This window comes from Ranitomeya variabilis, chromosome 1 (assembly GCF_051348905.1).
Source record: "Ranitomeya variabilis isolate aRanVar5 chromosome 1, aRanVar5.hap1, whole genome shotgun sequence".
NCBI lineage: Eukaryota > Metazoa > Chordata > Amphibia > Anura > Dendrobatidae > Ranitomeya > Ranitomeya variabilis.
The window spans coordinates 1051829170-1051901258 of record NC_135232.1 but is presented as its reverse complement, the minus strand read 5'-3'; the positions used below and the strand labels follow the sequence as shown (position 1 = coordinate 1051901258).

The window sequence follows — 72089 nt, the reverse complement described above, 5'->3', positions numbered from 1 at the left end:
GCCCACAGGCCCTGGTCCTGAATAACAGCATTTACCAATTCCTGGCCTTTGAAACGCTGCCATTCCAGCTGATGGAGAAAAAACATTTTTTTAAAAATGGCTGTTGCGAAGTACGTGGTTCCCATCCACCACTAATGTTTCAAGTTGGCCATCCCTGCCCAGCACACACATGTTGCAACCAAAATCAGGTGTGCAGTGTGCAACGCCATCAGTGGCAAGGTCCAGATAACTACCGATACGTAGACCAGTAAGCATGGGCAGGGACGTTACAACTCCCTATCTGCACACTGGGTAAATGTGGCAGCTGGGACAGAGGAGGAAGGCGTTGTAGCACATTATTATTATTCAAACTGATGAGATGTGCGGACGGCACCAAGCTGTGCTAACACAAAATCTTCTTTTGCCACCAAAGTTCATTTGTCACATGTGCATAAAAAAATGCAGGCATCAGCGGGGGTGCTCAACATGGAAACCAAAAACAATGTCCATAATGAATGAGAAAGAAATGTGGCACTCACCCGACAGGCACTGCTGTATTAGAAACCTTTATTCATCTTAAAAATGAACGAACATCATGTGGAGAGGCGGCTGGGAGTGGGAGAAGGTGTGCGGAGGAAAGAGAAGGGACGACGGCCGTTTCACGCCGATGCGCTTCTACGGGTCCACAGGTGCACATTAAGAACGTCATATCCTTTATAGGGATTTCACATGACGCGAAACAAACAGGTGTAGGATAAAAACAATGAGTAAAAGTTATGTGCAAACAACAGTAGTAATAAGCATATTCCTCCGCACACCTTCTCCCACTCCCAGCCGCCTCTCCACATGATGTTCGTTCATTTTTAAGATGAATAAAGGTTTCTAATACAGCAGTGCCTGTCGGGTGAGTGCCACATTTCTTTCTCATTCATTATGGACATTGTTTTTGGTTTCCATGTTGAGCACCCCCGCTGATGCCTGCATTTTTTTATGCACATGTGACAAATGAACTTTGGTGGCAAAAGAAGATTTTGTGTTAGCACAGCTTGGTGCCGTCCGCACATCTCATCAGTTTGACTCTACACAACTATCATTCTTTGGGACAGAGCACGAGCTGCAACAATTAGCACTTAGATTTGTGCTTTATATGCCACAATGGATATTATCCAAGAAAGTTCTATGGATTCACAAGCAAGTACGTCAATGGAGTGTGGTTTACTGGCTGGGAGGGAGGATGCGGATGATTTCTTTATGAACTGCAACCATAAAGAAGATTTAGTACTAATAAGCACAAAAACATTAGAAAGTAAAATATATTTTTTGGCAGAACGAGAAATAAGGCTGTACTGGACAATTAAGTCACTAAAATCATACGTGGAATGTGGAAGAGTTCCACGTGGTCTTCGTGTGTTTAAAGAAATTTCCCAGTTTGCGGATGATCCCACCTTTCAACAAGCGTGGGATGAAATACACCTACAATGTTCTAGGAACTTATTGGCATTGGTGGTATCACAAAATGAGAAGGAATATATAACTCTTTGCGAACAACTGGAGAAAGCCAAACAAGAATTAAAATCTCGGATTACAGAGGCTCAGAACAATATATTTATAAAAAAACTAGAGAAAAAATTGGTTCTGATTCAAATCGAAACAAAACAACAAAAGAAAGATAAATTCCTTAGAGATAAGAACGATTTTGCGATGGGGCAAATTTTTACCTGGAACAAAAATAAGAACAATATGAGACGAAATTTTCAAAGATATCATCCCTCAAAGAAATTTAATCGGCGCAAACCGCAAAAAGACGGATGGATAACCGACTCTGACTCCAGTGGTGTTGAGGATCCAGGGAATGAGATTGCTGCCCCTGTGTCAATACCTGAAGTAAATGTCCCTTTAGGAAGAAAGTCAGGAGAGGGGGCCGTAAAAAGCCCGCAAAGAAAACGCAAGCAGGTCTCCTGGAGGAAGTGAAGAGCAATGAACTCCGCATTATAAATCTATCGAATAAAGTTTTGTCCCCAGAACAGAAAAAGGTTCTTTCTCTAGGGTTAAATTTCTGTATTCCTGAAGACTTTAATTTTACAAACTTTAAAATTGAGCTCTTCAGAGCCACCAGAAAATTACACCTGCATAAACATTTTTCCAGTAATAAAAATCAGTGCAGCATGCCAAATCTGCGCACTTCTGATGTTCCTGCGTCTATTGGTCCTCTGGGCTTCATAGCTCTCCTTCCATCAAATCCCCAAGATTTGGAAGATGCACGGTTACTTGCCAATCTAGATACATCAATGGAAGCAATTGCTTCTCCAGCTGTTAACGTCATCAATAATAGGGAAACTGAGCCCTTCAAAGGGGGTTTAAGTTCTTCCTACATGCCCCCTATATCTCCGGGCAATTTGATAGATTTGTTCCATGATCTCGTCATAAAAGATGTTGAAGCCCTTTTGTACCATAAACCGAGAAAGAATTTATCCAAGGAGGAGGAACGGGCACTAAAGGAAATGCAGCAGTGGAATGATGTAATCATCAGGAAAGCAGACAAAGGGGGAAATTTAGTTTTACTTAATAAAGATTACTACGTCAATGAAGCCATGTCTCAATTAAATGATAAAAATACCTATACTTTGTTAGATCATAACCCAATGGCGAAATACAAAGAAAAGTTACGGTGCTTATTAAATAAATATGTTTCAAACGGCACTTTGTCAAAAAGTCGGGCAGAAAAGTTATTTCCTCCTCATCCATCTATACCTTATTGGTATAGTTTGCCAAAAATTCATAAAAATGCCTCAGCACCTCCGGGCCGCCCGATCATCTCAGGCATTGGCTCTTTGACAGAACCCCTGTCACATTTCCTTGATTGGTTGCTAAAACCACTGCTGCTACAGATTCCTTCATTTGTTAAGGACTCAGGTGCCTTTCTCTCAGTGCTTCAATCAATGGACTGGCAACCTACTTTTTCATTAACTTCTATCGACGTTGTCAGCCTTTATACACGAATCCCTCAAGATAAAGGCATTGAAGCTGTGAGAACCATCCTCTCTAACACCGATAAAGACAACAATTTTATTTCTTTCATTGTGGAGAGTCTGCACTTTGTTTTGTCCCATAACGCATTTAAATTTGGTGAAAAATGGTTCCTACAACATACTGGAACTGCGATGGGTACGCCCGTCGCATGCGTTTTTGCAAATTTATTTTTAGCCGTTTTTGAGGAAAAATATATCACAAGTGCCACAAACCCTTTTTTGAAACACATTCGTCTCTTTTTGAGATTTGCAGACGACATTTTTATGGTCTGGGATGGCACCCAGAATGAGTTCAACTCATTTGTGACGTATCTCAATAGAGTAAACAGTGAAAATATGCAATTTACGGCGTGCTATGGAGGTAATTCTCTTGAATTTCTGGATGTAAAATTAGATATATCTGATGGGACATTGTGTACAAAAGTGTACAAAAAATCCAGTGCAACTAATAGTTTGCTTCATTTTTCGAGCGCGCACCCTAAACATACTAAAAACGGTCTGCCCTACAGCCAGATGGTACGCTACAGGAAAATTAATAATAATGATGAAATTTTGCATCAGCAAATTACTGATTTAAAATCTGATTTTCTGGATAGGAAATACCCAGCTGATATTTTGGATCAGGCTGAAAATCGTGTGAAGCAACTCACGCAGGATGAGCTATTAAAAACACGGAGACACAATTATCGTTCCTCTCATCAAAATAAAAGTAAAGAAAATGGCCAGAAAAGATTTACTTTCACTTTTGCACATAGTCCTATGGACAAAGCGGTGTATGCAGCTATAAATAAGAACTGGCACGTACTTCAAAATGATAGGGAATTGCAGCCCTTAGTTATAAATAGACCACGTTTCGGCTATAAACGCACGAGAAATTTAGGCGACCTAATAGTTAAAAATAGACTCCCTCCGTCGGAAGACAATTGGCTCTTACGAGCGCAACCAACAGGGAATTTTAAATGTGGGAATTGTAAATTTTGCAATTTAAGATACGTGCATAATCCCATACAGATAGGTCCAATATGCCATAATGTCCGACATCTAATCACGTGTAAAACTCAATATGTTGTTTATGTTATCTTCTGCCCATGTCGGTTCTACTATATCGGTAAAACGATACGTCCGATGGTCACTAGATTTAAGGAACACTACATGTCCATCACCTCTGAAAAAGGTTGCCCACGTTTTATTAAACACGTACGTGATTATCATAACGCCAACCCTAATGTACTACGTTTTGCGGGCTTAGAAATGGTTAAAACCCCTGCACAGGGAGGCGATCGCAATAAAATCCTTCTGCAACATGAAGCAAAATGGATACTAGACACCAATGCGCAGGGACCTTTAGGGTTAAACGACAAGCTAGACATGTCAGTCTTCTTATAAATGACAATATATAGTCGTGAACGGTTGTATCAGTTGGCTTCTCCTGCCCTATATTGTTAAATGTTACATTTTATGTATGCTTATTACTACTGTTGTTTGCACATAACTTTTACTCATTGTTTTTATCCTACACCTGTTTGTTTCGCGTCATGTGAAATCCCTATAAAGGATATGACGTTCTTAATGTGCACCTGTGGACCCGTAGAAGCGCATCGGCGTGAAACGGCCGTCGTCCCTTCTCTTTCCTCCGCACACCTTCTCCCACTCCCAGCCGCCTCTCCACATGATGTTCGTTCATTTTTAAGATGAATAAAGGTTTCTAATACAGCAGTGCCTGTCGGGTGAGTGCCACATTTCTTTCTCATTCATTATGGACATTATTATTATTATTATTATTCATTTTTATAGCGCCATTTATTCCATGGCGCTTTACATGTGAAATACGGGGCAAATATAGACAAATACATTAGACATGAGCAAAAAAAAAACAAGGCACACGGGTACATAAGGAGGGAGGATCCTGCCCGCGAGGGCTCACAATCTGCAGGGGATGGGTGATGATACACTAGGAGAGGGCAGAGCTGGTTGTGCGGCGGTTCAGTAGGTTCAGGATCACTGCAGGCTGTAGGCTTGTCGGAAGAGGTGAGTCTTCAGGTTCTTTTTGAAAGTTTCTATGGTAGGCGAGAGTCTGATGTGCTGGGGTAGAGAGTTCCAGAGTATGGGGGAAGCACGGGAGAAGTCTTGGATGCGGTTGTGGGAAGAAGAGATGAGAGGGGAGTAGAGAAGGAGGTCTTGAGAGGATCGGAGGTTGCGTGTTGGTAGGTACCGGGAGATCATGTCACAGATGTATGGAGGAGATAGGTTGTGGATGGCTTTGTAGGTCATTGTGAGGGTTTTGAACTGGAGTCTCTGGGCAATAGGAAGCCAGTGAAGGGCTTGGCATAGGGGAGAGGCTGGGGAATAGCGGGGAGACAGGTAGATTAGTCGAGCAGCAGAGTGTAGGATGGATTGGAGTGGTGCCAGAGTGCTAGAGGGGAGTCCAGAGAGTAGGAGGTTACATGTCCTACATCTATTGTTGGACATTGCTCTGCCCATGTGGCCTCCTACTCAGCTTACTCCATCACCTAGCAGTAAGACTTGCACCAGCAACTTCAACACAGCCAGGGGGAAAAGACAGTAGGCTGTTCTCAAACGCATCATTTTGGGGGACAAGTTCCATACTGCGCAAGAGCTGTGGACAGGGATTAAACAAGAGACTGATGAGTGGTTGGTGCCGCTCAACCTAAATCCAGGCCTGGTGGTGTGCGATAACGGGCAAAATCTAGTAGCAGCTCTAGGCCTAGCTGGTTTAACCACATCCCTTGCCTGGCACATGTGTTAAGTTTAGTGGTGCAAATCTTTCTTAAAAATTACCCATATGTGAGAGGTCGTCTGTGCACGATTATGGCGTTCACACCCTGCAGCTGCTCGACGGTCTGCGCTACAGCGTCACTTCTGTCTTGTCGCTCAGCGCCTCATATGTGACATATAAACAAGGTGGAACTCAAAAGCTGAATACGCTGTAGAGGCTGTGCGAGCAGAAGCAATACTGGAGTTTCAGCTGCAGCACGCACGGGCGAGTCGCTCTGTGGAACAACACTTCACCATGTTGTGAACACAACAGGGTGGTACTCAAAGTAGCGCACGGGCATCACCGGAGCATGGCAGGGAGGACATAGACCATACACCTCCCACAGAGGACAGTTTGTCTTTGCCTCTGGGCAGCCTGGCATGAATTATTATTATTTATATAGCATGATTAATTCCATGGTGCTGTACATGAGAAAGGGGTTACATACCGGGTTATAGATATCATTTACAGTGAACAAATTTACAATGACAGACCGGTACAGAGGGGAGAGTACCCTGTCCTTGCTGATTTACATTCTATGGGATAATGGGGAAGAGACAGAAGGTCAGGGGTGCAGCAGCTCTGGTGGTGGTGAGGCGGCAGCTCGGGTAGTTGGTGAGGCGGCAGAATGATTATTGCAGGCTGTAGGCTTTCCTGAAAAGATGGGTTTTCAGGTTCCGTCTGAAGGATCCGAGGGTGGTGGATAATCGGACGTGTTGAGGCGTGGAATTCCAGAGGATGGGGGATATTGTGGAGAAATCTTGGAGACGGTTGTGTGAGGAATGAATAAATGCGGAGGAGAGTAGGAGGTCTTGGGAGGATTGAAGATTACTTGAGGGAAGATATTGGGAGATTAGTTCAGAGATATAAGGAGGGGACATGTTGTGGATGGCTTTGTAGATCAGTGTTAGTAGTTTGAACTGGATTCGTTGGGGAACTGGGAGCCAGTGGAAGGATTTGCAGAGGGGAGGAGAGAGGTGGATTAGCCGGGCAGCACAGTTGAGGACAGACTGGAGTGGTGCAAGAGAGTTAGCGGGGAGGCCACAGAGGAGGATGTTGCAGTAGTCGAGGCGAGAGATGATGAGGGCATGCACAAGCGTTTTAGTAGATTGAGGGCAGAGGAAGGGACGGATTTTGGCAATATGTTTGAGTTGGAGGTGGCAAGAGTTTGGATGTGCGGTTTGATGGACAGGGCAGAGTCGAGAGTTACCGTGAGGCAGCGGATTTCAGGTGTGGGAGAGAGCGTGATGCCGCGTACCATAATAGATAGATCAGGTAGGGGGGATACGCGAGATGGAGGAAAGATGATGAGTTCGGTATTGTCTACATTGAGTTTTAGGAAGTGAGAGGTGAAGAAGGAGGATATGTCTGATAGACACTTCAGGATTCTGGACAGCAGAGAGGTGACATCTGGGAGAGAGAGGTAGATCTGAGTGTCATCAGCATACAGGTGATACTAGAAGCCATGGGACTTTGAGTTGTCCTAGGCCAAGGGTATAGATGGAAAAAAGTAGGGGCCCCAGGACAGAGCCTTGAGGGACTCCAACAAAGAGAGGGCGGGATGAGCCAATGAGCCTTTACAGTCTGCTGTGCCTGCGCAACGACTGCAGAGTTGCCCAGATCATACTCCTACTGATTACTGGGTGGCCACCCTGCTGGATCCCTGCTGCGAAGACAAAGTACCATTATTACTTCCGTCACTGGAGTGGGATGGCTAATTGTGTGAATACAAGCACATGCTGGTAGGGGCACTACTGACGGCATTTCCACCTGACAGAAGAAACACAAGGCAGAGGAGGAGGAAGTCGCCAATGCAGCTGGGCCACCACCTCGGAAGGGAGGGTTAGCATGGCTAAAATGTGAAAAAAAATTCATCAGCATGCCACAGCATCCTGCACCACCATCTGATACGGTCTATACAAACAGGTGCCAGTGTTATAACAACATGGTGGAAGAGTACATGTCTATGTCCACACGTCTGCATGTACTAAGTGATGGGTCAGCCCATGTAACTTCTTGGCTTCCAAACTGGACACATGGCCTAGGCTTGTACTTTTTGACTTGGAAGTGCTGGCATGCCCCGTGGCAAGTGTAATGTTGGAACATGTGTTTATCACAGCAGGGGATATAATCACACATAGGCGCATCCACTTGTCCAAAGCCAAAGTGGGCACTCTCGCATTCATTAAAAGAAACCAGGAGTGGAGTCCACAGGAGTTGTCTGTACCTTTGGCTGACCAGACAGATGTACCATCTGCACCCAGACACTGTTATATTTTATTTGCCATTTGTTTTATTTTGGGGCCTTAGCAAAAAGGAAGAGAAATAAAATCCACAAAAATAATGTTGGATACCATCTGGCCTGCCTCTTCCACCCACACTGCAATGTCCACCAACTGCTAGTCCACCTACACCACCTCCTCCTCCACTAGGACATCCGACTACTGTATCTACATTGTTCTTTTTTATTTTATTTTATACTATGTTCTTTTAAGTGCTGTCCCTAAAAAAAAAAATTAATAAGAAACCCCCCCAAAAAACTGTTGGATACCTCATCCCCTGCCTCTTCCACCTTCATCGCCACATTCGCCTCAAGCTCATCCACCTACTACACCTCCTACATTTGGACCTATGCCTCTTTTTTCAAGATTATTATTATTACTTTTTATTCTCTGTTATTTTAAGTGATCTTACGATCCACATTTGTTTTCAGGGCTATTGTCCTGCTGACCCCCTTTTTGTTCTATTTTTCATCTTTACCGCTTACTCCCCCATTTTACCGCGTGAAAGTTCGAGCCCACATTGGCTGCGAGCTGGTCTCATTATGCTGGGAAGGGCCCAATAAACATTTACCTTTTCAGCTTATTAATCAGTGAACAGCTGTCTGCTTTTTCTTTGCTGGTTATTAAAAAATGGTTGGACTCACCCAAAAAATTAATTGGGGCCCACTCCATTTTTAATAACCAGCTAAGGAAAAACAGACAGCTAAGGGCTGATATTAAAAAGCTGTGAAGGTCCATGGATATTGGCCCCTACCAACACTAATAAGACTAGTCCTCAGCCGCATGAGAAATGGAGCATCTATTAGAAGCGCTAATTCTTGAGCATCGACTCAGCTCTTCCTGATTGCATGTGTGCAGTGGCAATTGGGGTAATATATACAGCTCTGGCCAAAATTAAGAAACCACCACATCAAAACCCTGCCATGGGCAGCCCATTCTCCAGACCTGAACCCCATTGGAAACCTGTGGAATGTAATCAAGAGGATGATGGATAGTCACAAGCCATAAAACAAAGAACTGCTTACATTTTTTCGCCAGAAGCAGTGTCAAACACTGCTGGACAGCATGCCAAGATGCATGAAAGCTGTGATTAAAAATTATGGTTATTACACAAAATATTAATTTCTGAATAGTGATGGGCGAGCACTAAAATGCTCGGGTGCCCGTTCCTCGGGTCTAGCAAATTGGAATACTGGGGTACTCGGCCAGAACAGCGAACCCAATATAAGGCTACTTTCACACACAGCATATTTGCTGCGTATTTTTACGCGCGCGTATTTTGCTGCTGCTTTACCTGCGTTTTTTTACGCAGGCAAAAAACGCAGCTGCTTTCACACACTGCGTTTTTTGCTGCGTTTTTTGCTGCGTTTTTTGCAGCTGCGTTTTTTTCAGCATTGTGTACTGAAATTAAAGTTTGTTTGAAAAAAAAAAAAAGGTAAAAAAAAAAGAGTCATTGAGGTCATTTCCTGTCTTTATGACTCAGAATACAATACACACTGGAGTTAACACTGGAGTTTTCCGGTACTCCACATTGTTTGCTGTACGTTATTCCTGACACTCCTGTGAGTTCTTCTACCATAGATATAGAGTGCCTTCTATTCAGCAGTTCCCCTCGTAGTATATCTGATTTCTAGGGGGTGTCCTCTATTCATGGCAAGTGGGTGTTATGTAATGTGTATTTTTGGCCATGGTCGACAAATCAAAGAAGCAGACTACATCATAGTTAAAAGTTCAAATATTTATTTGTAGTAACTGTCAAAATTGAAAAACTTTTCTAATAAAATTGAGAATAGAATGATTTGTTGTTTTTTTTTTGTTATTAACAAAATTCCACACGTAAACACTGTAAACATCCCCAAAATGGGATTATAAACCTGTGGATGTCCAAGTCCACTCATTAATTGCCGCCAGGAGGGCATGCTTCCAGCTTTCATTAGTATTGCGCAAGGCCCTTTCCCCGTCACCACTGACGGTGAGTCATTCGGCACTTGCGCAACACTAATCAGAGCTGGAAACATGCCCTCTTGGCGGAAACTGAGGAGTGGACTTGGACATCATGGCGTTTTAAACATGAAAAGCAACATTATGCCTACTGGTCCTCATATAGGCTTTGTGAATATGAGTAGTAGCTCCAGTCTGGATGGTGTTCTTCAGACTGGGCTACTACTCTGGATGTTGGTGCACCTGCAGCAGCACTTGGAGCAGATGGCAGAGGTTTATTGAATGCTGCTGCAGGTGCAAGAGGAGTCGGCGTCGGTGGATGCCAGATGTGGTTTAGTGAACAAACCATTTCTTCAAAGGTTGGATTTATATGCGGATACTTCTTAAAACATGTCACCGCCATTGAAAGATACGTCATGCAGGAGTCCTGGACCTCGGGGGACATAGTACGCATTCTGGAAGCTAGAGTGGTTCCATATGCTGAGAATTGATCCTCTTCAGGTTGGCGATCAATTAGAGAAATTGCCCTTGCCAAGGCAGCCGTCTCCTCATCCTCCTTTGAAGAGCCTCTTTTCCTCTTCCTCTGTGTTGAGGCTGGAGGTGGAGGTGGTGTTGGTGGCGGTGGTGGCGATGCCAATGAACTAGTCTCGGAGAGGGGCAGATCATCATTTTGGGTAGAAGGGTCAGGCCTTGGCTCATTTGGAAGAGAGCTGGTAGCAGGCTGTGAAGCATGTTCATACACTGGAGTTGTTGCTGTGGCCGGGATTTCGGTCATCGGCTGGACATTGCCTATGGTTCTGTAAAGAGAAACATCAAAACAATAGTTTTAATACATTTTATTTTCTATTCAAAATTAAAGACGTTACTGATACTTACGGTCGGTAATGTAGACTGCCGTTTAAAAATTGGAGTTCCTGTTCAAAACGCCCTTGAGAAGCAGGTGCCGCAGAGCCACTTGGTGCTTCTGACCGTGACCGTGTAAATCTGTCCCTCACCGACCTCCAGCGGGTTTTCAAGGCTGAAACTAAAAAGTGAAAAATTGAACCTATTAATATACTATTCAACTACATACAGACAAGAAATTCAAAAATACTCCTCCAAAATGGAAAATATTTACAAGTTTCTTTTTGCCGCTCCTTTGTGTATGACTCGTACAGGGGATAGAGGGTGACACAGACCTTGTGCCAGGAAGCAGTTTTTGTATATTTGTTGGAAAACTCCCGGCACCCCTTATCCCAAAGACATGGGAAGTTTTGAACCTAAAAAAGGTAAAACATTAACTACTATTAGTTATACACACAAAATTTGACAAACTTGATAGAGGCAGAAAAAGTAACACAGGCTGCTGAGGAATGACAACCCCAACTGCTTGTTATTACCTTCACACGCATACGGGACACACACGCACAGGGGACACACACGGGACAGAAAATCCAGTGAAGAGCGTTTTTTTTAATAAATATTTTGCTAGGTTTAAAAACCAAATTGGAAATAAATAGGGATTCTACGCTTACGCCTTTTTATTACAAAAAAAACACCAAAAAAAACAAACAAATGGACCTTCCCTGCAAGACTGTGGATTCCCCGCTTTCACTGTGTAATGAATACGAAAAAAAAAAATATTCAGAAAAGGGGGTATCCATGCAGGAGGTGGATTCCCTTCTTTCACAATTCACTGAATTTTTTTTTTTTTTTTTAAAGAATGGGGGTTTCCATGCAGGATGGGGTATTCCCCGCTTTCACAATTTTATAAAATTATTTTAATATATTTTACGTATTTAAGTGCCACGTGCCACGTATTTCAGTGCCACGTGCCACGTATTTAAGTGCCACGTATTTAAGTGCCACGTATTTAAGTGCCACGTGCCACGTATGTAAGTGCCACGTATTTAAGTGCCACGTGCCACGTATTTAAGTGCCACGTGCCACGTATTTAAGTGCCACGTGCCACGTATGTAAGTGCCACGTATGTAAGTGCCACGTGCCACGTATGTAAGTGCCACGTATGTAAGTGCCACGTATGTAAGTGCCACGTATGTAAGTGCCACGTATGTAAGTGCCACGTGCCACGTATGTAAGTGCCACGTGCCACGTATGTAAGTGCCACGTATGTAAGTGCCACATATGTAAGTGCCACGTGCCATGTATATAAGTGCCACGTATGTAAGTGCCACGTATGTAAGTGCCACGTGCCACGTATTTAAGGACAATGGCTCCTGCAGTGCATCACTGAGGTTACTATAGTTCACTGGTCTCACTTTATGGCAAAAAGCTGCGTGGGAACTTTCTCATACAGCATGCCATAAAGTGAAACTAGGGACTATTTTCTCACAGGGGCGTAGGAATACATTGTGGGGAATACATTGTGGAAGGATACCTTCCTCCCCTCATTGTCTTCCTGGAGCCCCTGGAGAGTGGTCGCATCAGCAGATGCTCCTGTTCTCCACGGGAGATCGTCGTGGGACACTCGTTTTAATTGGATTTCTGCGGATCAGGGAGTATATTGGTTGTTTATTATTTTAATATTTTTTATGACACTGGCTTCGGGGATCAAAGTGACAAGTGATGGTGAGTATGTAATCTATGTTATATGTACTGTATGTCTGTATGTATGTACTGTATGTCTGTATGTATGTATGCGCATGTAGTCGCATGCCATCGCATGGCGTCGCATGGCGCCGCATGGCGCATGTCGTCGTACGCCGTCGCATGGCGCATGCAGTCGCATGGCGCATGTCGTCGTACGCCGTCGCGTGGCGCATGCCGTCGCGTGGCGCATGCCGTCGCGTGGCGCATGTCGTCGCATGGCGCATGCCGTTGCGTGGCGCATGTCGGCGCATGTCGTCGCATGGCGCATGTCGTCGCATGGCGCATGTCGTCGCATGGCGTCGTACGCCGTCGCGTGGCGCATGTCGTCGCATGGCGCATGCCGTTGCGTGGCGCATGTCGGCGCATGTTCTGTATGTGTGTATGTACTGTATATGTGTGTTTTTTTTTTTTTTTTTGTTTTTTTTTTTACATTCAACACATTAGCCGGATGATGGGACTACTACTGTCCCATCATTGGCTACTGTGTCACTGACTGTCACTGTAGCAGGCAGAGCCCGATGGGACTTGTAGTCCCATCGGACAATGCCTGCACACAGAGACACACACACACACACACACCAAAGACCACCCCACCCCCCCGCAGCAGACCCAGCACACCCAGCACATACCCATACATACACACGGGGGGGGGCGGGGGGGACACGGCACACACACAGGGCGCACACGGCACACACACAGTGGGGGGACACATGCACAGGGGGGGCACACACGGGGAATACTTACCGTCTCGATCAGCAGCCCCACGTTTATGCTCATTCATTTATCCATGCTGCTTCACTGGGGGGCGGGGGCTTCCCTCTTCCTGTCCGACGTCACGTCCGGTCCTGGGTGTCAACCCCTCCGTACAAAGACGCCGACACCCAGGACAAAGGCGCTGTGTGTGCACGTTAATATGGGGCCCTATGGGGATACGCAGACACGCCGCTGCGTAAAGAATTGACATGTCAATTCTTTTTACGCCGGCGTGTTTGCAGACAAAAGCGCCGCGTTTTTTTGCGGTGTGTCTGAACGGCAAAGTGAATTTCTCATTCACTTTGCCGGCAGACGAAAATGACATTGCGCATTTTTGAAAAGCGCCCGCAAAATAGCGCTCAAAAATGCGCTATGTCTGAAAGTAGCCTAAGTCTATGGGAGACCCAAGTATTTTTACCGCGATCCCCCCCGGGGGTCCTTTTAAGGTCTAAAAACATCTGAAAATGATGGAAACACTGCTCAAAAGACACAGGAACATCATGGGGATTGCCCCTGGAAGAATTCCTGACTCCTAGTTAACAGCCTTAATCATTTTGTTCCGAGATTCATGCCATTTTTCCCGGTGCCACAAAAAACACATTAAAACGAAACCAAAATGGGTTTTGCTGGGAAATATGTCAAGGTACATCCTTTGTAGGTTAATCACTTGCCTGTAAGGCCAAATATTTAACCCCGAACCGAAAATTTCCTCTCCCTCTTAGGCTTAGTTCAGACGCAGCGTTTTTGAAGCGTTTTTCAACTTTAAAGGGAACCTGTCACCACGTTTTTGGAAGATGGGATAAAAATAGCGTTAAATAGGGGCAGAGGTGGGCGTTACATTAGTGTGTTTGTAATGCGTTTATTACCCACCTAAGTTGCCGAAATACCTTTGCAAAGTCTCCGTTTTCGCCTGTCAATCAGGCTGGTCTGGTCAAAAGGGCGTGTTGTCTTCCCCCAGATTTTGCGTAGTTTTCCGTTGGTGGCGTAGTGGTGTGCGCATGCCCAAGGTCCCGAATCCTCTGCCAGGGGATTTAAAAGAGCGCGCTGTTCGTTATTTCATTGGTGATCGGTGGGCGCGGCCATCTTCCTTTGGCCGCGCGTGCGCAGAAGCGGCGCTCTGCTGGCCGCGGCTTCAGGAAAATGGCCGCGGGATGCCGCGCGTGCGCAGATGGATATTGCGGCGGCCATTTTCCTGAAGCCGCGGCCAGCAGAGCGCCGCTTCTGCGCACGCGCGGCCAAAGGAAGATGGCCGCGCCCACCGATCACCAATGAAATAACGAATAGCGCGCTCTTTTAAATCCCCTGGCAGAGGATTCGGGACCTTGGGCATGCGCACACCACTACGCCACCAACGGAAAACTACGCAAAATCTGGGGGAAGACAACACGCCCTTTTGACCAGACCAGCCTGATTGACAGGCGAAAACGGAGACTTTGCAGAGGTATTTCGGCAACTTAGGTGGGTAATAAACGCATAACAAACACACTAATGTAACGCCCACCTCTGCCCCTATTTAACGCTATTTTTATCCCATCTTCCAAAAACGTGGTGACAGGTTCCCTTTAACATTGCTTTCAACCACTACAAATGCAGTCACTGGGAAATGTCATTGTAACACTTAAAGGGAACCTGTCACCCCGTTTTTTCAAGATGAGATAAAAATAGCGTTAAATAGGGGCAGAGCTGTGCTTTACATTAGTGTATTTTTTGTGCCTTTATTCCCCACCTATGCTGCCGAAATACCTTTGTAAAATCACCGTTTTGGGCTGTCACTCACGCTGGTCTGGTCATATGGGCGTGGTGAGATCGCTGTTTCTCCCCCAGATCTTGCTCATCTTTCCGTTGGTGGCGTAGTGGTGTGCGCATGCCCAACAGGTGAATCCACTGCGCAGCTGAAGGAAAAGAGCGCGATCTGCGCTATTCAGCGGTTTATCGGTGGGTGCGGCCATCTTCCTGAGGCCGCGCGTGCGCAGATGGAGATCGCGGCGGCCATTTTCCTGAAGCCAAGTTCGCATCTCGGCTTCCACCGATAAACCGCCAAAATGGTATAAAAAAGAAACCCCCGCCAAAATAAAATAAAAAATCCCAATGGCGATGTGGATGGAAATTTAAAAAAAAAAAACGGAAAATCGCCTGAGGGTTAAAACACTCCTAGGTGCATGCATGGAAAAAAATCTTTGTTTGATCTACAAAAATGATCACCAGTAAATAAAACGGGACGCAGATGAGATTGGCACAGAATATTGTACACACTGGAATTAAGGGGAAAATTTGTGTGTATAATTGTCACATATAAATAAATATGTAATCAGATGTCATATCTAGTCTGCGGCTCAATATTACTGCAAAAAAATCACATGACAGTATATATATATATATATATATATATATATATATATATATATATATATATATATATATATATATACAGTATATCTATATACAATAAGGGTCCTTCTGTCTACTGGGATTTAGCATTCTTATATAGAGCAGGCTAAATCCAAGTCAGCTAAAGGACCTGGTCCCTCTGCCAACTTGGAAATAGCCCACTCTGTGTGAGAAAGCTAAATCCCAGTGCACAGAAGGACCAGGTCCTTTAGCCGACTGGGATTTAGCTTTCTCTTTACTGAGTCGGCTATTTCCAAGTCGGCAGAGGGACCAGGTCATTTAGCCGACTTGGATTTAGCCACAACCGCAACCGAACCCAGAGAGGAAGAGGAGGGCCCGGCCGCCAGCTAATAAAGGAGGGCAGCTCTGCGAGAGTCGGGGGGGGGGGGGGGGGGTGCACGGTGCCAGGCGCCACGTGACTGATTCTCGCTCATGCTGCAGTCTAATGTGCGCAGAGGAACTACAACTCCCTGCGTGCCTTGCTGTTCACGGACTGATGTGAAGGATAGCCATTGTAGTCCGCAGGGATTTGCGGTTCTGCTTAGTGAATAGTGAGGGTGATTGTCCAAACCTGGCAACGACTCCTGTGCCACAAAATGAGCACATTCTGAGGCTGCGTTCACACGGTCAGTAGATGGGATATTTTACTAATATTACCCTGGATCAGGGGTGGGCAATTAATTTTGCCATGGGGCCGCATGAGAAATTTGGATGGTTTTAGAGGGCCGGACTAATATAATTAACTCATTTTTACACAATACTGTAGTATACATATGCTATCTTTTCATAAACAATTATCAGGAGTCAGGACAGTATTATGGGGGCACAAGTGACAAATCAGGACAGTATGGGCCCCATACTGTCCTGATTTGTCACTTGTGCCCCCATACTGTCCTGATTTGTCACTTGTGCCCCCATAATGTCCTGATTTGTCACTTGTGCCCCCATACTGTCCTGATTTGTCACTTGTGCCCCCATAATGTCCTGATTTGTCAGTTGTGCCCCCATACTGTCCTGATTTGTCACTTGTGCCCCCATAGTATGTATGTCCATAGTAATCAGGACAGTATGGGGGCCCAAGTGACAAATCAGGACAGTATGGGGCCCATACTGTCCTGATTTGTCACTTGTGCCCCCATCATACTATCCTGACTCCTGATAATTGTGCCCCACAGCCCCATAATGTCCTGTTTGTGCTGCCCCCATCTGCATCCCCCCAGGGCTGGCCGCTGCTCCCTCCCCCCCCTATTATGCTTGCAGGCGCCAGGCAGCTCCACTACCCGGTCCCCGCGGCCGCTGTATGGAGCACTTACCACCGACCACCGGCACCCCGCCCGACCGACGTCACCGTCCGACTCCAACGCAAGTACACTACAGTACAGCCGCACAGAACACCGGCATCCTGCGCAATGGACAAAGGAGCAGCGCAGCAGCCTGTCACACGCTCAGTGACGTCACCCGCTGCTGGCGCTTCCCTGATGCGGAAGTGCCAGAGGCGGTCAGCGCCTCTCAGCGGACAGGGGATTCAGGGCAGGGTGCGCAGGGGCTGGAGTGGCAAACAGAAGGGAAGGGGAACCTGGCTGGTAGCGCCGCACAGCCGCCGCACTGTCTCTGGCGGCTGGCCGAGCGGTGCTGGGGGCGGCGGGCCATTTAAAATAGTCAGGCGGGCCGGATGCGGCCCGCGGGCCGCCTCTTGCCCTGGTCTGCCCTGGATGGAGGAAAGGAAGATTTACTACAAGACCAATATTTCTAATTATACCCGTGGCCTGCTGGGGTAAGTGACGGAGTCAGCAACTTTGTGCTCCATCATTACTTTTATCAGTATGGGGATCTTGAGCTCATTGATTCTGTTATCAAAGTAGCAGACAAGGCAGCCCATGACCAGACAGGCATTTGCCAGATGGCCAGTCCGGCCCTGTCAGTATGTGTAAGCCAAAACCAGCATAGGAACAATTGGAGGAAAAGTCTAAGGCTAGGGTCACATTGCGTTAGGGCAATCCGTTAAGCGCATAGCGCTAGCGGATTGCGCTAACGCAATGTTTCTCTAGGGTCCGCGTTCGGCGTCCCCGCTAGCGCAGATCCCCGATCTGCACTAGCGAGGAACGGACCTTGGGCGCGCTGCGGACGCTGCAAGCAGCGTCCGAGGTCCGTCACTCAAATGACGCCACATCGCTAGCGCACGCCCAATGTGGGCGGGCGCTAGCGACGCGTTCTCCATTACAGGCTATGGCGGCGTTAACAGACTACGTTAACACCGCGTTATGCCGCGGTGTAACGTAGTCCGTTAAACGCGGTCACATAAGGCAATGTGACCCTAGCCTAAGGCCGGGGTCACACTTGCAAGTACAATGTGAGAGATTTGTGTGAGGCTCTCGTCTGACACTTGGACCAGAGTGTTTAGTGCCGGCGGCAGTACCGGGTATTGAGGTGAGAGACTTGCGCGAATTTCTCGCATTGCAGTTACAAGTGTGACACCGGCCTAATAGACACACGTCCCCACCTGTGTATTATCACCCACCCACTGAGGTAAAATACTGAAGAAATACTGATAGTGTGCACATGGCCGTACAGGAAACACCATAATGACCTACTAGTCCCAGAATAAGGCCGGCGTCACACTAGCGTAGAATACGGGTGAATGCTATGCGTGAAAACATCGCATAGCACTCGGACCAGTGTTAATCTATGGGGCAGCTCACATCACCGATTATTTTCTCCGGCGTATTCTGCGTGCGAGTGAAATCGCAGCATGCTGCAATTGTCACGGCTGAGACACTCCAATGCAAGTCTATGGATGCGAGAAAAAAAAAAAAATCGCACAGCACTCGAACCATGCAAGTGCTGACCAATTTTTACTCACCAGTGTCCTTTGAAAAACCCAGTAATTCATGTGCGGTGAACAGTAAAATCACACTGACAGGTTGGAATAGAATATATATAGTACTGACCAAAAGTTTGGACATACCTCATTTAAAGATTTTTCTGTATTTTCATGACTATGAAAATTGTACATTCATATTGAAGGCATCAAAACTGTGAATTAACATGTGGAATTATATACTTAACAAAAAAGTGTGAAACAACTGAAAATATGTCTTATATTCTAGGTTCTTCAAAGTAGCCACCTTTTGCTTTGATGACTGTTGGCATTCTCTTGATGAGCTTCAAAAGGTAGTCACTGGGAATGGTCTTCCAACAATCTTGAAGGAGTTCCCAGAGATGCTGAGCACTTGATGGCCCTTTTGCCTTCACTCTGCGGTCCAGCTCACCCCAAACCACCTCGATTGGGTTCAGGTCTGGTGACTGTGGAGGCCAGGTCATCTGGAATAGCACCCCATCACTCTCCTTCTTGGTCAAATAGCCCTTACAGTCTGGAGGTGTGTCTGGGGTCATTGTCCTGTTGAAAAATAAATGATGGTCCAACTAAACGCAAACCGGATGGAATAGCATGCCGCTGCAAGATGCTGTGGTAGCCATGCTGGTTCAGTATGCCTTCAATTTTGAATAAATCCCCAACAGTGTCACCAGCAAAGCACCCCCACACCATCACACCTCCTCATTCATGCTTCACGGTGGGAACCAGGCATGTAGAGTCCATCCGTTGACCTTTTCTGCGTCGCACAAAGACATGGTGGTTGGAACCAAAGATCTCAAATTTGGACTCATCAGACCAAAGCACAGATTTCCATTGGTCTAATATCTATTCCTTGTGTTCTTTAGCCCAAACAAGTCTTTTCTGCTTGTTGCCTTTTCTTAGCAGTGGTTTCCTAGTAACTATTTTAGCATGAAGGCCTGCTGCACAAAGTCTCCTCTTAACAGTTGTTGTAGAGATGTGTCTTCTGCTAGAACTCTGTGTGGCATTGACCTGGTCTCTAATCTGAGCTGCTGTTAACCTGCGATTTCTGAGGCTGGTGACTCGGATAAACTTATCCTCAGAAGCAGAGGTGACTCTTGGTCTTCCTTTCCTGGGGCGGTCCTCATGTGAGCCAGTTTTTTTGTAGCACTTGATGGTTTTTGCAACTGCACGTGGGGACACTTTCAAAGTTTGCCCAATTTTTCGGACTGACTGACCTTTCTTAAAGTAATGATGGCCACTCGTTTTTCTTAGAATTTGTATTATGGCAAGAAAAAAAAGCAGCTAACAGTCTATTTAATAGGACTATCAGCTGTGTATCCACCAGACTTCTACTCATCACAACTGATGGTCCCAATCCCATTTATAAGGCAAGAAATCCCACTTATTAAACCTGACAGGGCACGCCTGTGAAGTGAAAACCATTCCCGGTGACTACCTCTTGAAGCTCATCAAGAGAATGCCAAGAGTGTGCAAAGCAGTCATCAAAGCAAAAGGTGGCTACTTTGAAGAACCTAGAACATAAGACATTTTCAGTTGTTTCACACTTTTTTGTTAAGTATATAATTCCACATGTGTTAATTCACAGTTTTTATGCCTTCAGTGTGAAGGTACAATTTTCATAGTCATGAAAATACAGAAAAATCTTTAAATGAGAAGGTGTGTCCAAACTTTGGTCTGTACTGTATATATATATATATGTGTGTGTATATATATATATATATATATATATATATATATATATATATATATATATATATAAACTCAAAAAAAGGAAAAGCAGCACAAAATAATTGAAAAAAGTGGACTTTAATGCCTGAACGGCGTGGCAACGTTTCGGATGTGTTATCCTTTGTCAAGCTTGACAAAGGATAACACATCCGAAACGTTGCCACGCCGTTCAGACATTAAAGTCCACTTTTTTTCAATTATTTTGTGCTGCTTTTCCTTTTTTTGAGTTTATTACTTTTTGACCATTGGATTGCTGGTCGGAAGAGCTCTGCATGCCTTGTAAGGTAGTAATTTGATGCTGTTCCAATTTTTTCACTATATATATATATATATATATATATATATATATATATATATATATATATATATATATATATATATATATATATATATACATACAGGGGTTGGACAAAATAATGGAGACGCCTGGAAACAGCAACGAAAGTTAGTTTAATATGGTGTAAGTCCACCTCTTGCGGCGATTACAGCCTCAATTCTCCGAGGTATGGATTCATACAAGGTGTGAATTGTTTCCAAAGGAATTTTAGCCCATTCTGCAGTTAAAACACCCTCCAGTTCTTTGGGCAACGATGGCTGCGGAAATCGACGTCTAACTTGAATCTCTAAAATCGACCGTAAATGCTCAATAATGTTGATGTCTGGGGATTGTGGGGGTCAGATGAGATGCTCCACTTTATTAGAATCTTCCTCGTGCCATGCTTTAACGATTCTAGCTGTATGAATTGGTGCATTATCTTCCTGAAAGATGGCGTTCCCCTCCGGGAACAGTGCTTGAACCATTGGATGCACTTGGTCACGCAAAATGCGTAAATAATCTCGGCTGTTAATTCTCCCATGAACGGATATCATTGGCCCAGCGGATCTCCACAAAATAGCACCCCAGATCATCACAGAACCTCCGCCATGTTTTACGGTTGGGAGAAGGCAGTATGGATGGAATCCTTCTTTCGGCTGTCTCCAAACGTACACTCGGCCGGAGGTCGGAAATAGGGTAAACGATGATTCGTCTGAGAATATCACATGTTTCCACTGCTCGAGGGCCAATTCTGGAGGTTTCTACATCACTCTAAACACTTGGAAACATTTGTCATTGAGAGCAGCGGTTTTCTAATTGCAGCTCTTCCGTGGAATCCAGATTTGTGCAGCTGCCGACGAAGTTTTTGTGGAAACTGGGTTCTGTAGGTGTTCATTGAGTTCAGCAGTGATTTTCGGAGCCGTGGTCTTGCAATCCTCTCTCACAGTTCGCTTTACAGTCCGACGGTCTCTCTCAGTCACTCAGTCACTTTCTGTTACACTAGCGCCTGCCATACGAGCACCAACAATTTGGCCTCTTTGAAAATCCGAGAGGTCTGCCATTGGTCTCAGGTTCTCATAAATGTTCTTACAATTATGCAAAACAAACAGTTAATTTACAAACACATATCACATAACACAAATAATCAACTACAAAACATTACCATATGTCACGGTTTGCATGTATATAACATGTTCGAAGATTATGATGCCAAAACGTTAGGTGTTTCCATTATTTTGTCCAACCCCTGTATATATACACTGCTCAAAAAAAAATAAAGAGAACACTTAAACAACAGAATATAACTCAAGTAAATCAAACTTCTGTGAAATCAAACTGTCCACTTGGGAAGCAACACTGTTTGACAATCAATTTCACATGCTGTTGTGTAAATGGAATAGACAACAGATGGAAATTATTGGCAATTATCAAGACACAATAAAGGGGTGGTTCTGCAGGTGGGGACCACAGACCACATCTCAGTACCAATGCTTTCTGGCTGATGTTTTGGTCACTTTTGAATGTTGGTTGTGCTTTCACACTCGTGTTAGCATGAGACGGACTCTACAACCCACATAAGCGGCTCAGGTAGTGCAGCTCATCCAGGATGGCACATCAATGCGAGCTGTGGCAAGAAGGTTTGTTGTGTCTGTCAGCGTAGTGTCTAGAGTCTGGATGCGCGGCCAGGAGACATGGAGGAGGGCAACAAAACAGCAGCAGGACCGCTACCTCAGCCTTTGTGCAAGGAGGAACAGGCGGAGCACTGCCAGAGCCCTGCAAAATGACTTCCAGGAGGCCACAAATGTGCATGTGTCTGCACAAACTGTTAGAAACCGACTCCTTGAGGATGGTCTGAGTGCCCGACGTCCACAGATGGGGGTTGTGCTCACAGCCCAACACCGTGCAGGACTCTTGGCATTTGCCACAGAACACCAGGATTGGTAAATTTGCCACTGGTGGCCTGTGCTCTTCACAGATGAAAGCAGGTTCACACTGAGCACATGTGACAGTCTGGAGACGCCGTGGAGAGTGATCTGCCTGCAACATTCTTCAGCATGACCGGTTTGGCAGTGGGTCAGTAATGGTGTGGGGTGTCATTTCTTTGGAGGGCCGCACAGCCCTCCATGTGCTTGCCAGACGTAGCCTGACTGCCATTAAGTACCGAGATGACATCCTCAGACCCCTTGTGAGACCATATGCAGGTGCAGTAGGCCCTAGGTTCCTTCTGATGCATGACAATGCTAGGCCTCATGTGGCTGAGGTGTGTCAGCAGTTCCTGCATGATGAAGGCATTGATGCTAAGGACTGGCCTGCCCGTCCGCCAGCCCTGAATCTAATCAAGCACATCTGGGACATGATGTCTCATTCCATCCAATGCCACGTTGCACCACAGACTGTCCAGGAATTGACTGATGCTTTATTCCAGGTGTGAGAGGAGATCCCTCAGGGTAACATCTACCGCCTCATTAGGAGCATGCACAGCCATTGTAGGGAGATCATACAGGCATGTGGAGGCCACACACACTACTGAGCATCATTTCCTTGTCTTGAGGCATTTCCACTGAAGTTGGATCAGCCTGTAACTTCATTTTCAACTTTGATTTTGAGCATCATTCCATCATCCCAGACCTCCGTGGGATATTAGTTGTGATTTACGTTGATCATTTTTAGGTTTTATGGTTCTCAACACATTCCACTATGTAATGAATAAAGATTTACAACTGGAATATTTCATTCTGTAATATCTAGGATGTGGAATTTTAGTGTTCCCTTTATTTTTCTGAGCAGTGTATTTTTAGTTAATAGAAACGAGTCCCTAATTCAGGACCCTCATCTATTAACTGGAGAGGAAATTGGCTGTAACTAGCAGCTCCAAAAGACATAACTCATCCATGCATTACATAGACTGCTTTATTGGTTAATACTTCATTTTCCCTGTAGACAGATTGAACACATGATTCAAACGCATATTACAGCTGATTATTGATCATCTAGGCTCACTTTCTAAGGGCTTGAACACAGGAGAGTATAACACGGCCGAGTGCTAAAACGTCGCATAGCACTAACACCAGTGTTATTCTATGGGGCAGCTCAGATTTGCGATTATTTTCTAATGCCAAATCGGCATGAGAAAACAATCGCAGCATGGTGTGATCGCATCCGAGATGCATGCAAGTCTACGAGTGCGTGTGAAACATTAGACTGCCCATCGTATGTCATCCGAGTGCAGTCCGATTACCACAGATGTTAGCAATGGAGAAGAAATTATTTTCTCAGTTTCCTCCACACTTGAACTGCGATTCTCATGTGCGCTGACAGTCGGTTCGAACTCTTGACAGAGTTTGAGCCAAGTGTCGTTTGCATAATGAACCCAAATTCTGTCACATGAGACAACATACACTTATGTGAATCCAGCCTAATAAAAGCAAAAAGGGACTGTCCAAGCTGAGCTTTTTTTTTTTTTAATTACGTTTCGCACATCCAACATTCATGGTCTGAGTATGGACCGCATGGTCCCAGTATGGACCCCATTGCCCGACTGGCCACTGGTCTCCTTACCTGAACTCAACAGCTTAATTTATGCTTATCAGACTGTTGAGTTCAGATCAGGAGGCCTGCTTCAAGGTCGGACACTGTGGTTCGTAGTTTCACTGTGAGGCCATGTTCACACAATGCGTTTTTTACCGCGGAACCGCAGCGATTTTGCCGCTGCGGGTCCGCAGCTGTTTTCCATGCAGGGTACAGTATAATGTAACCCTATGGAAAACAGGAAACGCTGTGCACATGATGCAGAAATTCACTAAAAAAGCCGCGCTGAATAGCTGCGGTAAAAAAGAAGGACCATGTCACTTCTTTGTGCGGAACTGCAGCGGTTCTGCACCCATAGACCTCCATTGTGAGGTCAAACCCGCAGTAAAACCCGCAGATCAAAAATATATCTGCGGGTTTTATTGCGGTTATGGGTGGAGAAACCGCTGCAGCAGGAAGTGCGGGGAAGCGGGAGGAAGTTCGTGGGCGGAAGTGCTTGGGCGGAGTGTGTTCCTGTATCCCGAAGAGACATGGAGGCATACCGTCGCATGGGGATCGATGTCGGCTGTTTGATAGATTTGGTATGTATGTGTGTGTGTGTGTGTATGAGTGTGTGTGTGTGTGTGTGTATATATGTATGTGTGTGTGTGTGTGTGTGTGTATATATGTGTGTGTGTGTGTATGTGTGTGTGTGTGTGTGTGTGTGTGTGTGTGTGTGTGTGTGTGTGTGTGTGTGTCCCCATGCGACGCTAGTGCCACCATTGTGCTAAGTCACCGTATGGGACTACTACTCCCATCCGGTATTAGGATGGGAGAGTTGTCCCTGTGTCCGGCGACTTAGCACAGTTGTAAAGTTACACAAAACACACACAATACACATACATGACACACAGTACATACAACATATAACACAGAGTATATACTCACCAACAGCACACTGGTAGGCGAAGCCCTAGATCCCCTAGAAAAAATCCCAAAATAAAAAATCAAATTCATACTCCCTGTCTGCAGAATCCATAAAACGAGTGTCCCACGCCGATCGGCTGCTCTCCGGCGATACACTGCCAGGAGAGGAGCGAAGCTCCTAGCAGTGTATCGCGTACTGTTCCGGAGTTCAATGGCTCCGGCGTCTCGGTTAACGGCAGTACAGCTGCGTTGAACTTTCCCACGCAGCACTGCCGTTAAGCGAGAGTGCCGGGGTCAATGACCGCCGGTAAACTCGCTCGCGCATGCGCAGTGACACACTGACAGGAACTATGGCTCCTGTCAGTGTGTTGCTGCAGCCGTGGAGAGCAGACATATCTCTGGATGTGTCTGTTCTCCATGGAAGATCTTCGTGGGACCCTCGATGGATTTCTGCGGACAGGGCCAGGGAGTATGAATTTGTTTTTTTATTTTGCGTCTTTTTCAGGTCGAGGGTCTTCAGGACGGATTGAGCGTACAATAAAATATGGTCAAAAAGTGGGTGTCTTTATTTGATTAAAATATTTTTTTTCTAGTGTTTGTGTTTTTTTTTTAACCCTCTCATTAAATTAATAATGGATAGGCGTCTTATTGACGCCTCTCCATTATTAACCGGGCTTATTGCCACCTTACAATAGCAATGTGGCATTAACCCCTCATTACCCCATATCCCACCGCTACAGGGAGTGGGAAGAGAGGGGCTAAGTGCCGGAATTGGCACATCATTTTGATGCGCCTTTTCTGGGGCGGCTGCGGGCTTATATTTGTAGCCAGGGGAGGGGCAAATATCCATGGCCCCTTTCCTAGGCTATGAATATAAGCCCACGGCTGTCTGCGTAGCCTTTCTGGCCTAAAAATATAGGGGGACCCCAACACTTTTTTTGGGGGGGCTCTCCCTTTATTTCTGAGCCAGAATGGCTACGCAGACAGCTGTGGGCTTCATATTCATGGCCTGGGAACAGCCATGGGTATTTTAACCCCTTCCCAGGCCACAAATATTGGCCCGCAGCAGTCTGCCTAGCCTTTCTGGCCTAAAAATATAGGGGGACCCTATGTCATTTTTTTTTTTTTTTTTTTTTTTTTGGGGGGGGCCCTATATTTTTTTTTTATCATGTTAATAGCATTAATAATGGATAGGCGTCTTATTGACGCCTCTCCATTATTAACCGGGATTAATGCCACCTTACAATAGCAAAAATATGTGCAACTTAAATACGTGGCACTTAAATACGTGATACGTGGCACTTAAATACGTGGCACTTAAATACGTGGCAATTAAATACGTGATACGTGGCACTTAAATACGTGATACGTGGCACTTAAATACGTGATACGTGGCACTGAAATACGTGGCACTGAAATACGTGGCACTTAAATACGTGATACGTGGCACTTAAATACGTGATACGTGGCACTTAAATACGTGGCACTTAAATACGTGGCACTGAAATACGTGGCACTGAAATACGTGGCACTGAAATACGTGATACGTGGCACTTAAATACGTTGCACTTAAATACGTGGCACTGAAATACGTGATACGTGGCACTTAAACGACGCAACGCACAACGCAAACAAAAACGCAGCAAAACGCATGCACAACGCTGCGTTTTGCGCCGCATGCGTCCTTTTTTTGATTGATTTTGGATGCAGCAAAAATGCAACTTGCTGCGTCCTCTGCGCCCGGACGCGTGCGCCGCAGTGACGCATGCGGCGCAAAACGCAAGTGCGACGCATGTCCATGCGCCCCCATATTAAATATAGGGGCGCATGATGCATGCGGCGACGCTGCGGCGCCCGACGCTGCGGCGCAGACCGCAAATGTGAACGTAGACTTAAATAGCTGGATAGAGCTGGATCCGCGGGCTGTGATCTGGCCTACGCTCAGCACTCTGCGGAGCGCTGTCATTCAAAACACGTCCACTCATTTTGGTATTTAGTCCCAAAATGGAGGATGGAAGAAGAAAAGGGTTGGACAAGGAAATGACATCATTTCTTTTTTTTTTTTCCCCACTGCAGTTAAAGCTTTATTTGTGTCAAACACAGACAATCTGCAGAGAAAACTGCATAAAAAACCGCACTAAAAACCGCATCAAAAAACGCACCAAAAAACACACCAAAACGCACCAAAAACCGCACCTGCGTTTTCTGCCAAGAGCTGCGGTTTTTAGTGCAGAAAAAACAGCAGGGAAATCAGGAACGTGTGAACATGGCCTGAATGTTGGATGTGTAAAACTAGCCTTAGGGCTGTCCCACACGTCCAGATAATTCCGGTACCGGAATAAATCGGTACCGGAGTTATCCGTGTCCGTGTGCCTGGGAACTCACGTAGGCCATACGTGCGGCACACGTGTGCCGCCCGTATGGCGAGTGGGTACCACACGGAGCGTGTGGTACCCACGCGTGTGGTACCCTGCATCGTGCTGAAGCCGCGATTCATATGTTCCCTGCAGCAGCGTTTGATCTTTGGTCATTTAGAACGTAGATGGAATACAGTCATTCTCATCTAAATCTGTATTTTAAGTACTGAACATGATTGCAGTTATTGAATACAGATCCCTCATTTCTGCAAAATTCCTTCTCTAGGGTATGCCCATGCACATGCAACTATTTATTAGGATCTAAAATTGATAATTGTCTTATTTTTTTAGCTAAACATGCTAAAGTAATTTGTGGCACCAAATCATTATTTGCGTTCTTTAATTTTCTCTCCTTATTTGTGTTGTGGTGCTCATTGTCATTTTTAATGGCAAATTCATCAAAATGATGCACATGATTCATGAAATTAGAATAAAATAAAAAAATTGGCTTTTTTCCTGTCAATCTGTTTGTTTTTTACGACTCTTATAACCAAAAATTGCACCAGAGTACTTGCATATTGGAAATACATCGGGAGGGGGGGGGGGATTGTTGGGTGGGGGTGATATTGAAGTTTTGAAGTGAAGTTGCACCAAATTTTTAAAAAGTTGCACTTGCGGAATCGGGCAAAATAATGGAACCACTAGACTCAGCCTACGAAGAATGCGTAAATGGAATAAAGAATTGTGTACAAACAAAAAAAAAAACACAGGTGTGAAGACATGATGAATTGAGGCCTAGGTCTAAATATTAAAAATATTATGAGTTGGTTTCATGGACAAGAACCATTACACAAAATTTGCCAATTTTCTTTGAAATTTAATGCTGAAAGCTCGTCATCCATATGTTATAGATGAAATGTGAACTCTACAGGTCAAATCTATAAAGGCCACAGGAAATTATAGAACTGAATAGTGGAAGGAACATTACTAAAATAAAAAAACACAAAATAATCATTTTATTTAAAGTAAACCTATCTGACTTTAAGCTGACGGCAGCAACGGACGCTGATGTCACCATTCTGTCACTTAGTGGTTTATATGCAATACTTTAGGAGGACTTGCATCTTATTCCTCTTGGCGCTATGAGAGCACTACCAATGTATAATTGATAGGAAGCTCCCCCTGCCATTTAGCCGCTTATTGAAAGATTTCTCCCTATGTTCAGTAATATCTATAAATTTGTAATTTAGCAACATGAGGGCATTGGATGCCTTAATAATAGTCCCCCGATGCAGTGCATGGCGTAAGAGGTAATTCTGACATCAGCATGTGACTACTTAATGCCGAGGAATACAATACCTTTAAAAAAAGCCATCTCGAAAATGTAATTGCCACTTGCTCTGCAACCAATACAATCTTTGTCTAAGCAGCCATTTCAAGCTCACTACAGAGTTCAATGAGCAAGGTCAGAAAAATATCCATTCCCTGCCCTTTTTTATGATCATCATGATGATTTTTTTCAGTATGTCCTCAGTCCTGATAATCTTGAGAAATAAGCAAATTTCCTCTTCAGAGAAGTAGAGAACTTGAGCTCGATCGCCACCTGTTGGAAATAGCAATCCTAAATGTCAATATCGACCCTTTAACAAGCCTTGTCCTATGACTTAGGCTCGTTAAAGAGTCGATATTGACTTTTAGGATTGCTACTTCCAATAGCTGGCACTAGAGTTCAAGATCTCTTCCTGTCTGAAGAGGCAATTTGCATATTTAATTTCCCAGAGGAGCATTGCATGACTTATAAGCCTCCTTACACTGGCATGTCACTCTCCACAAGGAGAAACATTACACCTTAAACTCCAGAAATGTGAGCATTCAATATACAAATGACTTTAGGATCTCTTTATAAACTTTGCATATCACTATTTGTGAGTGATCATAAGTAGCAAATATTAACAATTGAGTGGCAAATAGATTAATATACAGGTTTATGATATCATACTTTACAATATATCTACATATCCTATAGTGTCCAATATGATGGAGATTGAATCTACTCCACGTTAGATTTGTTCATTCAAGGATTCAGAAAACGAATAAAGCTTTCTCATGTTTGAAAGCACTTCCTTTGATGCATTGGGATGGAATAGTCCATTGTGGGTGAAACCTCCTTTTGTACAGATGCATCCAAGGATTGTTATGTGTCATTGGTAAAATCAATCAAATTTCCATCGGTGCTTGTTTCACCAAAATCTGGTAAAAAATAAGTTGGCATGGAAAGGTTCTCTTTTCTAACAATAGTCCTTGTTGTCCATCCTTGGTTGTTCAGGTCCAGCACAAGTTCTTGCTCTGATGTTTGTTCAGTAGGGGTTTTACTGCTTGAAAATTCAGTATTTGGTTTATCATTTGTATTAGTGTTTAACCAATGAAGAACATCCTTAGCTTTATTTGGTTCATATTCACCACCAGCAAATTCTTTAAGCTTTTCGTCCCTGTAGGCCATATTAGTTTTGGGGTATGTTATACCGCGTTCTCCACTTTTTGCAACCTTTCCTTTGTCCTTCTCTTTTTTGCTATTGCGTTTGACTGACTTAGTGTCTATCCTCCCAGATTCATTTGATAATGAGTTGGATTGACTGAAGCTGGAGAAGGAACCATCATCTGATGAACTATCATTGATGGTGTCTGTGTAATATTCAGAAATAGTATTATGTGATAGGCGTTCTGATACTGGTACTTTTGTTGGACTCATCACTGCGTCAGTTGATAAATAGTCTGGTACTGTAATTCTAATTGGTTTTAACAGAGACATTACATGCCTGAGGTTCAGTTTATGGCTTGTGTTGTCTCTTTTGGCTGGAGTTGTCCACTTTGGAGGAGGAGCTGAATCTTTTATATCACCCTTGTATGAAATCTGACTTGACTCATCTACAGGGAACCTGTTGTAGAAAGTATAGGTTTCTTCTGAATTAGAACTATTGAGGCCTTTATAACTTGTATTGTTTAGTTGTTTTCTAGAACTGTCTCCATCAAATTTATAGTCTTGACCATGGTGATGATATTTATAGACATTTTCCATTCCATCTCGTGGTTGATAGATGTTAGAAAAATATGTCTGCTCAGGGCTAGTCACAGCCACAGTAGTGGTGAAATCTGGAGCTATAATATTGATGGGTTTAAGAAGAGACATTGTATGTTTTAGATTTACTTTCTGATTAGGATTTTCACTATTTTCCCATGTTAACAGCTTTGGATCAACTTTAGTAGCATCAAAATCCTGATTTATCTCGTAAACAAAACGCTTTGATTCATTGTCTCTCATTGACTTAGGGCTTTTGAGTTTAGGTACAAGAGAATCGTTATATGTTTCATTCTGTAACTGGCCTACAGCTTTATACCTACGTACTTCGACATTATACTTTTCCTGAAAACGTCTTAGCGCTTCAGTCACAGTGCTGTCTGGGGCTTTAATGTTAACTGGTTTCACCAGAGACATTACATACTTGAGGTTCACATTTGGGTTAATATTTTCTGTGTATTCCCATGTACCACTCATTGTTAGAAGTAAATCAGAATTCATTCCACCACCCTCATCTGAACTGTTATCTTCTCCATTATCTAAGTCATCATCAGATGAAGTGCTGTTAGACAGTATTTCTTTATATCTTTCATGTTCTGTAGGTTCTGAATGAGGTGTTTCATAGTTTGAATCTTGAGGTTGAATTTCAACTCCTCCTTGCTGTTTGATATACTCTTGATTATATGGATAGTATAATTTCACATCTGTCACCGACTCTGGAGATATGATATTAATAGGTCTTACTAGAGACCATGCATGCTTGAAGTTCACAGTTGGACATACATTTACTTTGGATGTCCATGGTTCTTGCTTTGTTTTAAATAAATCAGATTTCTTGATATTTTCTTCAATGGAACATTGATCATCATCATCCGTTGTTGATTCTTCTTCGGATGAACTTGTGTCATAAACTTGCTCACGTTTACTATCATTGATAACTATAGTGGACGATATACAGTCTCTGTCTTCATGGTTTGTACTACTAGTTGTATAAAACTGTTTCTGTGAAGGACTTCCAGATGATTCAGTTACAGAGTAGTTTGGCCCTACAATATTAATAGGTTTCAGCAGAGAAATTACTTGTCGAAGGTTCACCTTGGGGTTTTCATCTTTTCTTGTCCATGATGGCTGTTTTGTTAAAAGCAAGCCAGGATTCACTGAAACTTCCTCATTGGAACTGTCCTTTTTAGAATAATTTGATGAACTACTTTCATAAAATGTCTTATTGCCTTCTCCATCATTTAGCGGGAAAGTAGGACTTTTTTTAATGTTCTGTTTTTTATCATATGACTTATTTTCTGCATCACTAGAATAGCGGTCTTCCATTCTGTGCATAGGATATCTCGATATACTACCTGAGAAAAACTGTGATTGCAAAGGATTCTTTCCTAGATCACTCTTCGGAGATTCTGGAATTGTAACATTAATAGGTTTTAAAAGAGACATTACATGCTTGAGGTTCACTGTGGGGCTAATATTTTGTTGGTTTACCCAAGTTTCTTGTTTTACAAGTGAAACCGAAGGAATTATAAATCCATCATCTAACCGGTAATCCTCCTTTGATTCATCATCTGATGAACTGCTGTCAGAAGATGTTTCCTTACTTTCTATATAGTCTGTTGGACTTGGGGATGAAACAAATCTGTTTTCATGTTCTTCATCTTCACTTGTGTGTTCTGGAAATTTAGAAATGCTTCCTGGGAGAAGCTGTATTTGTGAAGGTCTACTTATTAGATCAGACTTTGGAAATTCTGGAATTGTGACATTAATAGGTTTTAAAAGAGACATTACATGTTTGAGGTTCACTGTGGGGCTAACATTTTGGTGGTTTGCCCAAGTTTCTTGTTTTACAAGTGAAACCGAAGGAATTATAAATCCATCATCTAACCGGTAATCCTCCTTTGATTCATCGTCTGATGAACTGCTGTCAGAAGATGCTTCTTTACTTTCTATATAGTCTGTTGGACTTGTGGATGAAACAAATCTGTTTTCAGGTTCTTCAACTTCACTTGTGTGTTCTGGAAGTTTAGAAATGCTGCCTGGAAGAAACTGTATTTGTGAAGGTCTGCTTATTAGATCAGATTTTGGAGATTCTGGAATTGTGACATTAATAGGTTTTAAAAGAGACATTACATGCTTGAGGTTCACTGTGGGGCTAACATTTTGGTGGTTTGCCAAAGTTTCTTGTTTTACAAGTGAAATCGAAGGAATTATAAATGCATCATCTAAACGGTAATCCTCCTTTGATTCATCATCTGATGAACTGCTGTCAGAAGATGTTTCCTTACTTTCTATATAGTCTTTTGGACTTGTGGATGAAACAAATCTGTTTTCAGGTTCTTCATCTTCACTTGTGTGTTCTGGAAATTTAGAAATGCTTCCTGGGAGAAGCTGTATTTGTGAAGGTCTACTTATTAGATCAGACTTTGGAAATTCTGGAATTGTGACATTAATAGGTTTTAAAAGAGACATTACATGCTTGAGGTTCACTGTGGGGCTAACATTTTGGTGGTTTGCCCAAGTTTCTTGTTTTACAAGTGAAACCGAAGGAATTATAAATCCATCATCTAACCGGTAATGCTCCTTTGATTCATCGTCTGATGAACTGCTGTCAGAAGATGTTTCCTTACTTTCTATATAGTCTGTTGGACTTGCAGATGAAACAAATCTGTTTTCATGTTCTTCATCTTCACTTGTGTGTTCTGGAAATTTAGAAATGCTTCCTGGGAGAAGCTGTATTTGTGAAGGTCTACTTATTAGATCAGACTTTGGAAATTCTGGAATTGTGACATTAATAGGTTTTAAAAGAGACATTACATGTTTGAGGTTCACTGTGGGGCTAACATTTTGGTGGTTTGCCCAAGTTTCTTGTTTTACAAGTGAAACCGAAGGAATTATAAATCCATCATCTAAACGGTAATCCTCCTTTGATTCATCGTCTGATGAACTGCTGTCAGAAGATGTTTCCTTACTTTCTATATAGTCTGTTGGACTTGTGGATGAAACAAATCTGTTTTCAGATTCCTCAACTTCACTAATGTGTTCTGGAAGTTTAGAAATGCTGCCTGGGAGAAACTGTATTTGTGAAGGTCTGCTTATCAGATCAGATTTTGGAGATTCTGGAATTGTGACATTAATAGGTTTTAAAAGAGACATTACATGCTTGAGGTTCACTGTGGGGCTATCATTTTGTTGGCTTGCCCAAGTTTCTTGTTTTACAAGTGAAACTGAAGGAATTATAAATCCATCATCTAACCGGTAATCCTCCTTTGATTCATCATCTGATGAACTGCTGTCAGAAGATGTTTCCTTACTTTCTATATAGTCTGTTGGACTTGGAGATGAAACAAATCTGTTTTCAGATTCCTCAACTTCACTAATGTGTTCTGGAAGTTTAGAAATGCTGCCTGGGAGAAACTGTATTTGTGAAGGTCTGCTTATCAGATCAGATTTTGGAGAATCTGGAATTGTGACATTAATAGGTTTTAAAAGAGACATTACATGCTTGAGGTTCACTGTGGGGGTAACATTTTGTTGGTTTGCCCAAGTTTCTTGTTTTACAAGTGAAACCGAAGGAATTATAAATCCATCATCTAAACGGTAATCCTCCTTTGATTCATCGTCTGATGAACTGCTGTCAGAAGATGTTTCTTTTCTTTCTATATAGTCTGTTGGACTTGTGGATGAAACAAATCTGTTTTCAGGTTCTTCAACTTCACTTATGTGTTCTGGAAGTTTAGAAATGCTGCCTGGGAGATACTGTATTTGTGAAGGTCTGCTTATTAGGTCAGATTTTGGAGATTCTGGAATTGTGACATTAATAGGTTTTAAAAGAGACATTACATGCTTGAGGTTCACTGTGGGGCTATCATTTTGTTGGCTTGCCCAAGTTTCTTGTTTTACAAGTGAAACTGAAGGAATTATAAATCCATCATCTAACCGGTAATCCTCCTTTGATTCATCATCTGATGAACTGCTGTCAGAAGATGTTTCCTTACTTTCTATATAGTCTGTTGGACTTGTGGATGAAACAAATCTGTTTTCATGTTCTTCATCTTCACTTGTGTGTTCTGGAAATTTAGAAATGCTTCCTGGGAAAAATTGTATTTGTGAAGGTCTGCTTATCAGATCAGATTTTGGAGAATCTGGAATTGTGACACTAATAGGTTTTAAAAGAGACATTACATGCTTGAGGTTCACTGTGGGGGTAACATTTTGTTGGTTTGCCCAAGTTTCTTGTTTTACAAGTGAAACCGAAGGAATTATAAATCCATCATCTAAACGGTAATCCTCCTTTGATTCATCGTCTGATGAACTGCTGTCAGAAGATGTTTCTTTTCTTTCTATATAGTCTGTTGGACTTGTGGATGAAACAAATCTGTTTTCAGGTTCTTCAACTTCACTTATGTGTTCTGGAAGTTTAGAAATGCTGCCTGGGAGATACTGTATTTGTGAAGGTCTGCTTATTAGGTCAGATTTTGGAGATTCTGGAATTGTGACATTAATAGGTTTTAAAAGAGACATAACATGCTTGAGGTTCACTGTGGGGCTAACATTTTGTTGGCTTGCCCAAGTTTCTTGTTTTACAAGTGAAACTGACGGAATTATAAATCCATTATCTAAACGGTAATCCTCCTTTGATTCATCATCTGATGAACTGCTGTCAGAAGATGTTTCCTTACTTTCTATGTAGTCTGTTGGACTTGCAGATGAAACAAATCTGTTTTCATGTTCTTCATCTTCACTTGTGTCTTCTGGAAATTTAGAAATGCTTCCTGGAAAAAAATGTATTTGTGAAGGTCTGCTTATCAGATCAGATTTTGGAGAATCTGGAATTGTGACATTAATAGGTTTTAAAAGAGACATTACATGCTTGAGATTCACTGTGAGGCTAACATTTTGTTGGTTTGCCCAAGTTTCTTGTTTTACAAGTGGAACCGAAGGAATTATAAATCCATCATCTAAACGATAATCCTCCTTTGATTCATTGTCAGATGAACTGCTGTCTGAAGATGTTTGCTTATCTTCAAAATCATTGGTTGGTCTTGTAGATGTCAAATTGTTTTCATATTTTGGATAGGATGACTGATATCCAGGTTCTTGAAGTCCTTCATCTTCCATTTTCTTTTCGAAATCTGGAGCTATGATACTGATAGGTCTAAGAAGAGACATGACTTGTGGGAGGTTTACTATAGGTCTAGTATCAATGTTGTGTGTCCAAGATTCTTCCTTTCTTGTAAGCAAAACAGGAGTCATTTTAACCTCCTCATTGGAACTGTCATCATAGTCCAAATCTGACCCATCATCTGATGAACTACTGTCAGTAGACTTCTTTCCTTCCCTATCATATATGAGAAGAGTTGGAGGTTTATTGTTTTGTTTGTCTTCTGGTTCTACTTTGAAATCTTCTGTACTGTGCCCTGGATATCTAGATACACTGGTTGGGAAGAACAGTATTTGTGAAGGTCTTTTCACTTGATCAATAGCAGTAGATTCAGGAATTATTATATTAATAGGTTTTAAAAGAGACATTACATGTTTAAGGTTTACTGTAGAAGTAGGTTTTTCCTTTTTTGACCAAGCTTCATGTTTTGTAATTGAAACATAAGGAACTACACTTCCTTCATCTGAACTGTGATCCTTCTTTGATTCATCTTCTGAAGAACTGCTGTCAGAAGATGTTTGATTATCATCCAAATCTATTGTTGGTCTTGTGGAAGATACAAAACTGTCTTCATATGTTGGATTTGGTGACTGATTTCCAGGATCTTGATACTCTTTAAGAACAATATCTCTTTCTTCCATTTTGATGTCAAATTCCGGAGCTATGATGCTAATTGGTTTTAGAAGAGAAATGACTTGTTGAAGATTCACTGTAGGTCTAGTATCAATAGTGTTCGTCCATGATGCTTGCTGTGTTGAAGACCAGCCAGAATTTAGTTTAACCTCCTCATCTGAACTGTCATCATAATCAAAAGATGACCCCTCATCTGATGAAGTGCTTTCTTCCTTTATATCCTTTGGTGGTCTTGATCCACATGGGTAAAATGTATCCTGTGAAAGATTTCTTTCTACCTCACTTACTGTAGATGGGACTATGATGTTAATAGGTTTCAGTAGAGACATTGCTTGTTGAAGGTTCACTGTAGGACTAGTATCTGTTTTGGTTTTCTGTGGTGCTCGCATTGTTGGGAGCAAAACAGGATGTAATCTAACTGCCTCATCTGAACTATCATCATAATCAATCGACCCGTCATCTGACGAAGTGCTGTCATAAAATGTCTTTTTACCTGCTGCATCCTTTGTGGGTTGATTTTCAGGAGCTTGATTAGAATAATTGTCCATATTATATTTAGGATATCTTGGTAAAACAAAAGGAAACATTTGCTTCTTTGTTGGACTTTTTACTATGTCGTATGCTGTAAATTCTGGAACTATTATATTAATAGGTTTCAGCAGAGACATTGCATGTTTAAGATTTAATTTATAGCTGTTGTTTTCTTTGTTTGCCCTTATGATGATTATAGATTCCTTTTTGGAGCTGTGATCATCATCAGAACTACTGGATCCATCATCAGACAAACTATTGTCATATAAGTCTTGATCACTGAACTGACTAGAACTATTCGAGAAATCTTCATAATGGTTTTTAGCTATCTCAGGTTCTGTAGATACTGGAACAATAAAGTTGATAGGTTTCAATAAAGACATGACGTGTCGGAGGTTTACTGTAGGAATAACATGTTCTTTACTTGTAGATCCTACTTGCTGTGTGGAAACATATTTCACTATAATATCCTCATCTGGAAGCCGATCTTCTGCATCCCAAAACTCTGAATCATTGGAAGAAATGCTGTCTGAAAAACTCCCTTTAGTTTTCTTGGGAATGACAGACGGTGTGATGTTTTGATAATGGTTATCTGTATTCTCCATTTCAGTTGCTGGAACTATGATTTTAATAGGCTTTAGCAATAACATTACACTTCTAAGGTTGACTTTAGGGCTACTCTCTTTATCACTTGCCCATGTTACTGTCTTTGAATGTGAATTACTTGTGGAATGGACATTTTTATGTTTAACCTTCACAATTTCAGGTGTGTCACTTCTCTTTTGAACTTCACTACGTGTGGGTATCTGAGTGTCGAGATCATACGGTTCATCTTTGTAGTAGATTTCTCTTTCATTATATGTAACGTTCTCATATTTACTACCATCTGGTTCTTCAAAATCTGAATCACTTCCAGAAGACTTTTCTTTGGGCACATGCATGGGCAACCTACTACCTGCGCCATTTGATGAGTGCCTCCTTGATACATTTTCCTCTGAAAAACCTTCATTGTCATACGCCTCATCTGAGGTCTTCTTCTTTGAGTCTTTGGATTTGCAAAGTTTCCTCCATAACGTTTCCAAGTAAGGTCTAAGAAACACACCAAGTACAAAGGCACATATAAATGAGATGACTACAGAGAGGACAACTGCCCGAGTGAAATCTTTGTCTGTTCGTATTCTGGCGTTCAGTTGGGACACATCACGTGGCCTCCTTATAGGTGTCTCTGCTTCTATCTGGAAATGTACCTGGTACACAATTCTTTCCATGCCAGCAATGCAGATATAAAGCCCTTCATGAGAACGGTCAGGATTTGTTAGTATGAAGTTATTCATTTTGTCAATGTAGTGGTTTGTTACAGTGGGTTCTCCTGAGATAATACCTTGAGGTGTCCACCAAAATGTTTTCTTGCATCCTGCAAAACACAAACATACAAATACATTCAATCATACATTTTTACTTTTAGAAACTTAAATTAGATTATTTTACTACTTTCCAGCTTTCTTCCAATTATTTAAAAAAAAAAAAAATCAATTTTCCCTTTTGAGCAATAATACTTGTATTCTGCATTATGAATTAAAGGAACCTGTCACCTGAATTTGGCGGGACTAGTTTTGGGTCATATGGGCGGGGTTTTCGGGTGTTTGATTCACCCTTTCCTTACCCGCTGGCTGCATGCTGGCCGCAATATTGGATTGCAGTTCATTTTCTGTCCTCCGGAGTACATGCCTGCGCAAGAAGATCATTCAGGAGAGGAGAGAAAGAAATGACAACCAAACCTATACAGGTCCTTCTCAAAAAATTAGCATATAGTGTTAAATTTCATTATTTACCATAATGTAATGATTACAATTAAACTTTCATATATTATAGATTCATTATCCACCAACTGAAATTTGTCAGGTCTTTTATTGTTTTAATACTGATGATTTTGGCATACAACTCCTGATAACCCAAAAAACCTGTCTCAATAAATTAGCATATCAAGAAAAGGTTCTCTAAACGACCTATTACCCTAATCTTCTGAATCAACTAATTAACTCTAAACACATGCAAAAGATACCTGAGGCTTTTAAAAACTCCCTGCCTGGTTCATTACTCAAAACCCCCATCATGGGTAAGACTAGCGACCTGACAGATGTCAAGAAGGCCATCATTGACACCCTCAAGCAAGAGGGTAAGACCCAGAAAGAAATTTCTCAACAAATAGGCTGTTCCCAGAGTGCTGTATCAAGGCACCTCAATGGTAAGTCTGTTGGAAGGAAACAATGTGGCAGAAAACGCTGTACAACGAGAAGAGGTGACCGGACCCTGAGGAAGATTGTGGAGAAGGACCGATTCCAGACCTTGGGGAACCTGAGGAAGCAGTGGACTGAGTCTGGTGTGGAAACATCCAGAGCCACCGTGCACAGGCGTGTGCAGGAAATGGGCTACAGGTGCCGCATTCCCCAGGTAAAGCCACTTTTGAACCATAAACAGCGGCAGAAGCGCCTGACCTGGGCTACAGAGAAGCAGCACTGGACTGTTGCTAAGTGGTCCCAAGTACTTTTTTCTGATGAAAGCAAATTTTGCATGTCATTCGGAAATCAAGGTGCCAGAGTCTGGAGGAAGACTGGGGAGAAGGAAATGTCAAAATGCCTGAAGTCCAGTGTCAAGTACCCACAGTCAGTGATGGTGTGGGGTGCCATGTCAGCTGCTGGTGTTGGTCCACTGTGTTTCATCAAGGGCAGGGTCAATGCAGCTAGCTATCAGGAGATTTTGGAGCACTTCATGCTTCCATCGGCTGAAATGCTTTATGGAGATGAAGATTTCATTTTTCAGCACGACCTGGCACCTGTTCACAGTGCCAAAACCACTGGTAAATGGTTTTCTGACCATGGTATTACTGTGCTCAATTGGCCTGCCAACTCTCCTGACCTGAACCCCATAGAGAATCTGTGGGATATTGTGAAGAGAAAGTTGAGAGACGCAAGACCCAACACTCTGGATGAGCTTAAGGCCGCTATTGAAGCATCCTGGACCTCCATAACATCTCAGCAGTGTCACAGGCTGATTGCCTCCATGCCACGCCGCATTGAAGCAGTCATTTCTGCCAAAGGATTCCCGACCAAGTATTGAGTGCATAACTGAACATTATTATTTGATGGTTTTTTTGTTTGTTATTAAAAAACACTTTTATTTGATTGGACGGGTGAAATATGCTAATTTATTGAGACAGGTTTTTTGGGTTATCAGGAGTTGTATGCCAAAATCATCAGTATTAAAACAATAAAAGACCTGACAAATTTCAGTTGGTGGATAATGAATCTATAATATATGAAAGTTTAATTGTAATCATTACATTATGGTAAATAATGAAATTTAACACTATATGCTAATTTTTTGAGAAGGACCTGTACATACTAAATAGAATGAATATCAGAGGATTTCAAAGGGAATTTGTCAGCAGGATTTCACCATGTAATCTGAGAGCAGCATCATGTAGGGGCTGAGGGAGGTAAGTTTCCCATAAACTACGCTTCTTGAAGCTAATTACAACATAGAATACACATCCCTTTTATACTTTACTCCCAATGCTGTGTGCAGAAAATAAGAAAGGGGAGAGAGGAGGGTGAAAAGGGAAAATCAAAACAAAATAAGGAAGAAAGAAATTTGATAACATAATGCATACAAACATAAAAATATTCTATATCAAGTACTAAGCACAATAAAAACATGCAAGAAAGAAACAGACTTAAATCATGTCGGTCATTTAACCCTTTCGTTCAAGGAAGGATGACACAAAAAATAAAATAGATTGCTGGAGTAAAGGTGTACTGAACGGGAACTATATGTGTAAACACTGCAGTATGTGCAAATATATGTTTTCAGGTAACCAAATTAAATTAGGCAGGTCTGTTCACAATATTAATCACTTTTTCACTTGCCAAAGCAAATATGTGTTACGCTGTTATTTGTGATCAAGCGAGATTTGACATAGGTGACATTATTTTTCCTCTACGTAAACATTTTAGTGAACATGTTCGTTCCTTGACCTCAGATAAAGGATCTACCAGACTTATTGCACACATGAGAGCCTTAAGGTACCGTTACACTAAACGACTTACCAACGATCACGACCAGCGATACAACCTGGCCGTGATCGTTGGTAAGTCGTTGTGTGGTCCCTGGGGAGCTGTCACACAGACAGCTCTCTCCAGCGACCAACGATCAGGGGAACGACTTCGGCATCGTTGAAACTGTCTTCAACGATGCCGAAGTCCCCGGGTAACCAGGGTAAACATCGGGTTACTAAGCGCAGGGCCGCGCTTAGTAACCCGATATTTACCCTGGTTACCATTGTAAAAGTAAAAAAAAAAACAGTACATACTCACATTCTGATGTCTGTCACGTCCCCCGGCGTCCACAGGGTTACGCGCTGCTGCTCAGAGCTTCCTGCACTGAATGTGTCAGCGCCGGCAGAAAAGCAGAGCACAGCGGTGACGTCACCGCTGTGCTCTGCTTTACGGCCGGCGCTGACACAGTCAGTGCAGGAAGCTCTGAGCAGCAGCGCGTAACCCTGTGGACGCCGGGGGACGTGACAGACATCAGAATGTGAGTATGTACTGTTTTTTTTTTACTTTTACAATGGTAACCAGGGTAAATATCGGGTTACTAAGCGCGGCCCTGCGCTTAGTAACCCGATATTTACCCTGGTTACAAGTGAACACATCGCTGGATCGGCGTCACACACGCCGATCCAGCGATGGACAGCGGGTGATCAGCGACGAAATAAAGTTCTGGACTTCTAGCTCCGACCAGCGATATCACAGCGGGATCCAGATCGCTGCTGCGTGTCAAACACAACGAGATCGCTATCCAGGACGCTGCAACGTCACGGATCGTCGTCGTTCTCGCTGCAAAGTCGCTTAGTGTGAAGGTACCTTTAGTAATCCTAACTGCATGCGGTTCCCAGGCTTGTGGTCTGAACCGGCACCTATAACGGGCGCTAGAACCTATAGGGTTAAATGACCAACATGATTTAAGTCCAATTATTTCTTGAATGTTTTAATTGATAATATAGAACATTTTTTATGCTTGTATACAGTATATTATGTTCTCAAATTTCTTTTGTACTTACTGGGCTTTGATTTTCCCTGCTCTCTGACCTTTTTTCTTTTCTGCACTTAGAATTGGGAGTAGAGTATAAAAGGGGTGTGTATTTATGGTGTAATAAGCCTGAAGAAGCGCAGTTTATGAAAAACCGCTATCGCTTACTTATCTCCCTTTGTCTCCTCTCCTCATGTGACGGCCATAATAAAGTGCGGCTTTTTCTACATATCAGGGGTGAGTGCTGCTTTCATTTAGTTTTTCATGCTGGTTTTCTTACAATTTTGTGCTGCTTTATCTCAGGCTGAGCACCACTGTATCTGGTAATCTGCAATTAATGTTTGCCTGAATGCATTCCTGGAGGGTGCGTTAGCAGTGCCAGCATTTCTGCTTTTCATTTTTTATGTGTTGGACTTTGACATTGCATGCTAGGGCACGGCAAAACACACCAGGAGAATACGGAAGCAAATTTGACTATTGCAGAAGATATGGCAAACAATGCAGAAGCACTAATAAAAGGTCGTGAGGGACCCCTATTTTTTCGAGAGAGTTGAGGGTCGTGGTGTTTGCAGATGATATTTTGCTGGTAGTAGCCGACCCCAATAGGGTCTTACACCCTCTTATACAGGAGTTGGGGGATGTGGCAGGCTTGTTGGGATACGATATCAACTGGGATAAAACAGATGCGATGATGTTATGTGGCCCCTTCAAACCTTTATGGGCATCAAGATTCTCATGTCAATTTACTAATGATTCATTGAAATACCTGGGAGTACAGGTGACAAAACACCCAGCTAAATTATACAAAACCAATATCAAATTATACCTCAAAAACTTAGAATCTATATTAGCCAAATGGAAAGATTTTAACTTGTCATACCTAGGCAGAGCCAACCTAATTAAAATGTCAGAGTTTCCACGTCTCCTCTACCTCTTCCACACTCTCCCAATTTATTTAGTGCCTAAAGAGGAGAAGCAGATCAATTATCCATATCGCTCATTTATCTGGGAGGGTAATAAACCTTGCATAGCTTTTAAATTACTCCCAACAACTAAAAGGGAATGGTGGGATAAACTTTCCTGATATTAGACACTATAATCTAGCATCGCTGTTTCGGGTGGTGGTGAACTGGCTGGGAGAGACATCTCATTGCACGTAACATGACTCTCACCCTGTCTTTTACCAATGGCATTCTCAGGGTTTAACATCTATTAAATATTGAGTCCACTTTGAGGAGTGACGGATGTACTCAATGGAGGAGCTGCAATGTAAGTATCCCAACGCCATATTCCTTCCCTTCCAATACTTGCAAGGTAAAAGTTATGTAACAAAAGTTTTAGCACATCTCTCTGAACACAAATTGACAGTATCTCTGTTCAGATGGTTTACCAAACCCAATTCTAAGAATTGCCATTAACTATAAATTCATTCACGTAGCCCTAGAATATGAACAATCCCAATTTCCATTAACAAAATAGCGGATTGAAGACTCCAGCCTAACTTTCAACATTATTCTGAAAGCTTTAGACCAAGTCCATAAATTTCTCCCTTCAGCTCATTTCCTAGAGATGAGACTGAAAATCTGCCATGGATTCTACCTAACCCCACAAAAGGGTCATAGAATGGGGCTGTACACAACTTCCAGGTGTTTTAAATGCCATTCCCCAGAAGCCAAAATGTTTCATTGTCTGTGGACATGCCCAGTCATTAAGCCATTTTGAGAGAGAATACCGCAATTTACCACTACACATCTGACAAATGTTGCTCCTGATGAACCCTTATGGCCATATTTGGATACGTAAAACCAGACACATACACCTGCTCACCAGGGGCCCTTAAACTATTGCACTTGGTGGTGGCGGCTGGTCCTAAGGCCATTTTGCAGACGTGGATCCACGACCATGCCCCTCCCTTCAAAATCTTCTTAGAGAAACTGTTGTTTCTGCTTCAGATGGATTAAGTCGAGGCCTCTTTGCATAAGGAGGGAAGGGTACAGGCCTTTTTTGAAACTTGGGAAAACTTCATCTCTGTGCTCCCACAACACATCCGGAGTGACGTTGTGACTTGTTTCCGGCCGACGATCTTGTATCAGGTGTGGCTATTATTGAGGGATATACCTATACAGCGATGTCCTTGGGCAATCCGCTACGAAGAGACACTGCTAGGTGTTGGAGGTGTACTTTGGTGGGTCCTGAGCTCAACGCTGGACACATATGCTGAGTATCTAATGGGTAAAAATTGTACCTGTTTCTGTCATACTTCCCTCTTCCTTTTTCCTCCCCCTTTTCCAGGTTTGTGTTTGTTTTGTCTTACTGTCCTGTGTACCAATACAACCTCCAATATAGAGGTCTTGATATATATGCTTTAAATAACGTCTGCATTGCTGTATGTATGTAATACAAAATTTTTAATTCAATAAAAACAAAGTTTTTTTTAAAAAAAAAAAGGTCGTGAGGATGTGGAGACTTTTTCAAACAAAGAGGAATTGCAAATTTTAAGAACAAAAGCATTGGAATTTCGGGTAATGACTCTAGCAGAAAAAAATAAATCTGATTATTTTGGACTGCAAAGTCCTTAAAAATTATACTGTGACCGCAGAAGATCTCCACGTGGATTAAGAAAATATAAAGAAATCTCGTAATTTCAGGATGAAACGGATTTTGTTGCAGAGTGGATGGAAGCACATGTGGGGTTTTTGTCGGAATTAACACAACTCATCCTAAGAGGCACTGAAAACGAATAGACTATGATAAGAGGAACTAATCAAAACCAAAATGGAGTGTCTGAGATTCAATACAATACCATTCTCAAAAAAAGGATAAAAAGCTGATTGGGGTAAAAGCTGAAGTTAAAGAAAGAAAAAAATACACATTTTTGCATAACAAACAAGATTTTTTTTATTCTAATAAGATCTTTCAATGGAAAAATAATCAACACAAACACACTATAAATAGGAAAAAAATTACAGGAAACCGGATATTTGACCACTGACTCAGGATCCAACTCTAGAACTACAGAGGATTTGTCTCGCTCTATTCAAAAAAATGGACGTCACAGATGTGAACTGTGGCAGACGAGATATCCCTTTAGACAATCCATTAGAAACGCAAACAAGTCTCTTAAAGGTGTTAAATTGTCATATATATTCTGTGCAGCCTTATAAGCATATCGATAATATACAATCTTCTGTAAATATAGTGACACATCGCTGGAATCAGAGTCTCTGTCTCTACAACATGCTGCTCTCAGATTACATAGCAAAAACCTGATGATAGATTCCCTTTAAACCTCTGACTTTATCATTTTCTATGTATATAAGAATGTTAGTAATAAAAGTATCTATAAGTAATTTCCTTACATTACACTATTGGTTTGTTTTTTTCTTCGGTAAACAAGGTGATTCAGTTGCTACTTTAGCCCGAAAAATTTCTGTAACTTCTAAAAGACATGGTCGGCCGTTCTGAAATTTGGACTGTACATACTTTGGGTCATGAGAAGTGCGAGTGCAATGAACCACAGCGACGAGAAACATCCTGTCTCCGAGGGTCTCGCTGACTTGTCACCCCGCCGGTTGTCTCCACTATTAGATAGACGTGCTGCCCGCCTATCTGCACATCGGTAGTTTATGTGTGGTGATGCATTTCACTCCTGCCGAATTACTTCTTCATTTGTTAGCAATGTACATATACAGTTTGGAGGAGCGTGTTTTCATTGTGAAAACTTATTGGGAAACTGAGTCCTTAAAGAGATGCCAAAGTGAGTTTGTAAAGAAGTTTGGAGCTCGAAATCTGCCGTCCAAACCGTGTATTCTGTCATTGGTGAATAAGCTGGAACGTACAGGAACATTAGGGCATAGGCATGATGGAGGACGTTCCCTTTTGGGTTGGGTGTACAGTAACAAGCCACGAACACTACAGGCACTCTGAGAGAACATACAATGAGAACTTCAGGCTACGACCCCAGACCTCCTGCTGAAGACATTTAATAATAAGGAACGGCGCGTGCAGGTGGGCTTGGATGCGAACGGTGGACATTTTTAACACCTGTTTTAAAACATCAGTTTCTCATCAGCCAAGGTATCTACAGTCCAAATTTCAGTACAACAGATCTTCTCTTTTAGAAGTGACAGAAATTTTCCGGGTTAGGCAGCGAGCGAATCACCCTCTACAACATGCAATCATTGTAATGTACATAAAACCTGATATTTTTTTTTAAAGGCAATATTAAATACATACCGATACCAGTTTTGTCTGTGATGTTACAGGGCAAATATATATTTTCCATTTTCTTAACTATAATTTTTCTGGCGTAGATATGTTTGTCCACAGGCGATCGACAGGATCCATTTATATGGCTTATTGAAAGAAGGTGAGTTCCTGCCCTTGATAGTGGTGTATTGCATGTCACGTTCCACTCTTTGCTTATACCCACAGGCAAAGTAGTAAGTAAATGCTTCAAGGGCTGAATTCTACAGTCACAAGCCCAGCGATTGTAAGATAAATCAATATCTGCCCTTAAAACGTGGCTGTACAGGAAGACCAGTGGTGTAATGCTGACCAGAGCATTGTTACTAAGCCTCAGGATCTGAAAAATACAGATGAATAATATGCATAAATTATCATTTAAAGGCATGTAACATTAATTTATTGCACATTTCCATTAGATTTGTGCAAAAAAAAAAAAAAAAAAGTTTTTATGACATTCAAAAATTTAAATTTATTTCTTAAAGGGGTTGTCCACTCCTGAAAATTAGCAGCACGCTGTTAAACAAATAAGTAAAACATGCTCCCCTTACCAGCCCCCCGCTGATTATCTTTTAATGCTGATCATGTTCTGTACTGCCTCTTCTGCCTGAACAGGTATGTGACCACTGCAGTCAGTTACTGGCCACAAAGGTGACTGCAGCCAATCACTGGCCACTGCTGTGGGCTGTAATTGGCTGCAGCAGTCACATGATTTTACAGCCAAAACAGGATGCACAGAGACTGGCCGTGCACATCCTATCCCAATTATAAGGATATGTGACCACTGTAATCAATAACTGGTCGCAGTGATGATGCCCGTCCCTGCAGGAAGAGGAAGGACAGAGACTGGCAAGGAAGCCAGTGAGTGGTGGGAAATCAATAAGGTGAGCATGCTCAAACTTGTTTTTATTTTACTGCATTCTGGATGGCTTTAAAAAAATGATTTTTCTGTGAACAATTCCTTTTACATGAATTTATTATTTGTACTGTTTTTTTTAATCTCTTTTGTTCTCTTCTCTAACACTGGTGCATATCAGAGCTACATGGTACTCACTGGTTAGATTAGTTGTGGGCCTTACCATGGGGCAGTAAGTAGGTCCAAAAATATTAGTGACCAAACCCACTAAGTCTGGTGTATTATACACAAGCGAAAGTAAACGGAGGTGGTCGGAGTAATCTGCAGCACGGCTGTAAAAAGGCACTCATTTTTTAATAAATTTTGGAATATTGACGTTAAAAAACAATTAATTCACAATTGCTCCTGATCTCCTTAGTAGAGTTAAAGGGGTTGTCCGGTCTGAAACTAATAGTCTGCGGCCTCTCTGTGTGACTTCAGACTTATGAATCCCCCCAGTGCACATTGTACGCTGCGAGGATTCGCCGGTCTCTAAGCCGGAAATAGCGGTGATGTATGCAATATGCATACTCCCAGGCAAAAGCTTTCTAGTGTGTGTGGCCACTCTCCATACAAGTGTATTGAGCAAGAGTGTGGCCATCTACTGGGTGCGGCCTAGCTCTATATACTTAATAACACGAAAGAAAAAGGGCTATAAGCTCAAAGAGTATAATCCTAAAATTAATATTTATTTAATCAATTTTAAAATACAAACATGGTAAAATACAGAGACTGCTTAGCAAACTAACACAGAGAGTCAAAAAAGACTAGTGATTTAAAGTGCTTAGTGCCATAACACCACACTATGATGGTATAGATTATACTGTCAAATAGTAGCATATACAAAGATAAAATGGGTCCAGTCAATAAATTGCCAAAGTGAGATGAACACATATTTTTCAGCCTAATCAAATGGCAGGTAACATGTATTAAGATGATAAGAACCACAAAGAAAAGCCATGGCAAGCTTAAATATAACTACTTACAGTGAATGGTGCAAGTCTGTGTCCTCCTCCTGATAAAGTTGTGACTAAACGTGCGTTGGGGCGACGGAGAGGACACAGACTTGCACAATTCACTGTAAGTAGCTATATTTAAGCTTTCCATGACATTTCTTTGAAAGCGGAAAGGAGTGCAGTAAAGCTGACTCGGGTACAAGTGGCAAGTCTTCCTCCCATCGCCGGAGACGTAAAAGAGGCAAAGGGGCTGAACAAATTGTACCCTCTGATAAGATTGATAAAGAGATAAACTTTACAAATGACAAAACCCAGCACTGAGGTAGTCGAGGATGTAAGAAACATAAAACTGACTCAGAGTGGTGGTAGGGTACCAACAGTTAAAATCGCAGTTAAAGAACCACTCCAAGATATAATAGAGAGCAAAAGAGAAACGCGCGTTAATAAAAAAATCTAAAAGAAAAAAAAATATTGTATTTATAGTGGATAATTCACTTAGTCTATTTGGCACTTTTAAGCACTAGTCACTTTATATGTAGCACACTGGCACAATTGTACGTGTTTTTTTAGTCTCATATTTAGAGTGCTTGTATGCACTAAGTGTAAGTCACGCATACGCAGTATTCTTCTTAGTATTCACATCTTAATTTCACTACTGTTGTATGGTTTACTGACAATTTTAGCGCTGGTATATGTTACCCGCTGCCTTTTACCACTCTCTTGTCGGCGGTCCGGTGTCATGTGGTGTAGGCGTGGCGCCGACCCGCTCACGTGAGCGGGACCTGCCTGCTGAGATTGAGGTCTAAGGCGCAATGAGGACGTCTACCTGCGGTTCACTTCAGCGCACTGTTTTTCACTCACTTTAATGAATCACGTGATCGGATGTAATCCCTATTTAAACCGGATGGAGAGCCGGATTTAGCCACGCCCCCTGAGGAAGCGGCAACACATGAACGCGAAACGCGCGTTAATAAAAAAATCTAAAAGAAAAAAAAAAAAAAAAGGGGTACGGAAGCAGGATCCAGATAGGACACTTTGCTAGACATGGGTAATTAGTTTGCTTACTTTTGTCATTTTAGTTCACATGTTTTGATCTGTACAGATATGGTGCATGGTGGCGTTATAGGTCTAGTTTGTACAACTATGTGACTATGCCATTTGTTCTATGTGCCATATATCGGACTTACTACTATTCATGTGCACGTGTTAGGCACCCTTTTGTTATGATTGGATTTACTAGTGTCCTTTTTTGTATACCTGGAACATTGGTTGCACCTATGGATTAGTCACCTTATACAATTTTGTGAATTATTATCTATTATACATTATGTGTATATTTTAGGTGGTTATTACTAAATTTCAACATGATATTTTTATATTTTTTGGGGCTAATTTTGACTCTTGTTTCTCCGGTTTAAATAATAGAGAGCATGCAGGAGAAGTCGAGTATGGAAGCCGCCAACTCTGCACAGTTGGATCAGTTGCATCACCTGGAGTCTGAGCTCTCGGTAGTCAAAGCTCAGGTTGGCAAGAAGGAAGTGCAAGACCAGAACACGGCTTTGGAGTCTAGGAACAAGAACAGTGATGCTCTAAAGATGCTCAAAGGGGCTATAAAAGAGCAGGTCGAACAAGAAAAGGCCCTGAGACAAGCGGCTGAGCACAGGGTGGATGAGCTGGAGAAGGAAGTCTCTGAGATCAGAGGTCACCTATCAACATGGCAAAGTGTGAATTAAGGCCTAAAGGGAAGATGTGGAAGTGCTCAGAGAAACGTTAAGAGGTCTTCTGCAAGAGGAGAATATGGTGTTCGCAGAATTACAGCGGCGGTGCCAGAGTGGTAACGAGGTGAAGCTGCCAATGCCCATCCTGGCCAGGGAGGATGTGCATGAGGCCTTTAGAAAAGCAGTAGAAGCGTGTAGTGTGCACTGGGCGCCCAAGACTCAGCAGTTGGTCATACTGTCAACTAGGGAAGTCACAGTGAAGCGGGTGGCTATCCTGAGGGATATGCACCTACAATGCCTCCGCACAAAACAGATGATCCTTTTGAGGAATAAGAAAGCCGCTCCATGGTTGGAGCATGCCAGGAAAGCTCAAAGTTGGCTGGGGTTGTAGAAGACATCATTCAAGTACTCAGAAATCTGGTGAGGAGAGTCATTGGAAGACATGAAAAGGTGAAGAAAGAACTGGTGAAAAGATCCGGTGTGGCGAGAGTGCAAATTCCAGCAGATGGCGAAGTCCAGGTAGCTGGTGAAGATGGGATGGTTCCATTCGTCATTGTGGGCTCAGGGGAGTGCCTTACGTATATCCAAATGCTCCTGGAATATCGGGTGACATAACCTGAAAGAGATAGAGCAGCTGAGACAGGAAAAACTGCAGATTAATAAACAGCTGCAGGACATAAGATGGCGGCCGACTTCAACTCCAGGTAAAGGGAACAGAAAGGGCCCTCCAAATAATGGAATGGCTGACAGCCAAAGATGTTCAGCAAGCCAATGAGGCCGAGAATCTGCAAGTGGCCGTTCTACTCTCAGTACAAGGCGGAGGGACCTCGACTGTAGCCTCTGTGATGTACTAGATGGGTCAGACTTAGACCAGACAGTAGGCTCGACTGGAGACGGTCATGGAGAGAAAGGTCGGGTGAATGGGCGTACTGGAAAAATGTGGAGACTAAGCAGGGTCTGATGACACAGACAGACTGTGACTTAAGAAACAAAGCTCAACGCCTACATACTGACCGCTGGGGGTGGGGGAGGCCTAACAAGGGTATGGTGAAGAATGACGCTCAAAACCGACTGAGATGGTTTTCTCAACTGGTAGGGCAAGGTGACATGAGTGCCCGGTCTTGGGGCCCCTGGTTTATATCACGTGTTCAACCCCGCAAGTTTGAACAGAGGGAGAGGGTATGTGATACAGTGACTGATGTCATTGTGAATGGCCGGTATGTGTCGCAGAGACAGAGGTTGTCTTCTGCGCTGTCAGCCCGAAATGTTGTTGCTCTGGGACTTGTAGTTCCCCAAGTGTTTGATTTGTTTAAGGGGGCTTACAGGGTTAGTTGGAGAGCTGGGCAGGACTGACTAAATGCACAAACCTCCCACCTATGGGGGTGGTTATAGGTACATAATGTGACCAGGGTTTGGGTCACATATTCAGAGTGTATGGACCTGAATGGTCAGTGTGAGGCCCTGGATGCCCTGTGTGTTTGAATGTCCTGGAGTGGACTGGATCCCTGGAAACACATGGTGAGGCCATGGACTGAAGGCCTGTGTGTTGAAAGTTCCTGGGACTGGTCTTCCTGAATAGCACATGGAGAGGCCGTATGTGCAGAGTCTGTGATGGCACTGCGTTGGGGAAGCTACCGTCATTCTGTGGGTCTGAGACTGTCAGGTGGCCTGGTGAACGAGGCATTGTCTGGGACGGTGATCCCAGTTAGGCAGCTTCCCTGGGAACAAGGACTGACAAGGAGCAGGAGCTCCAGGAAGGTAACTCCAGATAAAGGTGGTTATGGGCAGAGAAGTATCTGCCATTGGAACAGACTGTCGGTGGTTATTATGTTCCATTGATGTATATAATGAACTGTGACGTGACACGGTTTATTAGTCTAAATAAACCGCAATAGACTGTTTATGTGAGAAACCGTGCCTGAGTGCTTTAATCCCATTGCCAAGCGAGTGTCCCCCAACACACTCAGGGAGCGCTATCTCACAATACTTGTATGGAGTAAGACCATACCCACATCACCGCCATTCCCAATTCAAAAACAGGCAAACCCTGGCAGTGCACAGTATGTGTTCTGGGGAGATTAATAAGTCTTAAGTCACACAGTGACCACAGACGTTTTAGACCTGACAACCCCTTTAATAATGTGGCCTAAAAGTCAGCTCCTCGGAGATCATGCCCAGTTTTCTCATCACATCTAAAATTTGATGTGTGAGAAGCATTGCAAATGTTGTGCAAATCTGCAGCACATCATAATACAACTTTGGGCCAATGTGTCTAATTCACCAGCAGCAATGAGGAATATTTTACTATGACCATTTCACAGCACTGCAGGGCATGCAATATTCCTCAGCACAGCATGGACAGCACCCCCCGAGGAAGTCCAATATGCGAAACATGTGTCGGGACGAAGGTACGAACGTACACCATCTTTTCTTCTCACATGGGTGAGCACTATTTTGCACGTTATGTATGCTAAGGGACTTTGGATCTTGCTCTACCATCTACAGTCACACAAGCGTACCCTCTTTCTTTCAGTACACATCTGGACGAGTGCTATGAGAATCCCGTTTTCTTATATGCCATCTTGGGGCCATATCACGGTACTGTCCAGTATGTATACAGTATATCCTTCTCTACTAGCAGGATTTGATATTTCCTATATTGGCTCTTTGTGATATGTTAGGTCCAAGTCCAATATTCTTGGATATTGCGATATATTTACTCTAACCCATGGTGTCGTTCTTTTCTGTCTTCACCAATAACTAATCACAAAATGTTTACCATTAATGTTTTTTATACAATTGAGAAATAAAGTCTTTAAATTGTATTACTAATATGATTGTCGCTCTCATGATATTTGATTTTGAGACACATTGCGCCAATTCTTTGTAGGATTCTCAGCATAGTGCATTCCTGGTGAGGAACATAACTGTACACCTCCCCCAGACCATTTCATCCTATTTTCAGCTCATCATTCAGCCCTACTACATTAGTATGATAATATAAAGAAATACAATCACTGACTAGAAAATGGGTGAACACTGCTTTCATATCATATTTAATGTGAAATCAATCACCTGCAGATTCCTAAGGTCTCTGAACGCATCGGGATCTATTTTGTGAATTCTATTGTCTCTCAGGTCGAGGTTGTGAAGTTGGGTGCAGTTGGCAAAGTCATCCCTCTGTATCCGCAGAATACTGTTAGCAGATAACTGCAGAGTCTGTAGAGATGTCAGTTTCCCAAGGCCTTGAGTGGAAAGACATAAAATGTTATTAAAAATTTATATATGAAGTTTTGTAAGAAAGATATAAATTACATTATTCCAGAATAGGCAGCATCCCACAGGACCTATGAAAAGTTCCAAATACACAGAAGTAAATAACAATAGATTAGGAATATATATGCCGATTTAAAAAAGAAAACACGCTAAAATGCTTCCAAATATTTTCAATAAGTACATATCAGTAGCGGAATGCATGTAGCTACTCCATTTGATTTAAAAATAATTGATTTTAATACGCATCAGTTTTTATATCTGTTCTACTAAAGTTTTCTACATACAGTGGCATGTAAAAGTTTGGGCACCCCTGGTCAAAATTACTGTTATTGTGAACAGTTATGAAAGCTGAAGATGAAATGATCTCTGAAAGGTCTAAAGTTAAAGACGACACATTTCCTTTGTATTTTATTACTCTTTTACATTGTAAAAATTCCAAAAAGCAAAATGGGTCTATGCAAAAGTTTGGGCACCCTTGGAGATTTGTGTGCTAAGATAACTTTGACCAAGGTTACAGACCTTAATTAGCAATCAGTGTTAGGAAAGGCCAGCATTATAAAAACCCAGCCTCCTGTAACCTTGTGCCAAAAAACAGCAGCCATGAGTTCTTCTAAGCGGCTGCCTAGCATTCTGAAAATGAAAATGGTGGAGGCCCACAAAGCAGAAGGCTATAAGAAGATAGCAAAGCATTTTCAAGTTGTCCTTTCCTCAGTTTGTATTAAGAAATGTCAGTTAACAAGAAAAGTGGAGGTCAAGATAAGGTCTGGAAGACCAAGCAAAATTTCAGTAAGAGCTGCTCATAGGATTGCTAGAGAGGCAAATCAGAATCCCCGCTTGACTGCAAAAGACCTTCAGAAAGATTTAGCAGACTCTGATCAGTAGAACAAGGTACCACAACTTCAGAGACACCTGCACAAATATGGCCTTCATGGAAGAGTCATCAGAAGAAAACCTTTCCTGCATCCTCACCATATGATGCTGAATTTTAAGTATGCAAAAGAACACCTAAACAAGTCTGATGCATTTGGAAACAAGTTGTGTGGATTGATGAGGTTAAAATAGAACTCTTAGTCAGCCCTGGGTCTTTTGTCACTTGTGCGACATTGCTATGGCAAATTAGTGCTGCTTCCTATCAGTGGTCGCTAAAGGGCTGCAATGCTGACACTACCCTTGGACAAATGTCAGAAGTTCGGGGAAGGTGTGAGTGCTGCAGCACATTAGTGACTGCGGATTGTTATGTTGCATGAGAGCTGCAGCCTGTTGCTGGAATGGCACTTGTGCTGGAGGTACCTTTTTAATTATTATATTAAACTGGGGAACACAGCATTTAAGTAGTGGACAATGTCTTTAACCCCTTCACAATAAAATGTGATTTTGTTGCCATTTTCTGAGACCCATAACGTTTTTATTTTTCGAGATCTGGGGTTGTTTGAGGGCATATTTTTTGCGCCCTGAGTTGACATTTTTAATGCTACCATTTTGGGGTAATTATGATGTTTTCATTGCCCCTAATTGGATTTTATTACACTGTTGCGCTGCCAAAAAAACATAATTTTGGCGTTTTGATTTTTCTTTCTTGTTACGCTATTTACTGATTTGATTAATTTACTTATATGTTAATACATTGGACTTTTCCAAATGCAGCAATTCCAAATATGTGTATTTTTTAGTTTTTTTAATGGAGCATAAAGGGGGTGATTTGAACTTGTGTTTTTCTTAATTTTTGCATATTTTTTAAAACTTTTTTTCACTTTTTACTGTATATGCTAGTCCCCTTAGGGGACTTGAAGCCGTAATTATCCAATTGCTTGTACTATACATAGCAGTGCATCAGCAATGCTTTGTATGGAGAAAATCACGATCTCCCATTAATGCTAGCTTAACACTGGCTATAACAGAAGGATCGTAATGACAGACACGTGGGTCATCAGTAGACGCAAAGGGGTTAAAGGGGTTGTCCACTACTAGGACAACCTCTTCTTAAATGCGGTGTTCCCTGATAAGAAGCAGTGCGCTTTTGCAATCGCAATGTCACATGAGTTCTGAGAGATCCAGGGCTGACATCACTGGAACTTCCATATTCCATGTAACTATTATAATCTATAGTGCTATTCAAATTTCCATGTCTTTGCATAAACTGTGTGTTTGTGCAAAAGACACAGAGACATGTCCGTTTTTTCAAGCAGCACAGATGACAAAGACCGATACTCAGTCTATGGGTCCATGAAAAACATGTACGGCACACGGATGGCACCAGTGTGAAATCCTGTGCTGTCCGTGTCTAACACTGCAAACTACAGGAGAAGCTTGGTCATTCAGTTCTTTATCAATCATGAAAAACACTGATAGGAAAAACGGACACACGGACCAAACACTGATGGTACCTCCGCCAGTTTTTCACGTATGTGTTTAAACACAGACGTGAATGAGGCCTCATAGCACACGGGTGCCATCTGTGTATCAGCAGAGTGTTGGCCATCTTTTTTCACTTCTTAATCTTTTCCCTATGTATGAAGCAGTTTCAGGAGCTGAGCCAGCAGATTCCAAAGATGTCACACAGTCCACAGCATCTGTCTATAACAGCAGTGACTAGAACTTGCTTTGATAGCTGCTGTTTAACCATTTAAATGCCTCTGTCAAATGACGTGAACTATCTCCAATTACTGCCACAACTATCTTAGTCCTCCTGTGAAGTGCAGATGCATGCTAGGCTTCATGGGAGGACATTATTTTATTTTTATCCTGCAATGCCTTGGTATAATAATATTGTTGATCACAGGTTCCAAACCCGTAAGGAGACTAATAAAGTACAAAATAAAAAAAAAGGTAAAAAAATATAAAACATAAAAATCCAAAATTAACCCATACCACACTTAAAATTTAGTTTTTTTTTTCTATCTCCACACCTCTTTGATTTGCAGTGCATTAAAAAGTGATCAAGTGATCACATTAAACACAAAATTTCTGTTTTGTTTTGATTTTAACACTTACAGTGGGTACGGAAAGTATTCAGACACCTTTAAGTTTTTCACTCTTTGTTTCATTGCAGCCATTTGGTAAATTCAAAAAAGTTCATTTTTTCTCATTAATGTACACTCCGCACCCCATCTTGACTGAAAAAAAACCCCCAGAAATGTAGAAATGTTTGCAAATTTAATAAAGAAAAACATTTCCTTGTGATCCTCCTTGAGATGGCTCTACTCCTTCATTGGAGTCCAGCTGTGTTTAATTAAACTGATAAAACTTGACACACCTGTCTAAAGGTACCTTCACACTAAGCGAAGCTGCAGCGATACAGACAACGATGCCGATCGCTGCAGCGTCGCTGTTTGGTCGCTGGAGAGCTGTCACACAGACCGCTCTCCAGCGACCAACGATGCCGAGGTCCCCGGGTAACCAGGGTAAACATCGGGTTACTAAGCGCAGGGCCACGCTTAGTAACCCGATGTTTACCCTGGTTACCAGTGTAAAATGTAAAAAAACCAAACAGTACATACTCACATTCGCGTCCCCCGGCGTCCGCTTCCCTGCACTGACTGAGTGCCGGCCCTAACAGCAGAGCGGTGACGTCACCGCTGCGCTGTGCTTTTACTTTACGGCCGGCACTCAGTCAGTGCGGGAAGCGGACGGCGGGGGACGTGAAGGTGAGTATGTACTGTTTGGTTTTTTTACATTTTACACTGGTAACCAGGGTAAACATCGGGTTACTAAGCGCGGCCCTGCGCTTAGTAACCCGATATTTACCCTGGTTACCATTGTAAAACATCGCTGACATCGTTGCTTTTGGTGTCAAATACGACGATACACGCCGATCTGACGACCAAATAAAGTTCTGAACTTTCAGCAACGACCAGCGATATCCCAGCAGGATCCAGATCGCTGCTGCGTGTCAAACACAACGATATCGCTAGCCAGGACGCTGCAACGTCACGGATCGCTAGCGATATCGTTTAGTGTGAAGGTACCTTAAGACCTCACAGCTCACAGTGCATGTCAAACCAAATGAGAATCATGAGGTCAAAGGAACTGGCCAAGGAGCTCAGAGACAGAATTGTGGCAAGGCACAGATCTGGCCAAGGTTACAACAGAATTTCTGCAGTGCTCAAGGTTCCTAAGAGCACAGTGGCCTCCATAATCCTTAAATGGAAGAACTTTGGGACCACCAGAAGTCTTGCTAGACCTGGCCATCTAGCCAAACTGAGCAATCGTGGGAGAAGAGCCTTGGTGACAGAGGTAAAGAAGAACCCCAAATCACTAAGCTCCAGAGATGCAGTAGGGAGATGGGAGAAAGTTCCACAAAGTCAACTATCACTGCAGCCCTCCACCAGTCAGGCCTTTATGCAGAGTGGCCCGACAGAAGCTTCTCCTCAGTGCAAGACATATGAAAGCCTACATAGAGTTTGCTAAAAAAACACATGAAGGACTGCCAGACTATGAGAAATAAGATTCTCTAGTTTGATGAGACAAAGATAAACCTTTTTGGTGATAATTCTAAGCGGTATGTGTGGAGAAAACCAGGCAATGCTCATCAACTGCCCAATACAATCCCAACAGTGAAACAAGGTGGTGGCAGCATCATGCTATGGGGGTGTTTTTCAGCTGCAGGGACAGGATGACTGGTTGTCATTGAAGGAAACATGAATGTGGCCAAGTACAGAGATATCCTGGATAAAACCTCTTCCAGAGTGCTCTGGACCTCAGACTTGGCCAAAGGTTCACCTTCCAACAAGACAATGACCCTAAGCACACAGCTAAAATAACAAAGGAGTGGCTTCAGAACAACTCTGTGACCATTCTTGACTGGTGCCAGAGCCCTGACCTAAACCCAATTGAGCATCTCTGGAGAGACCTGAAAATGGCTGTCCACCAACGTTCACCATCCAACCTGACGGAACTGGAGAGGATCTGCAAGGAAGAATGGCGGAGGATCCCCAAATCCAGGTGTGAAAAACTTGTTGCATCATTCCCAAGAAGATTCATGGCTGTACTAGCTCAAAAGGTGCTTCTACTCAATACTGAGCAAAGGGTCTGAAAACTTATGACCATGTGATATTTCAGTTTTTCTTTTTTATTAAATTTGCAAAAATTACTACATTTCTCGTTTTTTTCAGTCAAGATGGGGTGCAGAGTGTAAATGAATGAGAAAAAAAAATGAACTGTTTTGAATTTACCAAATCGCTGCAATGAAACAAAGAGTGAAATTTAAAGGGGTCTGAATACTTTCAGTATCCACTGTAGATTATATATATATAAGTTTTATACTTGAGAACTATTTTCCCATAAAAACAAAACAAAAAAAAAACAACTGGTCCAATTTCTCTTGCATGCAAAAAAGAAAAGACTGGCCATCTGAATCAGGCTTTAGCTGCAGTGAAAGCCAAATCTGCAGTCTACCCAAAGTAATGCTTGCACTGCTGATGTACATGAGCTGTATGGTCCCTTTAGGCTATGTGCACACGCTGCGGATTTTGCTGCGGATCCGCAGCTGCGGGTCCGCAGCGGTTTCCCATGCGTTTACAGTACAATGTAAACCTATGGGAAACTAAATCCGCAGTGCACATGCTGCGGAAAAATCGTGCGGAAACGCAGCAGTTTACATTCCGCAGCATGTCAATTCTTTGTGTGGATTCTGCTGCGGGTTTACACCTGCTCCAATAGAAAACTGCAGGTGTAAATCCGCAGAGGAATCCGCAATACAAACCGCGATAAATCCGCAGGAAAAACCGCAGCGGTTTTGCTCTGCGGATTTAGCAAATCCGCTGCTGAAAAATCCGCAGCCCTCACAGATACGTGTGCACATACCCTTACTGGTCAGAGTATAGGGAGCTAGCTGTGATTAAGCAGCCAGGCTGCATAGTGAGCACACAACATACAGCATGAATAGCGAGACTTTAGCCTTGGATCCCGCTGCAGCTAAAAAAAAAAGATTTTATAAAAAATATAGCACCAACAAGTGAATGTGACCAGTGGCGTAACTTGAAACTCATTGGCCCCGATGCGAAAGCTCCAACGGGGCCCCCAAATATTTTAAATGTTTAATAGCAATAGTCTTTTTCCATAGGCCAAAGGGACTTTTAGGCCCCCCTAGGCTCCAGGGCCCGGGTGCGATTGCAACCCCTGCACCTGTTGTAGTTACACCCCTGACCCATCACTACTTTGTATCGCCCTCAGATAGGGAAGCATAAACCTTGTGCCAGATTCCCTTCAAATGAAGATTTGTCGTATGAGAGTATCCTTTCCTAAAGCGATTCTTCACCTTTGGAGATAAGTGTTTACACATTTCCCATGTAAGTCATCGCGCCTTGTGTTTGCCCCACTGCTTCCTCTGAGTATATCGACCCTTTATCATGCACTAGAGGCATTCCACATGCCACTATGAAAATAGGTAGAAAGGACCGCCAATCTGAGCATAAGAGACAACAGAGTGCAAAAGGATGGTACCTGAAGAAATGTATAGTCATTATTAAGTCCCAGAGTGGAGATTGTTTAAAGTATATTTTCTTATATATGCCATCTTCAAAGGTTGTAAAATCAAAATTCATCAATAAAGTCCAATAAATTCTAGATTCTCTCTGTATCTGTCTTTCTTCTTCATGGTTTGCCCCCTATGAATGCTTTAGTACATTAATGATACAACATGAGGTGAAAAATACATTTACTGCTAAACTAAGTGATCTTACCTTTTGGGACAAAGGTAAGTCTGTTCCTGTCAATCACAAGGCTCTTTAGAGAAACCAATGTTACATCTTTTCCCTCCTGCTCATAATTTATAGAAATCATTGAGATGTAATTATTACTGATGTTTAAAGTTTCCAAAGATGAGAACTTGTAAAAAATATTCAGATGAAAAGAAGATATCCGGTTATTGCTCAGGTTGATGTGTTTCATGGTCTTCAGTAATCTCGGTGCTCGAGGCCAAGAAGGTGATTTCTGTAACTCTTGAAGATTAGTAATTCCAGCTGACGTGCATCTCAGAGAATACACGTGGTCCCAGTGACATCCAGATGTGAAGTTGGTTTCTAGACCTCTAAGAGATCCAGCAAGGAGAAAAGATGTCATCACAAATAGCCAGGAGATCCCCATGGTATCTTAAATGAGCAGAAACAAAATGACAAAATCTATAGTTAGATACAAGATAGAATCTAGCTACTGATATTTTGGGGTAAAAAAATAGGAGGTAATTCAACTTGCCAAAATAAGTAAAATATACCAACCTTACCATTGCCACATTTCTGCTCTTTCAATGCTGCCTGGGAACCCTGCCAGTCTCCAAACATCAAGTTCTGGCAAAATGAGCTGTAAGGATAACATTTCCAAACATAACAAGATATATAGAGGTCGTCTCAGTACGTTCTATTGTGGCGAAGCAGATGTGACCACTGCAGCCAGTCACATGCTTGTCCAGCTGGGACAGGATGTACAAGAACTGAGAAGTAGGCAACATTGAAATAAAAGTTGGACTACCATAGGGGCCATGATAGTGTAAGTATATTTTATCGCATTTAGAAAATGGTGGATTGATTTCTATTAAAAAAAAAACTGTTTAAAGGTGGATAGTCCCTTTTAGCAAATATATAGAATTCTCAAAATAGTAATCTCTTTATCATCATACAGTATATAGTTTCAGTCAATCTAATTTTAGACTCCAACTTGCAGTATCCACCGATCGACCAAACCGCTGCACGACCAGCTCTACCCTCGCCTGCTGTATCCTCACCCATCCCTTGTAGATTGTGAGCCCTCGCGGGCAGGGTCCTCTCTCCTCCTGTACCAGTCGTGACTTGTATTGATTATAAGATGATTGTACTTGTCTTTTATTATGTATACCCCTCCACACATGTAAAGCGCTATGGAATAAATGGCGCTATAATAATAAATAATAACTACAAAACCCTGCCCTTCTCACGGTGTGATTTGCCGCCATTTACCTCTATGTATCATACCCTTGCTGAAGTGTACCAATTGTTCCTAATTTTCTGAAGTTACTTGAATAAAGAGTGTGGGTACGTCACCATTCCAGGTTATGAAGAGGGCTACCTTGGTTAGACAGCGAACAATGGTCATAGGGCTTGATCTTGTGGATGTGCCATATATCTTTGATAGTAACTCCCATTTAAAGAGGAAATCAAACAAGAAATTAAATTCTAAGACAGGTGAGATCACATTAGTGGAGTGCATATTCTAGGACCACCACTAATCTCCAGAAGGACATGCGTAACAGCAGTATATAGAAATCAATGTTCTGAGATACACAACAGTTGTATAGATGGTAGAATGAGCATATAATAGATGGACCAACACTAGGAAAATAAGAGCCAATATAGGAACCAAATCACACCACAATGGAAAGGCAATATATGACTATCAAACAAATTATATAGGAGGTATAAGTGAAATCATGATCAGATAGTAATAGTAAGATGATGATCGGTGGTGCCTACAGTGTAGAGAGAAATTCAAATATTACCTGGTTGTTGGGTAGTATGTGTGCAGCACATGCCCCGACGCGCGTTTAGGACCTCTTCCTTTTTAAGGGCGTGGTAGGCCCCTGATGAAGGACGAGGTCCCAAACAACACCCAGGTATATTTGAATTTCTGTCTACACTGCAGGTGCCCTGATCATCATAATCTATTACTATCTATATTGCCTTTCCATTGTGGTTTGATTTAGTTCTTATATTGGCTCTTATTTTCCTAGTGTTGGTGCATCTATTATATGCTCATTCTACCATCTATACACCTGTTGTGTATCTCAGCACATTTATTTCTATATACTGCTGTTACACATTTTCATGGCCTACTCTCTTTGCCCCCTTATATATTATATTTCCATCGTTTTCCTGTGCAATAATGACACTTTTTCACCATTTGCCTCAATAAAAGTGTTTTATCGTAGTTAACTTGGTACTTGGTCCTGACCATTATTCAGATTTTTCTCCCTTTGTTCTACTGCACTAACCCGAATGGTCTGCCATTCTTTTCCATGCACAAATATGTCACCACCACCTTTGTCAACTCATGTAATATGATTTTATATATATATATATATATATATATATATATATATATATATATATATATATATTTTATTTTATTTTTTTTTTTTTTTATTGCTTTCCAGTGTGTTTTGACTTTAATCTCTGAATATGTAAATTCCTTCTTACATGGAAAGCTAACAGTTTTGACATTTTGGTGGTTTAATTATCTCGAGCCTAGTGACAGGTTCCTTCTAAGGTTATGTTCACATCATGTTTTAGCCACACATCAGTGGCTTCATTGGGGCCTCCATGTAAAGACCTGAAAAAAACGGGATTTACGCATATCTGTCGACAGCGCCTTTTCCATAGTCATTTTATAATCTGTCTGACCTCATTTTAGACAATGCTCTTTTTCAGAGATGCACAAAAACACAATTATGTGCCTGCCTGAAAAAGGTTTAAACTAACGTAAATGATATTAGACAGAGCACAAAATGAGTCCATCTGCTTCATTAAAGTCAATGGCCCTGTTGATGGACATGTCTGAACCCCTTTTTTCAGGGCTTCAGATGGAAGCCTCAATGGAGCCGCTGATATGTGGCTAAAACACGATGTGAACCGAGTCTTATTCTGTAAATCAGTGGTGGTTAATCTCAGATATTTTCATGCAGATATACAACATCTCTTAAAGACAGATATAAAAATTATATTTATAGGTCTTTTTTGAATTATAAAGATCTGTCCAAAAAAATTCTGTACTCAGTACAGTCATGCAGTATAGCCTTCATGTTATCAGCTAAGCTGCAGTGTCGTCTTTCGAGACAGGCAGCTTGGGTGGAGCTGGGCAGGGCTGCTATGTTGGCAGCTGTGTGGATGCAGGTGACGTCCATTCCAAAAGTAGGACAGAAATCATATTTGTAGACTCTGACACATGGGTGGACTGGGTGGTCAGGCTTAATAGCCCACAATAAATGATATTACTGCACTCGGTGTGGTGACATCACTAGTCCCAGACTGGAAAGCTTAGGTGGTCCCACTCCAATATTGCTTTTACCTTGCTGATACCAAAAATTAGACATATCTTAAACTACCTTTATTCATACAGAAAATAGAGCTATTATTTTAAATATCTATATGCAAGCAAGGTCAGAGTTAGACGTACCTGCATGTCTCCACATCTCCGTATGAAGATTCTTGGATTATTGAGGCTGATTCTCCATCTTTCTTTATCCTACTATCTATATCACAAGAGTTTTATCCTGGAATTGTTGAAAGCTGGTCTTGTCGTAGGAGTAGTATCTTGGAGAATCGGAGGCACCTGCTCTGGTATTGTCAGTATCCAGTGTAAGAATATCCGCAGGGTGCACACACTTTCCCTCCCCTCCTACTCGTTTTATTACTGGACAAAGTCTAGCACAATAATTACCTGGAATATATCTAATGTGCGATCAATCACATAGTTGCAGCTAATAAAGTCTTGGACTAGAAGGTAATTATTAGCAGACGAACATCTCCTTTCAGGTGAATAAGGTGACATTTTTGTGCCTTGTTTACAAATCAGATGGTGAAAATCTTGTAAGCAAGGCCTTTTGTCATATATTTTGTAGATTGTGAGCCCTCGCGGGCAGGGTCCTCTCTCCTCCTGTACCAGTTATGACCTGTATTGTTTAAGATTATTGTACTTGTTTTTATTATGTATACCCCTCCTCACATATAAAGTGCCATGGAATAAATGGCGCTATAACAATAAATAATAATAATATCTATCTCCATATACACAATTATTGTTGGCAATCTGCAAACAGCGCTCCAATGCCAGACCTGTAGGAGGGTCACCATTTACTAAGACCACTAGTGACTTCATGTGTGGCCTTCTCAGGCACCGGATGTCATTACTACCTCTGCCTCCCTATAGTTACACCTGGGTGTGCCTAGAGTTACGCCAGGCTCAGTTATACACCTGTCTGGATTTTGCTACTCTCACCACTGCTGAACTCTGTTCTGCTCCATGTCGGGCTTTGCAAATTGTGTGATCCCATTTGATCATCTGTCTGGGCCTATTTAAGGCCTACCAAAACTCACACCTGTGTCTTGGTATCAAGACTTTTAGAGTTCTTGAGTCTTCATTGCCTGCGGCTTCCAGAACCTCTGTTACCAGTCCCCTAATCGCCTGCAGTGTCCAGAAAGTCACCTGTCCACCTGTGGCTTCCAGAACCTCAGCTGCCTGTTCCCAGTCTTCCGGAAAATCTGCTTCCAGAACCTTTGCTACCAGTTCTCTGGCTTCCAGGACCTCCGGGACCTGTTTCTGGGCTGCTGTCCGTCTGTGGCTTCCAGGATTTCTGCTACCTGTTCCCGTTAGTCCAGGACATCTGCTACCTGTCTGTCATGTGCCTACTGCACTGATGCCCGTGTGCCCACCTTGACCCATGGCCTTGGAGATTCACCTTCCCTAGTGAGCCTAACACTCAGTATGTGTATCATATGTCCCCAAATGTATCTGGTTTTCACTGCTGGTTTAGTAATCTGAAGTAATCTTTAGAGAAGAAGCAAGAACCAGAAGCAATGAGCAGACTACCCACACTTTATGGAATCACTGCAGCTAAACTTTTGTCAATGTACAAAGCCCTCCCTTGAAGGAGTTGAGCTAATAAACAACCAAGCAGTAAATTAAAATAAAAAATACATAACATGCAAGAATCATTTCCCACTGAAAGAAGACATGTCGCTTCTTTTAACATGATCTTTTTTTCCCAAAATTCTTGTATTTCACATTCCATAACCATTCCAAAGCACCTTTTCTGAACCCTTTCCCAACTGGGCGATTTTCCATTTTTACGCTTCTGTTATTTCCTCTATTTCTACCAAAAACCATAACATTTTAAATTTTTCCATCATATAGCCATGTGAGGATTTGTTTTTTTCCCTGGATGAGTTGTACGTTTGAATGACAGCATCCAATTTATCATTGTGGTGTAAAGCAGAAAAGGTGAAGCAAGGGAAATTTGAAACAAATAGCAATTCCGCAATTGTTTTTTTTTTTTTTTTAATTTTGTGTTTTTGTGTTTACAGCATTGATTATATAGTAAAATTTACCTGGCAATATTATTCTCCAGGTCAGTACAATTACAGTCATACCAAACATACCCAACTGACGATACACCACAGGGGCGATTAGCTCCTGTCAGTGTATCAGCTGATCAGCTCCGATGCTGTCACTTACAGCACCGCAGCATGGGAAAGTAGTGGATAGGTGTCTTATAGATGCTTAGTAATGGAGAAGCATCTATAAAACACCTATCCACTACTAATCCTATAGTTGTATGGTCAATAAAGACCATACTTACTTCATCGCCTAATCCCCGACTCCCACGATCTCCTGCAACAAAAACAAACCAACATATAATACTCCCTGTCCGCTGTAGTCCATTTACCGACTGTCCCACAACTATCTCATTTGTAGAAGTCACATCGGGAGATGTGAGCGCTCTACCCGGCCTCCGACGATACACTGATAGGAGCTAATATCTCTTGCAGTGTATCACGGAGCTGCAGTGAGAGTTCACCGGAGTTCATCACGCTGGTGCTCTCACTTTATGGCAGTACCGCGGTGTGAGAACTTTCCCATGCAGCGGTGCCATAAGTGACAGCATCAGAGCCAATCAGCTGATACACCGCAGGGGCGATTAGCTTCTGTCAGTGCATCGCTGGTCGGGAAGAGTGGTCATATTTCCCGATGTGACTGTTCTACATGTGAGATCACCATGGAACAATCTGGATTACCTTAGACTACGGCAGACAGGGAGTATATGTTGGTTTATTATTTTACATTATTTCTAGGAGACGAGGGCGTCGGGGATTTGGTGTGCGGTGAGTATAATGTGTTTTTATTTCTATGTGAAATGTGAATAATGAATATGTATGTAATTTTACAACTTTTTTTTGTTAACAGTGAGCACAGGTGCCGGCAGATGATACTACTCTCCCATCAACGGCACCTGCTGTCACTGTAATCAGTGACACCAGATATAGCCGGATGGGTGCAGTAGTCTCGTCGGGCCAAGCCTGCTTCTCCACTGCGGGTCACAGTCAGCTGCAGAATCACGCTGACATCTGCCAGCATGATCCCACAGCGCTGTGAGCGACAGTACCAGCGGTAGGGTTACCGCACACACAGACACCTGTACACACAGACCCAGCATGTGACGAGCATGGCGACGCCAGGTCTAAAATAGACCTGATGACGCTGTGCGGCCAGCTAATCACTGTAATGCCACAACCAACATGGCTGCAGCACTACAGTGTGTGGCAATCACTGCATGTTCATTGGTCTCTAAAGAGCGCCAAACATGCAGGGCGGGGACCCGAGCAACCCCTTTAATACTCGGCGAGCTCTGAGCACCGAATAATGGCGAGCATGCTCGCTCATCACTAGTTCTATCATAGTATTACTCGGTCCTGCTCAGCCCTTATTCACATTTAGGTAAGGCTAGGTTCACATTACGTCCAAGCAGTCCGCGGCATAGTGCTGTGTAACGCAGTCCGTTAACGCTGCCATTAATCTCTATTTCGGGCGCAACGCTAGCGCACGCCCAAAATGGGCGTGCACTAGCGATATCCGTCATTGAGTGATGGACCCTGGGACGCGGGCTGCAGCGTTTCCGGGTCCGTCACCGCTAGCGCAGATTGAGCTAGCATGTCAGCACTTGCGTTAATGGGCTGCTGTTAACGCAATATGAACCTAGCCTAAGAGATTAGGACCATCTCGATTGGGTACACCTTGGCACTGGTGGGATGGCTTTTATGCTTTTTTTTTTTCTTTTTTTTTTAATCAGAAACAGTGTTTATTAAGTACCCTATGTTATCTATATGAACTATTGCTTTTTACTCACAATTTGTTGATTTTGTTTCTATCTTAGGTTTTGCCTGTCCTTCACGACCTTTGACGCATATTTGATGTAGGCTCGCATTCTGAGCTCAAATCTTTCCCCGCACATGATAAATTATTTATTCAGTCATCATCTGCCTTTACCAGCCATGAGCGGAGCAGTCCTCCGCCCCTTACTGTTAACCAATTAAATTCTGCTGTCAATCACTGACAGCAGGATTTAACATGTGCCAGCCGGAAGTGCATCATTCATTCCGCCCATCGACACAGCGCAATGATGCCTTATGTGAGCCAGATGGCACTCATATGCGCTGCACGCAAACCCACCATAATAATGGGAAATCCCATGTAACAAAGTTATTATGCGCGCACTGCAAGGATGGCATGTGACTCACATGACATGCAGGAAAAATACTGATGTAGGACAGGTTGTAACTAGGGATGGGCAAACACAAATGGTAAAGTTCATTAAAAAATGAAACAGCAAAAATGGAAAATTGCAAGGTCATGAAAGGAATAATGGCCAGTGTGAACATGCTCCTACATGCTGCATGTATATCAACTATACCCCACTTCATTTCTTTCAGTTTTACATTATAAACATTATAAATTAGCCATCAGCCCATGAGAGGAGTCACCACAGGATAGGACCCAGCACAGAAAATCGCCTTATCGCGGCTACTGGGTACACATGAATTGGCCAATTTATGTGCTAAGCATTCTCAATTTTTCCTATTTTCTAGAGCAGTAATGCAGTTCTAATTTCATATATTTCATGTTTGCATGCCATAAAGCTACAGAGTGCTACTTTAATTTGTTAGTTGTGAACAAAGAACCTGCTGGAGTAAGATGTGCAAAATTTATTAAGAGGCATACATCTCAGTTATTTGGATCATACAATGAAATCGACAGCAACTATAAGGTTGTGTAGATTTCTGATCATTTACTCGGGTTTTTTTGGGGGCAAGTTACAGTAAATCTGTCATTTGCCGGTTTTCCACTCCCTTTTTACTACTGGTGAAAAAAGACAAAAACTTGCCAAATGGTTGCACAAAATACATCTTGAAGTACATTTTGTAACTTTTCCTATCTTAGAACACTGGCGAAGAGGAAATTAAATTCCCCCTAATAATGTTATTTTGGCTCTAATGATGAGATCAGATCTGCACAGATCAGATCTGCTCCATAGACCAAAGGTTCCTTGGTATGGGACACTACCTCGGTAAGCTTCACCTTTCATACAAAGAAACACAATTTTGTGGCATGCTCCATATACAATGTACTATAGAATAAAATATAGTGTACCCATCCAAAACTTGCCCAAATTCCTTGCATTCTTTAGTGGTAAGCATGGGTGAATAGTGATCCTAAATCTATTGCTACAAGTGTTGATAACATACTTGTGATAGATTGTAGCGAGAGGTTTCCATGGCTATTTATTAACCTCGATACCACTGCTATTTACAACATTTTCAATAAACCATGTGAGTCATGTGTGTTACATTTTATCTTACACCTAACATACTGTGAGCAATTAATAGGGTGCGTCCCAAGCAGTAAACCCTTATGTCACCCATATCACTCTTAATATTTGATAGCCAAGCTGAGGCCACCCTAATAACCTCATTCCACCGGTGGCCAATTTTTACCTTTGCACTTTAGTTTATTCTTTCTGTTCTTCCAAGAGCCAGAACTTTTTTTTTTTGCTCCGTCAACAAAGCCATAAGTTGTGTAGTTGTGAATTATTCCAATCATTATACTATGTAGGGAAAAAATTGGTGTTAAAAAATAATGGAAGAATATGATTGTTCGGGAGGGTACATTTACGGATGTAAACTTTTTTTTTTCATTTAAGGGGTGTAAAGATTGAAATTTGGTTTGTGTTACCATTTTCTGATTACCGTACTCAAAACTTTTGTTTCAAATTTTCCGCTCACGGAGCTGTATGAGGGGCTTGTTTTTCGTGCCGAGAATTGACATTTTTATTAACAACCTTTTGGGGTACATCCATTTTGATAGCTTTTTATTGCTTTACTTTAGAGAGGTGTGGTGACCAAAATATGGCAATTTTGGCACATCGATTTTTTTTCTCTTCATGACATTTAACTTACGGTTTAGTTAATTTTAATTTTTTTGATAAATTGGACTTTTAAAAAAAATTTTTATTTTAAAACTGGTTACAGGGATAAGATTGAAAATGTTATAATTAGTTTTACGTTCTTAAGAACATGTATTCTATTTTTTTTTTTACTTTATTTTTAATTGCCTTAGGGGACTTGAATCTGCAACTGCTTCTTCGATATACTGCAATGCCAAAGTATTGAAGTATATAGTGAACATGATGTTCTCCTATGAAGCTCAGCCACATGCTTGGCTTCATAGAAGGAACAACGAGAGAATTGGGAGCCTTCTGCAAGTGCTCCGCTGCCACCACACAACCCATTGGGACCTTGCACTCACTTCGCTGGGGGAAAAGTGTACACAAAGGGGGCCGAAGCAGGCACGCACTAGCACCCAGTGCCGCTGCCAGTGATTGACAGAGGCAGTTAAATGGGTTATACAGCAGCAATCGGAGTGAGCTCGGGTTGCTGCTATTACAGGCAGATAACAGTTCCTGAGTCTATAACATACACCTGGAATACTTATGTCCTACGTCGGGAAGGGGTTAAAAAAGGACATTTCTGTAAGGTTATATGCACATGATGTCTTTCAGGTGTATAAAAATGTCAATTTTTCAAGCGTTAGGCGCTAGTTTTATATACCTGAAGCATTTAACTTTAGCTTTTTTTTCACTCGTTTATTGAGCCATTTTTTGATATTTTAGACTGCCTTTTTTCTAGCAATTTTTCAGTTGTTTTTTTTTTTTTTTTTTTAACTTTATTCAATGTAGAATCCACTAGCGGCTTTTGATGCAAAAAAAATGCTGTCAAAAAGCGCAAAAAAGACACGCGATGTGTTTTAAGCTTTCCCACTGTCTTGTATTGGAAAGTATAGGAGGGTCTTCTGAGCGTAAGTTGACTGACGAATTTTCAGGTCACTTATTTTAACCTCTTGGCGTGTTTGAAAAACTGAAGCAGTCAAAAGTCGCTCAAAAGCATTTTTTTCAAAGCTCCAAACTGACCTAAAAAATTATGTGAACATTCTCTAAGAAACAAAACACACAATATCATATTTAAGTACCGGTGTTGGTGTTTTTTTATTTTTATTATTATTTTTCCATTGTCTTTTTATTTTTACAGCAATTTTGAAAAAAAAAATAAAAATATTCACTCAAATTCTGTCATATCACAAATAAATATATTATCAACCGCAGCACACATACATATATAATACTGTATTGGTTTAATAGTGCACCTTGTTCAAGGTCAGATATATTAGTGTTTTCAAACCAAACGAAAAAAAAAAAAAGGTTATAGTATTATTATATTATGATATAAAACATTTTATCTCAGAAACGGGCTTTTAGATTTCAAGAGTTAAAATTTTCATACGACCACAGTCTGAGTACCAGGAGACAGAACAAAACAGAAATTTGAAATTTTGATTCACATGATGCAGTAATTCACTGCTCCCTAAATTAAACCATCGATGACAAAGCTTCAATTATACAGCTGGATTCAGACATATCTGAACAGTGGCAGAATGATCATGATTTAATCTCTGTACAATGGATTTGATGCAAAGCCGCCAAAAGGTAACTGGATAGATATTCAGTATTTATTAAAGAGGTCATACAAAAATACTGCACTATTTAACTATGCATTATAATAACATTCTATAGCACTGCATTAACTATGCTGCACATATATAGTGTTATCTTTATTCTGTGGACAGAATGATTACGACAATACCACTTTTATATGGTTTTATATTTATTTTGTATTACCGTATTTTTCGGACTATAAGACGCACTTTTTTCCTCCCAAAATGTGGAGGAAAATGGGGGGTGCTTCTTATAGTCCGGATGTATTGGCTCTGGCTGTGGTGGGGGAGCGGCATCGGAGAAGCAGCGGGTCAGAGAGGCAGGAGCCGGCGGCTCCGTTAACTCCTGCACCCGCTGCTAAAGAGAAATGAATATGCCCTGAATTCCACGCCCATGGGCGTGGAGGGCAATGAATATTCATTTCTTCCTTGCATCCTGGTATGATTGATTGGCCCCATCCCAGTCCTGGTATCCCTGGCCCCATCAGAGAAGATTAAAAAAAACAAACCATTACAGTTACCTTCCTCCGCTCCCTCACAGTCGCAGCGCCCTGCTCTGGTGCCAGCAGCTGCTTAATGCTTGTAAGCAGCGCATGGCAGGGACATCATGCACTGCTCACAAGCAGAGCACAGAGGCTGGAATACTCACCGGGACTGTTCATCGGAGATCGCTTGTGAGCAGTACATGATGTCCCTGCCATGCGCTGCTTACAAGCATTAATCAGCTGCGGGCACCAGAGTAGGACACTGCGACTGCGAGGGAGGTAAGTGTAATGTTTGGTTTTTTTAATCTTTTCTGATGGGGCCAATCAATCATACCAGGAACTGGATGGGGCCAATCAATCACACCAGAATAAGGATGGGGCCATGCATACCAGGATGGAGATGAGGGCCATCGATACCAGGATAGGGATGAGGGTACCATATTTACCAGGATAGGTGATCTTAAGTACAGAATTGACCACATTTTTTGCTTCAGTTTTTTTTTTCCTAATTTCCTCCTCTAAAACCTAGGTGCGTCTTATAGTGTGAAAAATACGGTACCTTTGTACAATTATACTCTCTTTAAAAAAAAAAAATCATGTTTTTTTGGGTGGCCAAATTTATTGAAAATATTTTTTTTTTCATTTGTAGCTTGAGTAACAGGGATCGGGGAGAAGTTCCTCTTCATCAGACTGTACACTGTAATCTTCCATTTGGTTTGCAACACTCCAATCTTACTCCGGGTATCCAGCACTTCCAGGTGTTTTCTTCCATAACATAGTACCATAGTTCCAATAACATAGTTTTGTGGTAAATGAAACTTTTTTGATCACTTTTCTTTTTATTACACTCATTGGGAGGTAAAATGAACAAAAAAAAGATTAATTTTACTTCTTATTCTCCATTCACCGTTAGGTATAATTGAGATGTTATCATTCTTCTGCAAGTCAATACAATCATGACAATATGAAATATATATGTTTTGCTAATTTTTCACTTTATTCTACATATTAAAACAATTCCGGTGATA

The 72089-nt window shown here is 42.2% G+C and overlaps 1 protein-coding gene across 1 annotated transcript; it reads right to left on the bottom strand.

Moving 5' to 3' along the window:
- Window positions 1–29115: 29115 nt before the first annotated feature.
- Window positions 29116–63332, bottom strand: LRRC66 (leucine rich repeat containing 66). Its single transcript, XM_077279784.1, has 5 exons — window positions 63152–63332; window positions 59692–60099; window positions 52811–52980; window positions 46164–46506; window positions 29116–38247 (listed from the first exon to the last, which is right to left on the bottom strand). Exons 1-5 carry the CDS (start codon window positions 63165–63167, stop codon window positions 29624–29626), a joined length of 9561 nt encoding a protein of 3186 aa, XP_077135899.1. The 5' UTR covers window positions 63168–63332; the 3' UTR covers window positions 29116–29623.
- Window positions 63333–72089: the final 8757 nt, after the last annotated feature.

Bases quoted from the DNA above. Each gene is read 5' to 3' on its own strand.
- LRRC66 (XM_077279784.1), bottom strand. The intron at 52,981-59,691 runs GTAAGATCACTT...TTTCCACTCAAG, and splicing joins ACTTACCTTTGTCCCAAAAG to GCCTTGGGAAACTGACATCT. The intron at 46,507-52,810 runs GTGATTGATTTC...TGTATTTTTCAG, and splicing joins GAGACCTTAGGAATCTGCAG to ATCCTGAGGCTTAGTAACAA.